We start from the raw sequence: 72,089 nt of genomic DNA, 5'->3' as shown, positions 1-72,089 counted from the left end.
TTCGTGTAACTCTCGATGACGCTCAATGAATTTATTACAAATGACTTCATTCAATATGACTTAACCAGGAAGATAAGATATGTCAGTTTCTCAACGATTTTTGATGCTATACCATTGCACAGTTAATTGTTCATTTTCAGTGAATCTGCTATACAGCTAAGCAATGACCTATCGGACACACTAAAGCACCGAGGAAGAAAATTACTTTGTTAAACTTATACGTTTCCTTAACTGAATAAGTGGACAGCCTCACATAAATATTAGTGTTAGTTAGGAAGGATTACAATTAACTGAAGCACAGTCACTGAAACAACTAATATTATGTAAAGAAATCACATTTGTTCAAATTGTTTAGGGAACTGGTTCTGAAATAGATCGAATTTTCCACACTCAGTAATCCATGTTTCTATAATAAGAGGAATCTCCTTATGAACTAAGGAGCCAAACAAGGTATGTTTATTTTCGCCAGTGCTGTGAGATGCAGTACATTATCACTAGGAATATTACAAGGAACATGTATTTGCACTATTCACCCACAGACTGCCTAGAAAATTCCCCAATGTTACCCCTTTACAACAAAGCCTCACCTGAGGCTGATTGAGAATCCCAATGATTTTCATGACTGATGTCATACAGATATATCCCACCCAGCATGAATTTTTAGTGTGTGGGCTCTCTCTTTCTTCGCAGCATAGAGGCTGTTGCAAAAGATGTGACTGCCATGCAGGACATAACCAATCCCAGAATAATGGACAGTGCATGCCTTTACTGGCCGTACCCCTAAGCCCCGCACATGTGGTAGCAACAAGAAAAATAAACTGCGACACAGCTCCTAATTCAACCTGTCATTCATTTCTTAATGCTATCCCACAACAGAAAAAGTATTATTTTTATCTCATTGTAGTTGCATTGGAGTGCCCTTCTTTGAAAATAATGAAAAACAAACAGTAAAATATGAAGCTGTATTGGTGAACTGACCACACATTTAGATTACTTGCCAACAGACAGGTATCAAATTGATACCTGTACCACTTCTGTATACTAAATAAATTAATTGTAGCTCATTTTCTCGAATGTTCAGTACTCTTCTGAGACTTTTTTGTAAATCCTTCTGTGTAATAATGCCCACTATGCATCGCTCTTTCGATTATAATATTGGTTTCCACAAGTAATTTGATTCTGACATTTAATCTGTAGGAACAAACTCTATGGTCAGTTTAGTTGTTGGCTGAACATAATTTTGTCTGCCCTGCTAAGACATATGATTGCCACCACACCAATTGGCTTGGCTACCAATCTACCATCATGGGGTAGGTGATTAATGGAGATCCATATATAAGCAAAGGGCCCTCCTACTGTGCGCATCTTCATGATTCGACCTCTATGAGGAAGATAAGCAACTATCTGAACCACACTAGAAACAGCTGACCCTTAACAGCATTTGAACTAAAATTATAATTGTATTAAAATCTCATTCAGACCACAGTCTAAGTAATACTTATAACTGCCTACTGTCCATAATTTTGCGATCAGATCAAGGTGGAATAGGTTTTTTATTTACTAGTCCCATACTAAAACTCTGAATTTCCAGAAGTAACTTTGGCTTTCAGCCCATGAGCCATTGATACTATCCGTCCTCAGTTATGAAATTACTAAATATTGATTGAATATGTTTCTACACTGGCATAAAAAGGAATTTCACATACATCTCATGTGTGTACCATGAACCAATATAGGTTTCAATGCCACATATTGAAATGGAGTGTTATCTCAACATATATGTACCCATGAATATTCTACATAACAGCCACTTGCAAAGCATCAGTGACACACAGCCACATGCTACTTTAGTGGATGTGTTATCTGACTCTGCTGAGGCTGCATATACCATGTGACAATAAATAGTGAACTGTGCCATTGGTCAGGTGCTGTAAAGCACTATAGTGACCAGTGAAATTCACTTTAAAAACTTTGTTAATATAAGCTTCTATACACAAACACAAGTGGTGCAGCATTCCTCCCCAACACTCTTGCTTCTATACATCCCAGAGCACCTACACCCAATTTACTATCAGAAAACATGACTGAAGAAGTTTGACAGGACCAACTTCACAGCTCATAGCGAGTCTGTCTTCAATGTGCAGAACCTATGCAGTCCCTGCTGGACAGATATGTTGGGTTTAATCAAACTTTTGAACAAAAGAACACTAGTACAACACACCAGAATAACATATTTGGGCATACCTCTAGAGATCAGGCGCTAGTACTAAAGCTGTTACAAATTTTTGATAATTAATACTGTACTCTGTCACGCTGGAGATAGTCTACATCTACATCTACATCTACATCTACAATCTGCAAACCACTGTGAGGTGCATGGCAGAGGATCTGTCCCATTGTGCCTGTCATTAGGGTTTCTTCCTGTTCCATTCACTCACAGAGTGTGGAAAGAATGATTGTTTGAATGCCTCTGTGTGTGCAGTAATTACTCTAATATTATCCTCACAGTCCCTATGTGAGTGGTCCTTAGGGGGCTGTAGTCTGTGCCTAGGATAATTATGAAGTCTTACTGATGAATTGACCACACATTTAGATACTTCATTAATAGACTTTCTCGGGATAGTTTACATCTGTCTTCAAGAATCTGCCAGTTCAGTTCCTTCAGTATCTCTGTGATACTCCCCCACAGATCAGACAAACCTGTGATCATTTGTGCTGCCTTTTTCTATATATGTTCAATATACCCTGTTAGTCCTATCTGATATGTGTCCCACACAATTGAGCAATATTTTAGAACAAGTTACATAAGTGATTTGTAAGCATTCTCTTTTGTAGACTGTTTGCACTTCCCCTGTATCCTACCAATAACAGAAGTCTACCACCACCTTTACCCATGACTGAACCTATGTGATCATTCCATTTCATATCCCTTCAAAGTGTTACAACCAGGTATTTGTATGAGTTGGCCAATTCCAACAGTAACTTACTGCTGTTATAGTCACAGGTTACTACATTTTTTGTTTTATGAAGTGCAAAATATTACATTTCTGAACATTTAGAACAAGATGATAACCTCTGCACCACATTAAAATCTTATCAAGATCTGACAGAATATTTATGGAGCTTCAATAAGATAGTACTTCATTATAAATAATGGCATCATCTGCAAAAAGCCTGGAATGAGATTTTCACTCTGCAGCAGAGTGTACACTGATATGAAACTTCCTGGCAGATTATTTACTTTTTCATTTTTCCTTTTCTGCTTTCCTCCTAGTTTTGAATTGCTCTTTTCATTTCACTTCTCATTTGTCTTCCTCTCTACTCATGCTTTCTTCTCGCTCTGTTCTTCTACTGTCTATGGGCAGAAGTTTGCACAATGCTTGCTAATGTACTACTATCGACTTCCTCCATTTTCTGACACCACCTCCTTCATTTTTGTCTCTCCTGTCCTCATTCACTACATGTGGGGTCCCTCTCAACCTGACTTGCACCCCCCCCCCCCCTCCTTTCAAGCCTTCTCCATCATTTCCTTTTTTCTCCCCTAGGGAGCAACAAATGGTTCCCAAAGCTAGGTGTGATGTGTTTTATGTTCTTGCATGTTAGACGGACAGTGGTGGAACGGAGGGGGGGGGGGGGGGGATTAGTGGAAAAGGAGAGAAGTAAAAAGACTGGGTGTGTTGGTAGAATAAATGGGTCTTTTGATAGTACTTGGAATTCCTCCACCTGATGAAAAGTACTGTCAAGCCATCCTGTCTCATTGTAATTTTACAACAATAGAACTATGATGTAGGGAACAGCATCATATGATTAATCTAGCTATCTTCTATACATATATAAAATGAAGTCCCTTGCTTGCTTCCCCATACCAGCCAAAAGCTCACTTTCTGACGATCTTTTTGTTGTGTCTATCTGCAACTTAGCATCTCCACTATATAGTGAGTAGCAACTATCCTTTTCATAATATTGTTACATTCCATCCTGTAGTTTCCACTGTTCAAATGCACGCTCCTGTGGTCATGGCTAGACGTGTTTCTATGCTCCATGTATCAGTCCACTATAGGTAAGTGGTTGCCTTTTCCTTATTCTATGTACCTCTAAAAATTATCTAGATTAAAAAATTGGAAATTTGTGTTAGCTGTATGGCAAGTAGCAATGTTCATTTTAAAACAATATGAGAAGTAGTAGTGTAATGTGAACAGGCCTCTATAGTTTCTAGCGTAGGTAACTACTTTCTTTGAAAAAATACCAACATAATTGTGTAAATACTAAGATACAAGTAGGGGGTAAACTTCAACTATTTAGCAGCAGCTTTTTAAGTGACAGCCTTCCTGCTGATTGATTCAGTTACATTTACAGGACACATACACGTATATTATTAAGCAGTGCAGTGATATTTTATTGAAAAAATAGTTTTCGGTTTACATTTATGGATATTGTCGTTCTGTTGTAACTTCTCATAGATCACTGAAGGTTTTCCTTCTTGAAGGGATCTAAAGAACACAATGAGTGAGTGAAATAGTGATACCTCATTTTCAGAGTATGAGTGATTCCAGAAACCATTTCACAATATGGATTCACCCATTATAAAGTTGCCAAATGCAACCATGAAGATGAAGCCTGAACGGAATGAAATGAATGCCATACGGCCAGCTGATGTATCCAGACAGACTGATACACGTAGGCTGGTCATGATGGCCCACAGAGAACTTAGAAGATTGCAAAGATATTGAAAAAGTTTTATATAAATTGTACAGGATGATCAAATTTTGTACACAGAACACATGGAATCTGTAAAGACAGAGGGGTGGGCAGTTAACACAGAGGTAGGAAATGACTGGCCAAAAAGTGTAGAAATTATAAATTAACTGATGCCTTCGATCTCACTTCACTAACTTATAACCAGAGTATCACCTTTGAACCTAACCTCACATAGCAGTAGTTTTATTTATGGACCACTATGTAGGGTTATGACTAAAGTTAGAGAATGATGTTAGGCAACTGAATAACATCACTTTCAAATAAATGAAATGATTGAAGCAGCATGTGCAGGGAAAGTTCTCAGGAGGTGCAGGTCTTGCACAGTGCTCATTATGGCAATGTTGGGAGCAGCAAGCTAGCATGTCTGATGGTCTGCCCTGAATCAGTGCATGTCTTGGTGAAAACCATACCAAAATCCCTACAGTGGTTCATGAGATTAGCTTCCACATACAGACAGAAAACCACGGCAGTGGAATTGATGTGTGAAGAAGAAAAAGAAGAAGAAGATATGTATAGATTTATAGATTAGGTAATAATGATCACGTATCTCTGTGGCCTAGTGCAAGTTTTTCAATTAGGCACCACTTAATGTGCAGACTGGACAGCATTGACTTGATCCATGATGATGTGCAGGCAGCAGAAAATGTACAAACTTCAGAATGGGAAACAGCAATCAATCACACAACTGTGACAATAGTGTCTCGGAGCAAGCAGGTAACCATTGTCACCGGAGGACTGCAAGATCCGCTGTTCACAGCTAGATGGCAATGGCATCATTTTCACTGTTAGTAAAAACTGCATCAAAATCCCTACATTAGTTGCTAAATATACATTCAGAAGCAAGCAGGGATCTTCATTTTATACGTGTATAGAAGATAGATAGATTAATGAAATGGTGCTGTTTCCTACATCATAGTACTACTGTTGTAAAACTACTAGGAGACAGTATGCAACAGTATTATGAGAAGGAAAGTTGCTACTCACCAAATAGCAGAGATGCTGAGTCGCAGATACGCACAACAAAAAGACTCTCACAATTATAGCTTACGGCTGTTAAGGCCTTCGTCAACAAAAGGCACACGCGTGCATTTCGACAGCTGCCACCCATTCCATACCAAGAAGTCCCTTCCATACAGCCTAGCCATCTGTGGTTGTCGCACCTGCAGTGACGAGCAGTCCCTCTTGAAATATACTGAGGGTCTCACTGAAGCCTTCACTGACTGTAATTATCCTCCCAACCTTGTACAAAAACAAACCTCCCATGCCTTATCTTTCCAGTCTCCCACCACCTCCCAAAGTCCCACTATCTGGCCATAGAGGAGCATTCCCCTCATAAATCAGTACCACCCAGGACTGGAGCAACTGAATTACATTCACTACCAGGGCTTTGATTACCTCTCATCGTGCCCTGAAATGAGGAACTGGCATCGTAAAACCTGGTGCGAGGACAGAAAATATTGTTGAAGACATCTCAGAACACAAGAATACAACAAGGGTCAGTGACATTGTTGTCTGTGTGACTGGTGCAAATGATGTAGCACATAATGAAGCCAAAAAGTGTATAACAGGTTTGAAAAATGTTTTAGATGCAAGAAAGATGGAAAACACTATTGTTGTGGCGATACCTCATAGACATGACTTGATCTATAATTCATGTGTTAACAAAGAGATTCATAAAATAAATATTAAAATCAAACAACTATGTTCCATTTATGCTAAATGCAATGCAATGTAGTGGATATTAGCAGACTTGAAAGAAATTTGCACACTGAACATGGTGAGCATCTAAATTACCATGGGAAAACATTTTTGTGTCAGGAGATAAACAAAGTTGTAAATGAAATACGAGCACGCAGCAGCCTTGTCTTAAAAGACAGTCCCACAGAGCATGACTGTACACCTCCTTAAACCACATTAAGTGGAAACTGCAGCAGTCTAATTCGTTCAGATAATTGTGCAACCCTAGATCATGTAGCGAAAATAAATGAATACAGAAGGTTCTGTGAAAGTAGAATACCAGAATACCATTAGGTAGCAGTGACAGTTTCCTCCTCCTTCATAGAAATGTACAATCTCTTAGGTGTAAAATCAATGAATTACAATTCTGGCTTGATAAAATCAACTGCAGTGTTCTATGCATCAATGAACACTGGATGAAAGACACTGAAATAGACTTGTGTGTTCCTCTTGGATATTTGTTAGTTACAAGCTACTGCAGAAAACGTATTACATATGGTGGGCTCTCAATATATGTCAAAAGTAACCTTGAATTGCTTTACTCGGTTATAGACCTTAGTAGAATATGCCTTGAAGCTACAATAGAAGTAGCTGGTGTGGTAATGCACGAACAGAAAACTGTAATTGTGTCAATCTATTGAATCCCAGGGTCTGATGAGATAGTATTTATAGAAAAAATTAATGCTTTAATATTGCTGTTGTCAAAATACAAACAGCATAAAATTGTAATTGTAGGTGATATTAACAGAGATATAAGGGCAAAGAGAAAAAATGTAATTCATATGATTAACACTCTGAAGTCATTAAACTATTATTGTCTCAATGAAAAACCCACTAGACTGAACACATGCCTTGATAACATAATTAGCAATGTACAAAGAGACTCCACACAATGTGATGTAATAAAATTAGGAATATCAGATCACGCAGGGCTATGGCTTCAAATAGAAAAGTCAGCCATCAGTTCTACAGAGAGAGAAGTGACATGTAGTATTCTAGGTGAATCCAATGTAAACAAAATGATAAACCAGTTAAAAGAAATGGATTGGACTCATGTAATGGATAACAAGAAAATGTTTAATAAATTTTTTCCATTTTCCTCACAGAGATCAAGCATATAGTAGAAATGACATGCCCGTTGGTAACCAAAAGGTACCAGAGTAATATTACTCATAAGCAACAAAGTACTAACAAGTGGTACACCCCACAACTTAACAAACACAGAATACTACTGATGATTGTTGTTGTTGTTGTTGTTGTCTTCAGTCCTGAGACTGGTTTGATGCAGCTCTCCATGCTACTCTACCCTGTGCAAGCTTCTTCATCTCCCAGTACTTACTGCAACCTACATCCTTCTGAATCTGCTTAATGTATTCATCTCTTGGTCTCCCTCTACGATTTTTACCCTCCACGCTGCCCTCCAATGCTAAATTTGTGATCCCTTGATGCCTCAGAACATGTCCTACCAACTGGTCCCTTCTTCTTGTCAAGTTGTGCCACAAACTCCTCTTCTCCCCAATTCTATTCAATACCTCCTCATTAGTTATGTGATCTACCCATCTAATTTTCAGCATTCTTCTGTAGCATCACATTTCAAAAGCTTCTATCCTCTTCTTGTCCAAACTATTTATTGTCCATGTTTCACTTCCATACATGGCTACACTCCATACAAATACTTTCAGAAACGACTTCCTGACACTTAAATCCATACCCAATGTTATCAAATTTCTCTTCTTCAGAAATGCTTTCCTTGCCATTGTCAGTCTACATTTTATATACTCTCTACTTCGACCATCATCAGTTATTTTGCTCCCCAAATAGCAAAACTCCTTTACTACTTTCAGTGTCTCGTTTCCTAATCTAATTCCCTCAGCATCACCCGACTTAATTCAACTACATTCCATTATCCTCGTTTTGCTTTTGTTGATGTTCATCTTATATCCTCCTTTCAAGACACTGTCCACTCCATTCAACAGCTCTTCCAAGTCCTTTGCTGTCTCTGACAGAATTACAATGTCATCGGCGAACCTCAACGTTTTTATTTCTTCTCCATGGACTTTAATACCTACTCCAAATTTTTCTTTTGTTTCCTTTACAGTTTGCTCAATATACAGATTGAATAACATCGGGGACAGGCTACAACCCTGTCTCACTCCCTTCCCAACCGCTGCATCACTTTCATGCCCCTCGACTGTTATAACTGCCATCTGGTTTCTGTACAAATTGTAAATAGCTTTTCGTTCCCTGTATTTTACCCCTGCCACCTTTAGAATTTGAAAGAGTTCCAGTCAACATTGTCAAAAGCTTTCCCTAAGTCTACAAATGCTAGAAACGTAGGTTTGCCTTTCCTTAATCTAGCTTCTAAGATAAGTCGTAGGGTTAGTATTGCCTCACGTGTTCCAACATTTCTGCGGAATCCAAACTGATCTTCCCCGAGGTCGGCTTCTACCAGTTTTTCCATTCATCTGTAAAGAATTCACATTAGTATTTTGCAGCTGTGACTTATTAAACTGATAGTTCGGTAATTTTCACATCTGTCAACACCTGCTTTCTTTGGGATTTGAATTATTATACTCTTCTTGAAGTCTGAGGGTATTTCACATGTCTCATACATCTTGCTCACCAGATGCTAGAGTTTTGTCTGGACTGGCTCTCCCAAGGACATCAGTAGTTCTAATGGAATGTTGTCTACTCCCGGGGCCTTGTTTCGACTAAGGTCTTTCAGTGCTCTGTCAAACTCTTCACGCAGTGTTGTATCTCCCATTTCATCTTTATCTACATCCTCTTCCATTTCCATAATATTGTCCTCACTTACATCGCCCTTGTATAGACCCTCTATATATTCCTTCCACCTTTCTGCTTTCCCTTCTTTGCTTAGAACTGAGTTTCCATCTCAGCTCTTGATATTCATACAAGTGGCTCTCTTTTCTCCAAAGGTCTCTTTAAATTTCCTGTAGGCAGTATCTATCTTACCCCTAGTGAGATAAGCCTCTACATCCTTACATTTGTCCTCTAGCCATCCCTGCTTAGCCATTTTACACTTCCTGTCGATCTCATTTTTGAGACGTTTGTATTCCTTTTTGCCTGCTTCATTTACTGTTTTTTTATACTTTCTCCTTTCATCAATTAAATTCTATATTTCTTCTGTTACCCAAGCAATTCTACTAGCCCTCATCTTTTTACCTACTTGATCCTCTGCTGCCTTCACTACTTCATCCCTCAGAGCTACCCATTCCTCTTCTACTGTATTTCTTTCCCCCATTCCTGTGAATTGTTCCCTTATGATCTCCCTGAAACTCTGTACAACCTCTGGTTTAGTCAGTTTATCCAGGTCCCATCTCCTTAAATTCCCACCTTTTTGCAGTTTCTTCAGTTTTAATCTACAGTTCATAACCAATAGACTGTGGTCAGAGTCCACATCTGCCTCAGGAAATGTCTTACAATTTAAAACTTGGTTCCTAAATCTCTGTCTTACCATTATATAATCTATCTGATACCTTCTAGTATCTCCAGGATTCTTCCATGTATACAACCTTCTTTTATGATTCTTGAATCAAGTGTTAGCTACGATTAAGTTATGCTCTGTGCAAAATTCTACCAGACGGCTTCCTCTTTCATTTCTTAGCCCCAATCCATATTCACCCACTATATTTCCTTCTCTCCCTTTTCCTACTCTCGAATTCCAGTCACCCATGACTATTAAATTTTCGTCTCCCTTCACTACCTGAATGATTACTACTGATGATTATGAAAGACAAATCTCATAACAGTGATAGGGACAAGGAAAATTACACTAAAATTAGAAACCTTTACAGATTAGAAATAAAAATGGTATGTGCTGTGCAAATGATGAATATATTTTAAATTCTAAAAATAAATGTAAAGCTGCCTGGTCTGTCATTAAAAGGGAAATTAATAATACCAATAAAGAAAGGAGTATCCCTATTGACTGCAGTATTCTCAATGAATATTTTGTAATGAGTGTCACCACTCTATCCACCAATTCTGCCTCTGATGCAGCAGCATTGCTCACTTATGCAAAACAGACAAGGAGTGAAAAGTTCACTTGGACCCAAATCACATTAAATGATATTCATAAGCCAATAAACAAATTAAGTAATTCAAAAACAGAAGACTATTATGGACTCAGTAATCTCATCATAAAATGTATATCAAAAGAAATTAAAATGCCACTTATCTCACTATCAAACAGAGTACTTGATGAAGGAATATTCCCCGACTGTCTTAAGCTCACAGTTACATTGCCAGTGTAGAAAAAAAGGTGAAAGAAATCTCCCAAATAACTACAGACCCATTTCAATAGTACCAATCATATCCAAGATAGTAGAAAATTGTGTGCATAAGCAGATATACAGGTATTTTGAAACCAACAAAATTTTAAATGAACAACAGTTTGGCTTCAGGTCACACCTATCAACTGTAAAAGCAGTAGAAGCTTTGGTGAGCAATGTTTATGAAGGGTATGAAAAAAGAGTATCAATGTCTGGAACACTAATTGACCTAAGTAAAGCATTTGACTCATTGTCACATGATATACTCATCAAAAAGTTAAAATACTATGGCATTGAACATGATACACTCCATCTATTCAAATCTTATCGAAGCAATAGGTTACAACTTGTATATGCAAATAAGCAGAGGTCAGAAATACTCCCTATAGAAAGAGGAATACCCCAAGGCTCTGTTCTTGGAGCTTTTCTGTTCATTGTCTATGTTAATGACTTCTCGAATTACATACCGTGTAAGAACATACTATATGCTGATGATATAACATTAATAGGCACGGGAGAGAACTTACAGAGTGTACTGGACAAAAACAGAGAAATGATGCAAATGGCTAAATACTGGTGTCAGGCTAACCAGCTGTGCATAAATCAAACAAAAACAGAAAAAATAATATTTAATCTCAAAGTAACTAAAAATGAAAACAAAACAGTGAAATTACTTGGACTAATCATAGACCAAAAGCTCTCATGGGAAGGACACACCAATTATCTATGTGGTAAACTAGCACGAGTACTTTTCTTATTGTATAAATTAAGAAACAGTGTGAGCAAGCAATTGCTACTCCACTCATGCTATGCTCTTTTTCATTCCCAACTGCAATATGGAATATTGCTTTGGGGTAATCCCCCAGGGGCTGAATGTATTTTCAGATGGCAGAAGAAAGCAATCAGGTGCATGCCTGTAATGTTTGTCGTATGTTTGAATATTTGCTAAATTACTTCAATATCTAGTCCTTAGGATTGCAATACAAACTGTATTTTACCTTGTAAATACCTAACCATGTCCAATATCCTTGTATATATTCTATACATGTAGGATTTGAAGGACTAAATAAATAAATAAATAAATAAATAATGGAAGGGTTAGCACCCAGAGAGTCCTGCAGAAATTATTTTAAATCTCTTGGCGTAATGACAGTGCCAAGCATGTACATATATAACTGCTTAATATATGCCAGAGAAAATCTGAAAAAATTGAACATGAGATGTGATGTGCATGCACACAGTACAAGAAACAGTCACCTGCTGGACTTGCCTTCTGCAAGACTTGCTGTAGTCCATAATAACTATAAGTACATAAGCATAAAATTTTTCAATAAGTTACCATGCTCAGCTCGTACAGTACCACTAAATAAATATAAGAATACATTGCAAACCTGGATAAAGAACAACGAATTCTATACAACTGAAGAATTCTTAGAAACTAATAATCAAAATATATGTTTTACCTAAGTTTTGAAGAAAATGTTTTGATATTATATAAGCTAGTTATTTACTGTGTTTCTTTTCTTATGTGTGTATTTAATTATTGTATAAAACATTGTTTTACATAATGCTGAATAAAAGGTCTTTAGTTACTTTTCTCCCCTTTCTGTAACTATTTGAATATCATACTGAAACTAAAACCCTCTGTAAACTTTGACAAAGCCAATTGTATGAAAAATACTGAAAGGCTAATAAAAATATTCTATTCTATTCTATTCTAGAAATGTCCTACCCACTATCCTCCCCACCCTGCCACAGTGGTATTTTGCCATCCACCAAACCTACACAATATGTTCGCCCATACTTACACAACCCCTGCTCCCAATCTCTTACCTCATGGCTCATACCCATGTAATAGACCTAGATACAAGACCTGTCCCATACCTCCTCCCACCACCACCTACCCCAATCCAGTCACTAACATCACCTATCCCATCAAAGGCAGTGCTACCTATGAAACCAGTCATGTGGTCTACAAGCTAAGATGCAACCAATGTGCTGCATTTGTAGGCATGTCCGCATGAATGGCCACTGACAAACTGTGGCCAAGAAACAAGTGGACCACCCTGTTGCTTAACACACTGCCAAACATGATATCCTTCATTTCAATGACTGCTTCCCAGCCTGTGCCATATGGATCCTTCCCAATAACACCAGCTTTTCTGAATTGCACAGGTGGGAACTTTCCCTGCAATACATCCTACTTTCCCATAACCCTCCTGGCCTCAACCTCCCTTAGTCACTGCCCTCACCCATCCAGCCTCTTCTCTGATCCCATTCCAGCACTACACAGCCATCATTCCACTACCACACGCAGTTTTTTTTATTTATCTCCTTTTCTGCTACTTCCCTCCCCCCCCCCCCCCCCCCACCTCTGCCCAGCCCTCAGTCTAACCTGCAGCACTTCACTGTCCACCACCCCCACCATACTATCCTTCCCCCTCCCTGCTCCAGCCTCCTCCTTACCCCCCCCCCCCTTCCCCGGGCACTGATGAGTGCGCAGTTGAGTGCCCCACAAATCAATCATCATCATCATCATCATCATCATCCTTACCCCCACCCAGTCACCACTCTCATCATGCACTGGTGCTGCTGCTCGCAGTGTGGTTTCAGTTCTCTGAGACTGCAGTCGTGTGTGTGTGTGTGTGTGTGTGTGTGTGTGTGTGTGTGTGTGTGTGTGTGTGTGTATTTTTTTGCTGATGAAGGCCTTAACGACCGAAAGTTACAATTGTGAGTCTTTTTGTTATGCCTATCTGTGACTCAGCATCTCTGCTATATGGTGAGTAGCAACTTTCCTTCTCATAATATTGTTACATTCCATCCTGGATTTTCCAAGAGACAGACTGGCTTGACAGTACTTCTTTCAGGTGGGGGAATTCCAAGTTCTGCCAAAAGTCCCATCTATTCCACCAAAGCACCCAGTCTTTCTACTTCTCTCCTTTTCCACTAACCCCCACCCTCTCCCCCACTGTCCATCTAACATCCCAGCTGCACCTAGCTGCCCTACCCTCTTTCCACCTCATCTCCGTTCGCTCCCACTAGCAGCACTTTACCACCCCAACCCCTATCCTGCTATCCCTCCCCCTCCCCACCTAAGCCTCCTACTTATCCATACCACCTGGTTGCCTCTTCCATCATGCACTGTTGCTTGCAGTCTAGCTTCAGCTGCCAGATATTATGGTCATGTGTGTGTGAGTTGGATTTGCATGAGTGTGTGTGTGTTTTTTGTCCATTTTTGGGTTGGGTTGTTGTTGGGGAGGAGACCAGACAGCGAGGTCATCGGTCTCATTGGATTAGGGAAGGATGGGGAAGGAAGTCAGCTGTGCCCTTTCAAAGGAACCACCCTGGCATTTGCCTGGAGCGATTTAGGCAAACCACGGAAAACCTAAATCAGGATGGCCAGACGCGGGATTGAATCATCGACCTCCCAAATGCAAGTCCAGTGTGCTAACCACTGCGCCACCCCACTCGGTGGTCCATTTTTGACAAAGGCTTTGTTGGCATGGGAACAGGGGAGGGCTAGATGGGTAGGACAATGACTAATGAAGGTTGGGGCCAGGCAGGTTATGGGAACGTAAGATGTACTGCAGGGAGAGCCCCCACTTGCGCAATCCAGAAAAGCTGGTATTTGTGGGAAGAATCCAGATGGTACAGGCTGTGAAGCAGTCACTGAAATGAAGAACGTCATGTTGGGCAGTGTGCTCCCCAACAGGGTGATCCACATTTTTCTTGGCCACAGTTTGTCGGTGGACATTCATGTGGACAGACAGCTTGTTGGTTGTCATGGCTATATACAATGCAGCACAGTGGTTGAAGCTTAACTTGTAGATCACAGGACTGGTTTCACAGGAAGCCCTGTCTTTGATGGTATAGGTGATGTTTGTGACCAGACTGGAGTAGGTGTTGGTGGGAGGATGTATGGGACAGGTCTTGCATCTAGGTCTATTACAAGGGTATGAGTCTTGAGGCAAGAGATTGGGAGCAGGCATTGTGTCAGAATCGACAACGATATTATGAATGTTCAGTTGGTGGCAGAATACCACTGCGGGAGGAGTGGGAAGGATGGTGGGCAGGACATTTCTGATTTCAGGGCATCACGAGAGGTAGTCAGAGCCAGTGCGGAGAATATAATTCAGTTGCTCCCACCCTGAGTGGTACTGAGTCACGAGGGGAATGCTCCTCTGTTGCCAGATGGTGGGTCTTAGGGAGGCGGTGGGTGGCTGGAAAGATAAGGTATCGGAATCTGTTTTTGTACAAGGTTGGGAAAGTAATTATGGTCTGTGAAGGCATCAGCTAGACCTTCGGTATATTTTGAGAGGGGCTGCTCATCACTACTGAAGCGATGGCCACAGATGGCTAGGCTGTATGGGAGGGACTTCTTGGTATGGAATGGGTGGCAGCTGTCAAAGTGGAGAAACTGCTGGTGGCTGGTAGATTTGAATTGGATGGAGGAACTGATCTTTGAGGTGGAGGTCAATGTCGAGGAAGGTGGCTGTCAGGTTGAGTAGGACAAGGTGAAGTGAATGGAGGAGAAGATGTTGAGATTCTGGAGGAATGTGGAAAGGGTGTCCTCAACTTTGACATGGATCACAAAGATTTCATCAATGAATCTGAACCAGGTGAGGGGTTTGGGATTCTGGTTGTTTAGGAAGGATTCCTCTACATGGCCATGAATAAGTTGGCATAGGATGGTGCCACGTGGGTGCCCGTAGATGTACCCCACATTTGTTTGTAGGAGAAGTAATTGTGGTTGAGGATATAGTTGGTCATAGAGACTACGAAGGAAGTTGTTGGCTTGGATCCCATCAGGCATGTGGAAAGGTTGTGTTCAATAGCAGTATGGCCATGAGCATTAGGGACACTAATGTAAATGGAGGTGGCATCAATAGTGATGAGCAGGACACCATGTGGTAAATGAACGCTAATAGTGGAGAGTCAGTGAAAGTAACTGGCCTCAATGGGGCATCCTGTGTGGTTGGGTTTAAGGATTTTAGGAAGCATGTAGAAGGTAGGAATGCGGGGAGTGGTAGGGGTGAGAAGAGAGATGGACTCCAGGGAGAGCTTCTGGGTTGAGCCTAAGGATTTGAGGAGAGACTGGTGATCCTGCTGGATGCCTGGAATGGGACTGCTGTGGCAGGGTTTGTAGGTGGATGAATCTGACAGCTGGCAGAGTCCTTGCAGTTCAAAACAACAGTGGTGGAGCCTTTGTCAGCAGGTTGGATTATAAAGTTGGGCTCACTTTCTAGGTGGTGGTTTGTGGTTCTTTCTGTAAATGTAAGGCTAGTTTGTGTGTTGGGTGATTTGGGGAATGATGGGGAGACAAGGTTGAAGGTTAAGAAATTCTGGATAGTTAATTGGGGGAAATTTGGGGGCAGTGAGTGTATATCACAGTTGGATGGAGGAGTGAACTGAGTCAGGCAGGGTTCAACATTGGTCTTCGGTTGAGTCTTATTGATAAGGTTGGTGGCAGAAAAGTGTTTCCACTGTAGGGACTAGGAGAAGGAGAGGAAGTCTTTAACAAGTCCTGCATGATTGAATTTTGGAGTGGGGAAAAAGGTGAGGCCTTTAAAAAGGACTGATACTTTGTGCATTTGGGTGTCTGTATAATTTCGTGTGTGAATGTATGTACTTTATTGGAAAAACAGCAAAAGCTCAAAAGGTAGTGTCATTAGTGTTTCCTTTCATATGCAAACACAAATAAAGCTATAGATCAGCTAAATGACTGGTTTGAAGGAAATAAGATAATAATAAATATAACCAAAACAACTTTTCTAAGCTTCTTTGTAAAAAGGGAAGCTTCCATTGTCTCTGTGACAATAAATTCCAGTGGAATTATATCCTCACTCAAAATAAAATGCTTAGCTGTGTGGCTTCAAGGTGATTTTAAATGGCAGACACACATACAAAAACAAATGTGACATTGAAGGAAGTATGCAGCAGCTCACATTTATTTGCACACAAAGGAAGCTTCCATTCTGTTTCAGTTGCATACTTCATCTATTTCCACAGCATTCTACAGTATAGGATTATATTCTGTGGTACACATCTGCCAGCTCAGTCATCTTCTTTACACAAAAGAGAGCTGTAGGAATAATGCAGCATGCCTGACAAATAGATTTGTGCAAGCCCCTCTTTCAAAAGTCTTTAATCCTCCTACTCCCCTGCATTTTTATTTTAGAAACATTTAAATATGTGAGAAAGAATTTAAAAGAGATAAAGAAACACTTTAATGTACATGAACATGGCAGCAGCAAAAAGATGACCTCCATGTCCAGTCAGTGAGGATATCAGCCTTTAAACCTCCCTAAAAATAGCACTATACAGTGTATAATAGGTGCCACATAAAATAAAAGTTATTTACTCATTGTTCACTCTCTTTATGTCTCCTTAAGTGGATTCTTACTAGATAACTGCATCTATACAGTAGCAGGATTTTTAGAGCACATGAAATACAACAAATTTGAAGCAAGAATATCCAAAAAGTGCTACTGCATCTAAAGCAAGATGTAATAAAATTAATTCATTGCACTTTTAAAATATATTTGGATGTTATAAGTAATGTGTGCAAATGGGGGAAGGGGGACAGCTGCACCTGTTAGTAGATGACATCCCACATGGATTTTTGCACACAGTGTTTCATTGACTCTATGACAATTAATTTCTATTATAAATAGGTCATTTTTGCTTATTTGAAACTGCATAATACAAATCTTTGTTAAAGTGTTTGGGAAGCTGTTCACTTTATCTCTAGCATGTATGTATATTAACGTCACAAAGTATTAGGAATATTTGTGGAAATTGACTAATAAGGGCTCGTTGTGTATGTAAGTACTGTGATGCCAGGTATAAAAGTACACTGTCATCTACAATAACTCTGAGACAAATGGATGTACAACAAGAGTGGTATGTCTTGTTGATAAACAAATATTTTATGATGACACTCTCATTGCCATTGGAGAAATTACAGCCTCTTATCACAACTATTTCAATACCTTTAATACACAGGATGAGACTGTCAGGACAGGTGGCCAAAACATATACCCAGCCTGAATAAATACATCGAGGTGTGGTTTTTGCTAAGTTATAGCAGACTATGTGCGAACTTCTTGATTTATACGTGCAATTTTTAATGACTATAGCTACCAATATTTTTATTTTATGGAACTGTCTATTTTTCTGTGGCATTGCAAGCAGGCTTTGAGGAAGACTTTAGTGGTGTAACATGTGTGGAATATGAGCAAATAGTAAAAATGTAACAGTACTGAAAACCACTGCCCCTCTATGAGGAGAAGATGTCCTACAAACATTTGCTCAGATGTATCCATTGTAAGCAAGCATGTGGCCCAGGTATGGTTCAAGTAATTTACCTGTGAGCCTGTGCTATGCTATTGCATTGATTAGAAAACTTGATTGTAATGATATACAGACTTTTACAATGTGTGTGATAGTAAAAAAAGTGAGTATGGTTTTAATTTATGGCAAAAATCAGTAAATCATTAGGACATCAGTAAAGTTGTATGCTGACTGGCATCCTGATCTTGCCAGGTCATCAAGCTCTGTCTTTGCAAACATTATAAAAAAAAGCAAGAAACTGGAATGGTCAAGAATAAAATATACCTTGAGAAAAGAACAGCAACTGACAAGAGAAATTCAGTCAACATTACAGCAGTGGTAACATATAATCCAAATGTCACTGTGAGGCTGCATGTCTCAGTGGGATCAGTCAAATGAGTGTTCTGCAGAAACTGCAACACATTTCATCTGTTTCATGTTTTGCTTCATGAGCAGCTTCATGGCAATAAGTTTCAAACTCAGAAACAGTTCTCTGAATGGTGTCTACAAAAACGCAAAGGGGTGCGGCATTTCTATGCAAGATTTTGTTTAGGGGTAAAGCATTGTTTACAAACCATTGGTAAATAAATCTTCAAAATATGGTCTACTTGTCAGTTGAAAATCCACACTGGCTGACAGAACTGGGTAAATAATGAATTTGACTGTCAATGTGTAGTGTGGGCTTGTCAAGAATCACATTATTGGTCCCGGATTTATTGATAGGACTTAAATAGTCACCTACAGTTCTAACACACAAGCTGCTGCAGTTATTTTAAGACATTCCAGTGTACATAAGGCAATCCACATGGTACTAACATGATGGATACCCCCACCCATTACATGCAGGTAATTACAGACATCCTTTGGAAATCATTTATTTGGTCATTTGATAGATGCCAACTGGCCTGTAAGCTCACCAGAATTAACACTTCTCAACCTCCACCTATGGGAAAAATTAAAATACTCAGGAACTATAGTTGTTTGGTTTTGTGACTAATGGACAATTTAATGTGTTAGTTTTGTCTTTAATAAATGTTTGTTGGCACAAAAGTGAGTGTCACAAGAATTATGACCAGCAATGAGCAAAGACAAGGCAACACAATCTTTGAGAATATTGCATGTTAGTAACTTTGGTAGAAGGCACTTCAAGATGGGCTGTTGGAGGATTTGGACACGTATGTATGTGTAACTGGTTGATTATGTATTATTGAGTATATATAGGCGGAATAAAATAGTATAGCAGATTACGGTAAAAAGGAGAAGGTGAATACAAAGTGAAACTACTGGCAAAAACAGAAAGAGGAAAATAAGATGACAGGAAAGATTTCGAAATGCAACAGTGACAATAACAAACGTAATTGTTGGATTCAAATTAATGATATCAATATAATAGAGGGAAACATTCCACATGGGAAAAATTATATTTAAAAACAAAGATGAGGTGACTTACCGAACGAAAGCGCTGGCAGGTCGATAGACACACAAACAAACACAAACATACACACAAAATTCAAGCTTTCGCAACAAACTGTTGCCTCATCAGGAAAGAGGGAAGGAAAGACGAAAGGAAGTGGGTTTTAAGGGAGAGGGTAAGGAGTCATTCCAATCCCGGGAGCGGAAAGACTTACCTTAGGGGGAAAAAAGGACAGGTATACACTCGCTTGAATTTTGTGTGTATGTTTGTGTTTGTTTGTGTGTCTATCGACCTGCCAGCGCTTTCGTTCGGTAAGTCACCTCATCTTTGTTTTTATATATAACTGGTTGATTATTGTGATGGATATGTGTGTGTGTGCGAGTGTATACCTGTCCTTTTTTCCCCCTAAGGTAAGTCTTTCCGCTCCCGGGATTGGAATGACTCCTTACCCTCTCCCTTAAAACCCAGTTCCTTTCGTCTTTCCCTCTCCTTCCCTCTTTCCTGATGAGGCAACAGTTTGTTGCGAAAGCTTGAATTTTGTGTGTATGTTTGTGTTTGTTTGTGTGTCTATCGACCTGCCAGCACTTTCGTTCGGTAAGTCACCTCATCTTTGTTTTTATATATAACTGGTTGATTATTGTGATAGAATGCTCCACCTGTATTAGAACTTTACAGAATGCAACTAGTTCACATTGTTGTATCATGTTATGAACATTTTCAGTTTTTTGTACTTTTTAGCTAACACAAACACGTAGCATACCAAAACACTGAATTTTCTTTGTAGCAGCACTTTATTTCATGCAGCACTCCAAGACTCAGTGGCCTGCACTCTCTCTCTAATGAGCTATGTGGTTACCTGTAGACAATACCACATTAGTGCTGACCCCCCAGCACCTGTTGAGAGCTGTTACTATGGCCATATGTGTGGTTGATATATAGCACCAAGTGAAACCCATTGCAGGGCACATCATAGTTACAACCTGAGTGTATCACTGCAGTTGCCTGTCGTAAGGTGGATGGATAGGACTCTTGCAAACAGGCAGTGTAGATGGAAAATTTCATTCTTTCTGAAAGATAGACCTACACCAATTTGAGTCTTGTTTTCCCCTCAAATCAGCGTGGGTAAAATTAAACAGAAGCAAAGATAAGGACTGGACAACTGGGATTAAAGTATCTTGTGCTGGGAAGAGAGAGCTCTACGTAATTCACAGAACAAGTAGTACTCAACATTTGGAACTCCATCACCACCAGTGTGCAAAATACTTCAGTCTCTTATTTTAAAAAAGGAACACATTATGTTCAATAACTAAAACCCCCAAAGAATAAGCAGAAACTATTCAGAACATTATTAAAAATGAGAAAAACAAACATAGTGACCCAAATGGAATTGAGCCACCTGAAAATAGCTATGGCAAAAATGGTGACACTTTCATATCATTAGCCACCAAACTCAATGATTACTTCCTTACAGTGCAGTAAACACTGCACTCAGTAATAAACAACCAAATGCAGTTCATTAGATTTATTTGAGTTGGCACTGCAGACATAACAAAAATACATTAGTTATAAAAATACAATGCTTAAGGAGATAAGCAACTCATTTTCTTGGGATTCATATCCAGGAAAATCTTAAATGGAACACTCATATCACAGCCCTAAAGTCAAAACTAGCAAAAATGAGCTATGTGGTAAGAATTCTCTGCAACAGTAGTAGTGCAGAAACAGTTAGGTCTGTATACTTTGCTTGTGTACATTCAATACTGAAGTACGGTATCATTTTCTGGGGAAATGTACATCAGGCCATAACAGTTTTCAGGAAACAAAAGGCAATTATAAGAATAATGAAACAAGTGAGCAGCAGAAAATCATACAAACCTTTCTTTAAAGATCTAAAGATCCTACCCCTTCCCTGCATTTATATACTGGAAGTAGTCACGCATGTCAAAAAAAGCATAATGAGAAAAGAAAACCTTTTCCCTCAAAACAAAAGTGTCCATTATTACAGTACCAGGTCAGACAGTGACATACGTGTTAATCATTGTAACACCACATTATGCCAGAAAGGTGTATATCATGCAGGAACAAAACTTTACAACAGATTACCAAGACAAATAAAATCTCTTACTGAACTACAAAGCTTTAAAAAGTCTGTGACATCCTACCTTCTGAAAAACTGCTACTATTCAATCTCCAGTATCTTATGCAAGAAAAAATGTAATTTGTATCTTTAATTGTAGAAATAAGTTATAAATATACAGTATTTCAAAAATTTGTAATTATTAACTGTATAGATCCAATTTGTCATAAAAATTTATAAAATGTATGTTTGACGTATGAAAATCAAATGGCTAAAAAGGTTTTCTGTCCAATATCCTGTGTACAACATATGTACTTAAAAAGCGATTTATATGGACAAATAAATAAATAAATACAACAAAACTTTAAGTACTCAGGTGTCAAGGTAGGAGAAAAGAGCCCCTAAAAGGTGAAATTGCGAATGTCTGAAGTCACTAGGAGAGCTGAAAGCAAGGAAAGATCAAGACACATGATGCCATAGCCATCCCCCACTGCTGCTGAACGCTCCAGAAGTACCAACATAAGCACCCTCCCCTTCTTAACAAATGTCTCATTCCTGATTGATGAGTGCCGATTGCTGACTGCCCATTGTGCAATCTGAACCCTTGTGTCCATTGCAGCTATCCAGTGAGAGGGGAGGCTATGGAGGTCGACCCTCGGCATGACTAGCTGTCTGCGATCATCTATGGAACCACGTCTGGCTGGAAGGATGTTGCTGCTGGTGCCAGCTGCACTGCCAACTTCAAAAGAAACACTGGTAAGGCACAGAGGATGCCATCACCCTGCAGGCCTGCTGGAGGCTTGACCTGCATGACCTGAATGCTCTCAATCATCCGCCTTCAAGAGGGGGGCACCATTGCTGCTCATCCCATTCCTGTGGCAGACATTGATGCTGCTGGCTTCTGTGTCTAGAACAGGGGGGTGAGAGTTGACCCCTGTGTGATCATGAGTACTTCGGGTGGATCTGAGGCAAAACTCCTGAGTACAAATCTTTGACGTTCGTGAGAGCACTTTGGAGATTGCTGCACAGAGCTGGAGGCCATTGGATTCTGTGATCAATGGTCATCTGTAATGAAACAGCTACCACCTGTAACTTTGCTGTACTGGCAAATTGAAAGACGAGTGCAAGCCGGCTTTCCATCACTGACAGGGCACTACTCTGCTGGCCCAGCCATGATGTGGTGCTTTGAAAGACAATCCTGTATTTCCGCCTAATAAATGTGTTATCGACAATGATATTTTCTTGACACTCTTGGGTGTAATAGGGGCCTCACCACCACCCTCTCCTGGTGACTGTAGGAATCTGGAACTGGACCCCTATAATGTTTTCAGCAGAATACTGTCTCTGTAGTCAGTCAGTGATCTGGGGTATATTTTCTGATGCACTTAAATATGCTGTAATGTCACCCATGTGTGAAACTGGAAATAATCAAACCACTTCTAATTACAGATTCTTTTCACTCCTTCCAATCGTTTCAACATTCCATGGATGGAGTCTTACCTTCACAACAAAAAGCAGAGAGTACAATTCACAGACTGAGTCACACACATGAAACTAACCTCAGAATGGGGGGAACATAACATGCCGATCCACAAGAACCAATACTGGGCCCCGTCTTGTTCTTAACCTACAGAAACGATATCCTAGTGATTTAAAAGTGTGGTTTAAAAAAAACTATAATGTTTACTAATAAAATGAGTGTACTAATCTAGGGTTCAAATAAATTCAAGCTTCCCATGCAGCTCAGGTGAAAACTGAAGAGGCCTACAACTAGTTCTTAGCAAACAGTTGTAAGAACATCAACAGCCAAGATCGCATAAATATTTTTTTAAATTTAAAACAGACAGTTTTGACAGATTTTGCCATCATCTTCAGTTCTTAAAAAATCTTTTTGTTATGAAATGTGTTCATTTTACATTGCATCTCACACCAAGTTCTCATGTGGATAAAAATCAGCACATTACAAAAGGTTCATCACAACTAAAATATTTAAAAACATGAAGCGCCTTGTGCAAATGGCCGTGTCCCTGTATACATCACCCACAGAGGCTTGTTTGTGATGTAACAAGCCACTGTGAGTAATGTATATAGGAACATGGCCATTTTTTGGAAACAGATGAAAATTGGATGGGGCCCAAGTCAGTACCGTATGCAGGATGATCAATGTCAGTGACCTAAGGCACTGGATTGTTGCATATGTCGCAGCACTCATATGTGGGTGGTACTGTCATGCTGAAGGAGAGGGTGTTCCATGTGTGTATGAACTCTTCAGATTCCATACTTGGTTACAGTTACTGTTTCTGACACGACAACATAGTTACATTATGCATCACCATGTTACACTCTACAACTCAGAGCCCTCTAGCAGCCAATGGTTGCAAATATGTATACACGAGGAGTAAAGATGTAGAATATTAATAAAATCTGTTTTATTTGGAAAGCTTAAGACTTTTCACATAAAAAATTCTGAGGCATTACTTTTCAGCATACCCTTGTACATTTATTTACTCTTGTAGGGAACAAAGATCAGTATCATCTGAGATAAAAATCAGTACTGAAATCTCCACATGCAGTGACTCCCCAGTTATTCTTAGTAATTCATTCTTGTACTTCCTCTCTGATAGACACAGTTTAAAATATTTCATACAGGTAGCCTGGACACTGTCAAAGCCAGTAGCTTGTACATTCACAAGTCTACTACTGAAATGGAGCACTCAAAATGATGTTTAGTGTAATAAGTACTTGTTCAGGTCTCACAAGGCAACCTTTCCAGCTGGCCGTCTTTGATTTTGTTCATACTCATACGATTTGGAGATCAGTGGCTGGATGTCAATTTCTTGAAGTAGTAAGATGCAATTCTCAAAGTTATTTGAAAAAATCACCTTTGGAGATTTCTGATACCGAAGTACAAAACATTACAGGCATTGCAACTAAATGGCTGATAGCTGAGTGGATAGTGCAAAATTTTAGAACAGGTTCAATTCACACTAATAGCACCTTTTTATTTAAATTCTTTGTTTATTTTCAAATGTAAATGTTAATCAATAAATTTTGATTCATAATCTTTAATAAAAATAACATTGTGTTTTAATTGAGACTTGCCAATTACATGAAAATAAATAATTTGATACAGGCGTATGAAATACCCTATTGTTAGATGAAAAAATTGTATACACCAGTAAGTGTTCAGTATCTACAGATAAAGTATTTTATTTTCCATTTGCTGTTTTGGAATTTTAGTATCAAATTTCAGTTTATTGTTGACACATTTTCATGCAACTAGCAATTACAGAAAGGAATCATTTTTGTTAAAAATTATGATCCAGATTTGTTAGTTAACATTGCCTTTGAATATAAAAAAGGGTTCCCATTAGTGACTTAATGATTACTAGGCTTTCACAATACCAATTCAGGTATCTTGTCACTTTTTTTAAATACATTTAATGTTTTGTACTTACCAGTTATTGGAAATCTCTCTCTCTCTCTCTCTCTCTCTCTCTCTTTCTTTCTTTCTTTCAATTGCAGCATACAGCTTAAGGAAACTAATATCAAGGCCATAAACTTCAAATCCTATAACCTAGTATGAAGAAAACGAAAGAGGGCCAGTCAATAAGGTCTTTCTGTCAAAGTTCATTCCCCTTTTTGTGTATAGCCAGTCCCCTTTCCTTATATTATGCCCGAAGCAATGAGTACTAACTTCTTACTCTCCAGATGCCACTTTGCTCATTGTAATAAATACATTCATTCTATGTTACAACAATAATAAATAAGACTGAGAGATAATTAAGTCTCATCCAAAATGCCCCAACAGTGGAGAGAAGAAATTGTATGCCCTGTATACAAGAAAGGAGATATGTTGGAGGGTGACAACTATTAAGGAATTACATCACTAAACTTGGAAAATCCAAGATGGGATGTAAAAATATTAGAGAAGGAAAGTTGCTACTCACCATATAGCGGATATGCTGAGTCGCAGATAGAGAATCTTTTTGTTGTGCCTATCTGCGACTTGTGCCCAGGAGATGACCTGGGGCAGTTGATGCTTCAAACTTGTGACTCTGGCTAGAAAATGGGGAGGGGGCCTGAGATGTGAATATAAGAACTCAACAAGAGAGTTCTCTTCGACTCTCTCACCTCAATTCTCCACAATCCTACCTACATGTGGTGCCCCTGTTAAGCTGAGCAACGCAGTGGGAGGTTGAGTAACCAACCACAGCAGCAAACTGGGTCAGCGAGCCAACAGGATGTGAAGGACAGTGGAAGACAATGGGGAACCACCACTGGAATTACTTCCCTAGACGTTCAGGGGATGTACCTCTTTGTAAAATATTACAGAGGTAAAGCTTCCCCTCGATCGGATCTTTGGAAGGGGAATACAACGAGGACTCCAGAGATTAGGGTAAATGGAAAGGAAGGAAGGCGGAGAAGAAGGAGGAAGACTTACTGAGGATTGGGACTCAAAATGTTTTAACCCTTCTCCAGGAAGGGAAATCGAAAACGCCAAACATGAAATGACAAGAAACAAATTGGATGTACTCTGAATGTGAGGTGAGATGGGGTGGTTGTGGAGAACTAGAAAGTGCTGACTTCTGATTGTACTATTCAGGTGAAGATAAAAATGGTATGTATGGGGTTGGAATTTTGATAGGTAAAAGACTGAAGGACAAGGTTATCAAGGTTGAATGTGTTAGTGGAAGATGAGACTGAAAGGGAAAAAGAAAGACTTACTTATCATCCAGGTATATATACCAACAAGTAATCATTCAGATGAAGAGGTAGAAGAATGTTATGAGAAGATAGAAAACTTAGCAGAGAGAGAGAAAAGAAATGCATGTATCGTTGTAATGGGTGGTTGGAATCTGGTAGTTGGTGAAGGACCAGAGGGAAAAGCTCTGGAAATATATGGACTGAGAGAAAGAAATGAGATTTAAATTGGAAATAACCTGGAAAGGACAGAAGAGAGAGCATATTAACTTTGAGAAACTGAAAGAAACAGGCAATTGTGAAAAATTAGAGAATGCATATTGTGAAATCATGATGCAACAACAGAAAACGGAACGCACAGAAGGAAGATGGGGTCGTTTTAAAAATGGGATCAAAAAGGCAGCTAAGGAAACACTTGGAATCAAGGAGAGGAAAAAAGTAAAGAAAGAATGGGTAACACCAGATATGATAATCAAGATGGATGGCCGCAGGAAATGGAAAACTATAAACACAGAAGAAGGGAAGTGCAACTACAGGAGGTTAAATAATGAATTAAGAAGGGCAACAGAAAAAGCAAAAGAGAAATGGCTGACAGAAAAGTGAGACAAGATAAAGAAGGAAAGAAAATATGATTTGATGTACAAAGAAGCAATGGATTTGACATTCAGGGAAAAGAAAAACAACAATGGACTAAAGGAAGTAGAGGCAGCAGACAGTAAAATGGTGAGAACCCCAAGAAATAATGAGATGGGGAGAATATATAGAATGGCTATACACTGCAGACAGACGACCAAGTGAAGAAGAGCTTGGGACAGAAGAAGAAGAAGAAGAAGAAGAAGAAGAAGAAGAAGATGATGATGATGATGATAAAGTTGCAGATGATGATGAAGGAAATACAATAACAACTAGTGAGATTGAAGCATCTATGAAGGAGGTGAAAAATGGAAAGGCAATGGGAATTGATGAAATTCCTGTGGAACTGTAAAATTCATTGGAGAAAGAAGGGAAAAAGGAAGTTGGTTCACTTGTGTAATCAAATATACATGACAGGAAAATGGCCAAAGGACTTTACAGAAAGTATTGTAATACCTTAAGAAAAGAAAAAGCACAGCAAAAAGTGTAAAGAACATAGAACAGTGAGCCTGATATCGCATGCAGCCAAAGTCTTGCTGAGGACACTCAACAGAAGGCTATATGGAAAGTTGAATTGTGTGATAGGAGATGAACAAGTTGGTTTCAGTCAAGGAGTGTGAACTAGAGATGCCATTCAGCATAGAGTGATAGGGGAGAGGTACATGGAGAAGAAAATGCAGGTGTACATTGTGTTCATTGATCTTGGGACAAACTGATGGAAATCCTAAGGAAACATGGAGTTGACTGGAAGGATAGACAGCTAATTAGAAATTTATATTTGAACCAGGGCGCTAAAGTAAGAATAGGAGGTGTGATGAGTGAAGAAATTGAACTGGGAAGAGGTGTAAGACAAGATGGTTGTTTATCACCAACACTGTTCAATATCTATCTGGAGGAAATTATTAATGAAAGTTTTGATGGAAGGAGAGGAGTTTGTATAGGAAGTCAGAGAGTGGAATGTATAAATTTGCATATGACAGGGTTGTGATGCCAGATAGTGCAAGAGAGATGGAACAAATGTTAGATGATCTAAACACAAAATTAGAAGGATATGGAATGAAGATTAAAAAGAAGAAAATGAAAAGCATGGTAATTGGAGGAAAGGGGAGAAAATGCTGTATGAAAATAGAGGGAGAGGAAATAGAGCAAGTGAATAATTTCACAGTTACTTTGGAAGTGTAATAATGGATGATATGTATTGCTCACGAACAGAATTGCAATGGCAAAAGAAGGATTCAAGAGGAAACAGTAATTACTTTGTGGATCACTAAATAAAGATCTGAGGAAAATACTTGCCAACTGTTACATCTGGAGCATTGCACTGTGTGGTGCGGAGACCTGGACATTGAGGAAGGAAGATAAAAGAAGATTGGAGGCACTAGGGATGTGGATATAGAGAAGAATGGAAAAAGTGAAATGGGAAGACCGAGTAAGAAATGAACAAGTATTTGCTGAAAGTCATTAGAAAGAGAAAACGGAACTGGATTGAACATGGTTTGAGGGGGGACTGTTTATCGAAGGAAAGAATAGAACGGAAGGTGGAGGAGAAAAAGGGGAAGAGGAAAAAGAAGATATCACATGCTGGACAATATCCAAGGAGACAAATATTCAGAAATGAAAAGACTGGCTATGGCCAGACGAAAGTGGAAGAGGCTTTACCTATGACAAGAACTGCTGTAAGGTAGAGTACCTACTACTAATACTACTACTACTACTACTACTACTACTATCTGCAACTCAGAATATCCGCTATGTGATGAGTAGGAACTTTCCTAATATTATCACTAAACTTGGGGTATATTCTCCAGCATACTGTTTGACCGTCTGTTCCGAGAGAGATTAGCTTGTACAAATGTAGATTACTCCCAGCAGCATCAACAGTAGATCAGATATTAACCCTAAGGCAAATTTTACAAAAGCCTTGCCATTGACTACGAAGCAGTATACGATAGCATAGACAGAGAAAATCTGCATTGTACCTTGGCTGAAGCAGGAACTTCTGGAGAATTCCTAAAATTAATCAGAATGAATCAGATATAGAGTAGTGTAAGAATGGGAGGACTGGTGTCTAATCCACTAGATATACAAGATAGTGCAAGGCAAGGAGATGCACTGGCTTGCTGCCTTTTTAATGTTGTCTCGAAGACGGTCAGAAGCTATGCAGACCTGTTAAGATAGGGAATGATCTTTTATAAATCAGAACTTATAATAGTTCATGTCACAATATTGTGAAAAGGGAAGTTGTTACTCACCATATAGCGGAGATGCTGAGTCGCAGATAGGCACAAATATAGCTTTCAGCCAGTAAGACATTAGTCAGCAAACACATGCATACACACTCACGCAGAAAACTCTCACATACAACAGTTGTGTGTGTATGTGTGTGCGTGTGTGTGTGTGTGTGTGTGTGTGTGTGTGTGATTCAGCATCTCCGCTGTATGGTGAGTAGCAACTTTCCTTTTCACAATGTTTTTATATTCCATCCTGGATTTTCCATTGTTTAATATCTCATGTCCATGACATAAGTGTAGTCACAAGAATTAGGAAGACAATGGAGGAGACATTCATCACACTTTAGCAGCTGATAGGTATATGGGACTGGATATAAAACAACAGAGTATAAATATATGGCTGTTGGAAGAGCATGTCATCCTCATGCTGAACATGTACTTTTGGAGAGGAAAGCAGTTTCAATATCTGGGATTGACATCCATCCACTAAAATGACACCAATTATGAAATGAAACAGATAATTAGGAGGCAACAAAGCCTATTAGAAAATACCACTATTTTTCTCACAAGGCTATTACCTCTTTTCACCAAATTAATGATTTATAAACACTTATAAGACCAGTGCGTACCTAAGCTTCAAAAAACTTCGCCATTAACATCAAAATATGTTGGAATGCTAGATGCCTTTGAGAGGAAGGTACTTTGAAAAATCATTGGCCCAAACTTTGAAAGAAGAAGATGGAGGAGGAGGAGGAGGAGGAGGAGGAGGAGGTGGTACAATCATGAGCTATACCGTATATAAAAATCCATCTGTTAGAAGAATAGTGAAATCAGCCACACTGGGATGGGGGTAGCATTTGGCATGGGTCTGATATAGAAGTGACCAAAAGGATATCCAAGGTGTCAGAGGATAGCGCCGTTTGAGAACCAGGTGGATAGATGGAGTCATGGAGGACCTACAGAAAATGGACTGTAGAGGATGGAAAGCTCAAGAGATGGATCGTGATAACTGGTGGGGAATTGTTGAATAGAGCAAGGTTCACAATGAACTATTGAGCCATAAAGTGGTGAGACATTTAAATGTAAAGTAATGAATTAAAGTATTATTAGTTTGGTTTCAACAATCTCAAATCTTTCCTATGAAGTATAACGGGAAATCCAGGAAGAAATAAGAACAATATTTTTTTTATATAAATGTGCCTGTCTGCTTCTCAACATTTCCTCCACTGTCAATGTAAAATATACAACGATTCAAAGAATCATTGTATATATTTTATATAAATAATTTTTATGGTAAAACGGCGACTGGAAAACTGGTATATAAAAAGTTGCAGACTGCTTTTTGAGGTGAAACACTGCTCTCAGTTAAATTTAAGTAGCTCAGTTAGGAGACATCAGCATCTGACTAATTTTCATACTTAATAACAAGATAAATCATTGTGTTACGCAACATAATTCTTCATTTTTTATTTCTCTTATCAAAATACAATCATACAAAATGTTGAACTATATTATACAAAAGTTTATTATCTTTGGTATTTAAGATTTAGCTGTCAAAGAATCAGGTAAATGTTCAATTATATAAACACCAGAAATTTGTACTCACTAAGCACAGTTTTTAAATGTAATTTCTCTTGACACACATGCACCATACTCTAATTACTCATCTGTTATGTCAGTGTCCTCTGATGGTTATACCTTTTGACACTCTAATGGTACAAAATAAAGTATTTATTCAGAATGAGCAGATCATAAGTTCATCCCCAACATCCAACATTAAAACTGTGCCACAGACAACGTAACATGTGCCGAGGGATTCAGTCTCTTCTTTCTGAGCATACCCAACACAGTGAATCACATTTCTGGTCCACACACAAAAATTATTAAAAAATATTTTAAGCTTATTGTGTTACAGATTACAAGATCAGAGACTGCTCTATAATATGAAATTCCACCTCTGAATCTCATGGCAGATTTCTAAAAATTACAGTTTCCATTATCTGTAACATTGTAATACATCATCAGAGACCGATACGGCGAAAAATACAATCAGGGTAATATGCAATATGAAATAAATCAAAGTGTTTAATGAAACACCTAAATACAAGACCAGCATGTAATAGTAAATAAGTAAAGATTCAGACTAGACAGGGCAAGAAATTTTCAAAATTCAAAGCAAAATACTGCACATACAATTATCATTAAGCATATTCCCTTTTAATCACATAGGCAAGAAGTAGTCTCACAACAGTGACAACAGAAATCCATACATGGTGGGTAATAAACAGTCCAGTCACATTAATATGACCAACACATATGTTCAATGTCAGCATGCAGTAACCATTTACAGACAGCAGGCGGCAGCATTACCATGGTAACTGGATTTTGAGCCATGGTAGAAGCGCTTCCGAAATGGCTAAGTTTGTAAACTGTCCGCATGCCACCATGGTTAAGTATACCATGTGTGGTAAAATGGTGCAATCCAAAATCAGTGCCGAAGCAGCTGTGGTACACCACTGACCACAGATGACAGCAGTGAATGACAGCTGCGAATATGCGTACGGGCAAACAGACTTGCAACTGTTGAGCACCTGAATGTCTAGATGAACCAATGACATTTCAGTGAACAGTGATGCAAATGGATCTCCACAGCACACTGCTGATTCATACACCCAAACTGATGTTCATCAGCGATGAAGGCTGGAATATGCACACCAGTACCACAACTGGACATCCACTGATTGGCGACAGGTGCCCTTTTAAGATGAATCACATTTTATGCATCATCGGACAGGTGGCTATTGGTGTGTGCAGTGTGAAACATCTTAAAGCAAACACCCTGCACATGATATTGTCTGAGGAACAATTGTGTGGCATTCCTGGGTCATCTTGTCATTCTGGTTGGCACAATGAACCAACACAAGTATGCATGTGTCCTTGGGAACCATTGCCCACTCCCTCATGCAGCTTGTTTTTCCTCAGCACAGTGGCATCTACCAGCAGGAAAGTGCAATGCATCACACAGCTTGCAGTGTATGTGCCTGGTTCAAAGAGAACCAGATGAGTTTACCATACCCCCCTGGCCACCAAACTCCCCAAGATTTAAACCCAGTTGAGAATGTGGGGTACCACTTCAATCAAGCTGTTCGCACTATGGATCCTCAGTCGCAAAACCTTGCGCAGCTGGCCACGGTACAGGGGAGGAGGTTGGGGGGGGGCAGGGGGGGGGGGAGGTCAGCACAGCTCTGTGTCCCTGTCAGTAACTTCCACATCACTGGCTTGATTCCTCCACATTTCACATTGGTTTACACTGTAAAAGGTGGCTATTCAGGCTTTTGACAGGTGGTCATGTTAGTGTGTCTGGACAGTGTACAGCAGGAAGTACAAAAAAAGTGAGCAGTTTCAAATTTAAATTCCAAGACTCATGAAAGCAAATGTTTTTACTCTGCTAGGAAAACAAGTGCCATGTATTAATAACTCAATCAGTTACAAAGACATATTTCCTGTTGGCCCCAATACTTTCCATGTACCACATGGAAGAAGCGAATTAACTTTCTCTACAACTAATTACTACAAAACAGGCAAGAAATATTTAATAGATGTTTAAATAAATTAGTGTTAGAAAAGTGCAGGAAATCATCACTTCAGATTTTTTTTCTCCGCATAACTACATACACCGTATGTAAGAAAATAGCAAACTTCTTGTAGCCAAAGTTTTATGGTGTTATTGCTTCAGAAAAAAAACTTCAATATAGTTTGAATTGATGCCAGTAGTTTAGCAACCAGCAGGAGGAATAAAAAGTTTCACAGTTAGCAACAGTCATTCATTTCAAGAGTCTCCATCCACTAATTTGTGTGTTGAAGAGGCCTGCCCCTTAATAAGCCAAATAAGTTCATATCAGGGGTTAGCAATGACTAGTGAAAATTGCCAAATATATTCAAGATTCTCACATGTGTGCTATCCTTATTTATTTATAGCCAGTGCAACATGAACAATGAAAAGCAGCACCAAAGAGATCAAAATTAATTGTAAACAGTTACAGTGTATTTGATTTGCTGCTGATATAATCATCTTAGCAAATTCTGGTAACAATAAGAACTTTACGCTAAAAGTTTGCCCGATGCCTTGGATACACATAAACTAGAGGCAAACAAGACTAAAATAAGGGTGCTAAATACATTGAAAAGACAAGTAAAGGCAAAAATTAAGGTATGGAGTAAAATGCTACCGCAAGTAAATCAATTTAGCTACTCAGGAAGTACAATAGCAGACAACACAAGTATAATGGATATTAAAAAAAAAGGACTGCAATGATTAAACAAGCATTCGGAAATAAGAATAACTTTTTGGACCATTTCAAGTTATGGCTGTGAAGGGTGGACTTGAGAAAAATGAGAAAAGAAAAAAAAATTAGTGCTGGGTATAGAGAAGAGCCACAAAAACACCCTGCGTTGAAAGGAAGTCTAATGAATAAATATTAAAAGAAACTGAAGAGAAAAGGACTCTGATTAACACGACAGAGAGAAGAAAAACTGAATTAAGTGAACACCTAATTTCACATAACAGCTTTATAGAACACATCTTGAAAGAAAAATACTGAGGAAAAAAATCAGTACACTGGCCCTGAACATCCATATTACAATGGAATGAACTGCAGTAACTGTGACCAAATGGTGAGGGACAGAGAAGGGTGGCAACCCAACAATAGGTTGCCTTTAGTGTCTGATGATGACACAGGTGCTAATGCATTACTTGGAGAGAAATGTTTTTCAGTATGCAACCTTATATCCACTCTTAGAATTGGTCTTGATAAGCACTTCTAGCAGCACGTAAAGAAATTACATCTATATAGCAGTCAATAATATAGATGGTAAAATGACAAAAATTAATGAAAAAATTATATTATTGCAGTTACTTTTGTTATTGTATCCTGTATAAATGACCTGATTTTGAAGTCCAATCTGAATGTAGTGTAGAACAAAACACATCCAGCTAGGCTCTTTTCACAGAATTTTTTTGTATTGTTACAGAATCTTTCAAAACAGATAAACCATATATTTCAATGGCAGAAGGTGTTAATTATAATGATGTTCCTGCTTTGATGCTTGGCACTCTTAACGGGGAGCAGCCCTATATAGATATTGCAGATACTTGTTTCATGAATTATCTCCTGTTTACAAGTTCACCTCCTCAACAGTCTTAAATTATAAGTATTTATAGACAAACAAAAGCTGTTTAAACTTAAACATCAACTGAACATTTAATTACTAGGGTAACACTGTGTATCCTACTCTGTATGGTACAAAGTTTAAGTAGTGATTAAATATTGCACTCAGTAAATATTTTTATGTACAAAAAACATTCACATACTACTAATATTTACAACATGGTGAGAAATTAAATTAAATTAAATAAAAAATAGTATATTGCTATAAACCTCTGCATGGGTACACATACAGATCATACTTTCTTTTTTTAAACTCTGGCAACTCTATGTGCCAATACTTTTGCTAAATAACTTAAATATATTAAGTTTCTTTTTAACAGAAATTGTATAATTTTACATTATAAATTCGTTGTTAGGGTTATTACCAAGAACTGTGGGACAATTTGTTCATCTGAGGGGGGAAAAGGTTGGAATATTAATTATAAGACAGTGGCACACCACAAACATACCAGTAACAGTAGAATGTTATTGTAGTTATTATACAATAACATAAAAATGTTAAAAAACTATGAATATTATTTGGTATACATCTAGCAATGGCATTAACTCATTTGATTTATATTTCATTCTTGTGATTTTTATAGTAGCAACGAATTGAAACATATGGGATTCCTAGTTCAAAGTCATCTCTAGGCCAGTACCGCAGCATAGGTGTCTGCTCTGGACGTTCCTCTTGGACAGCAAAGTATGCAAACAGCACACATGCAGTGTAGGATGCTATGAAGATCAGCACATGCCATAGAGCATGTAAGTATGGGAAGTTGAGGGACAGCCAAGTGTCACACAGAAGCCTGTCATTCAGCCAGCAGGTAACTGCTAGCAGCCACACAGCTGCACAGCGCACTCCCAGACGGTATACCCGCCAGCACGGACACCTAAATACATGAACAAACAACACTCAAATCCAAATGTAATTAACACAAAGGAAATACAAATTACCATCAGTTGTAAATAACATAATACAAATCCAATGTTGAACCCTGCCTGACTTAGATCACTCGTCCATCCAACTGACATCCAACCCCAATAACCCAAATCACCCTCTATTAACATTCAAGAATTTCTTAACCTCAAACCTTTCCTCACCATCATTCCCCAAATCCTTCAACATGAAACTAATCTTTCATCCACAGAAAGAATCACAATCCACCAACTAAAAACTGATCCCAACCTTGTAACCCTACCTGCTGACAAAGGCTCCACTACTGTGGTTTTGACTTGCAGGTATTACTTGGCAGAGGGACTCCGCCAGCTGTCAGATGCATCCACCTTGAAACCCCACCACAGGGGCCCCATTCCAGAAATACATCAGTATCTTCGGTCTTTCACCAAATCAATAGGCCCATCCCAGAATCTCTCCCCTAGTCTCTCTCTCTCTGTCTCTGTCTCTCCCCTACCACTCCCCCCACTCCTCCTCCTCTCCTACCTTCTACACACTTCCTACAGTCCACAGACTCATCCACGTAGGACACCCCACTGTGGCTGGTTACTGTGCCCTCCATTGAGAGAATCTCTATCCTCATGGGCCAACATCTTCAACCTGTTACCAATAACCTACCCTTCTATATAAAAGACACCAATCATTTCCTCCACTGACTCTGCACAGTTCTTGTTCCTTTACCAAACAGTGTCCTGCTCATCACTACTGCTGCTACTTCCCTCTACACTAACATCCCTATTGCACCTGGCCTTATTGCTATTGAACACTAACTTTCCCAATACCCCCCAACTGCCTCCAAACACACAACCTCTTCCATTGTCACCCTGACCAACAATATACTCACCTACAGTTGCTTCAGTTTTGAAGGCATCTCCTACAGTCAAATTGATGGTACAGCAATGGACCCCCACATGCCACCAATTTATGTCAACCTATTCACGATCCATCTAGAGGAATCTTTCCTAACTACCCAGAATCCCAAAACACTCACCTGGCTCAGATTCACTGATAACTTCTTTGTTATCTGGACTGAGGGTACAGACACACTATCCACATTCCTCCAGAACCTCAACACCTCACTTTACCTGGTCCTCCTAAATCCTCAATGTTGACCTCCACCTCAAAGATGGCTACATAAGTACCTCTGTCCATACCAAACTCACCAACCACCAGCAATACCTCCACTGACAATTGCCACCCATTCCACACCAAGAAGTGCATTCCACACAGCCTAACCATCCGTGGGTATCATACCTATAGTAATGAGCAGTCCCTTTCCAAATATACCACCTGTCTCACTGAGGCCTTCACAGACAAAGAGATTTGTTGTGCCTTATGTCTCCACTCACTTATCACCTCCAACATTCCCACAGTACCATCCAGGACTAGAGCAACTGAATCACATTCTCCACCAGAGATCTGACAACCTCTCGTCATGAACTAAAATGAGGATATCCTATCCACTACCTTTCCCAGCCCTCCCGCAGTGGTATTCTGCCACCAAACTTACGCAATATAACTGTCCATCACTAATTCATCCTTGCTCTCAACCCTTGCCTCACTGCTTAAATACCTGCAATAGACTTAGATGCACCACCACCACCTACTCCAGTCCAGTTACAGGCATCATCAGTCCCATCAAAGGTAGGAGTATCTCTGAAAGTAGTCACATGATCTACAAAACTAAGCTGCAACCACTGCTGCTTTCTACATGGTCATGACAGCAAACAAGCTGTCTGTCAACATGAATAGCCACTGAAAAACTGAGGCCAAGAGACAGCTGGACCACACAGTTCCTGAACATTCTGTCCAATGCAACATGCTTCACTTCAATGACTGTTTCACAGCCTGGGCCATCTGGATTCTTCCTATCAACACCAGCTTTCCTGAACTGCACAGGCACAAACTCTCCCTACAATATGAGGGCTGTTCAAATAGTAGGGTGACTTTTCAAATTGTGCGGGCAATGTATATTTGATTATCGATTATTTTTTATTATTTTTTTATTTTTTATTTTTTTTATTATTTATTTATTTATTTATTTATTTATTTATTTATTTTTTGTATGCTGGTACACATGTCCCGAATGCATGTTTATAGTTTCAAGTATACAGCACACTTCATTTGTATGTGACAGATAGAAAGGTTAGACTTTTTTAGTGTGCTCGGCAATTTTCGATTATTATAAAAAATGGAGCAAAGAATTATCATCAAATTTTGTGTGAAAAATGGAATCAAGTGCTCTAAAACATTCGAAATATTAACAATGGCATATGGTGAGTCTGCTCTAAGTAAAAAAAGTTTACAAGTGGCACAAGATCTTCCATGATGGCCGAGAAGACGCCAATGACAAACCTCACTCTGGATGTCCCAGCACAACAACAATAGATGACAACGTTGAAACTCTGAAGAAAATTGTTTTGGAAAATCGTCAAATTATCGAAGAGAAGTTGCTGAGGATGTTGGCATATCAGTCAGTTCATGTCATGCATTTTTTTGGATCTTTGGGGCATGAGACATATGTCAGTGAAGTTTACTCCAAAACTTCTCAATTTTGATCAGAAGAACTGTCACATGAGCATCACTTAGGAGCTCTTGAATGATGTCAATGATGATCGTGATCTGCTCAAGAGGGTCATAACTGGCGACAGAACATTATGACATTCAAACAAAAGCCCAATCATCCCAATGGAAGCATCCTGGAGAGCCAAGACAGAAGAAAGCATGCCAAGTTTGATCAAATGTCAAAGTATTGTTCACTGATTTTTTTCAATTACCATGGTGTAGTGCATCATGAAGTTTTGTCTCAAGGTTGTACGGTCAATAAGGAGTATTACCTTGATGTTATGTGCTGTTTGTGAGAAGCAATACACAAAAAAGTCCGGAATTGTGGAAAAACAATTCATGGCTTTTGCATCACGACAATACACCTGTTCATTCGTTATTGCTTGCGAGAGATTTATTGACCAAAAACAACATGACAATCATGCCTCAGCCACCACATTCACTGGATTTGGCCCACTGCGACTTTTCCTGTTCCCAAAACAGAAGAGACCTATGAAAGGATGAAGCTTTTCAACGATTGAGGAAATAAAAACTGCATCACTGGAAGTACTCAAGGCTGTACCAAAAAGTGCTTCGAGGATTGGAAGAAGCAGTGACACAAATGTATTGTACCTGAGGGGGATTACTCTGAAGGGGACAACATGAATACTGATGAATAAACAGAAATTTTTTCATAAGAATATAAAGTCACTTTACTTTTTGAACACACCTCGTATATCCTACATTCCTGTAACCCTGTGGCCTCAACCTTAGCTAGCCTCTGGCCTTCACTCACCTCTCCCCTTCCCTGCTCCCACACCAGCATTACATAATAGCCTTCTATTACTCCAGTGCACCTACTAACCTTTTTCCCCCTCCTCTACTTTTCCATTCTTCCTCCTCCCCCTCAAACCTCTCAACTGCCACTATAATTGAGTTGGTGTAATTTGATCCCTGACTGCTGCAGTGAGCTGGGCACAGCAGATTCACAGGCCTATCTCATCCTTTAATGTACTGTGATTTTGTAAACATCTCCATGGCAATGCCTCATTGTTATCACAGCTCTGTATTGGCTGTTATTAACACCTGCAGCCATTAGCACTTCGCAGTTGAAAGCTGGCAACAGAGCTACAAGCTGTCAGGGATCATCTTATGCTGCCTCAACTATAGCATCCCTACCCTGTCCCCACCACATCCCTGCCTGCACCCTCAAGCAGCATTACACCTTCCCTCAACCCCCACCCTGCTACTGCTCCCACTGCCTGACTCAGCCTCCTACTCATCCCAAAACACCCTCAGACTGCTTTTTCCATCAGCTGCTGCTACGGTACACTGCCCACCTTGGCAGCTGTGCTTGTGTGAATGTGTTTGGCCAAAACCACATATGTATAAACGTCTTTTTGTTATGCCTATCTGTGACTCAGTGTCTCCTCTTTATTGTGAATAGCAGTCTACGCTTTTTATTATACTGCCATAAAAACATATTTTAGAGGTAGAAGGAATGTTTATTTACCAATTTCCAAAACAAGAACAAGTTGAAAAAAACTGATAGGGAAAAACAAAATACTTATGTCTGGTTTTCATAGCTTTAAAAAATACATAAAAAGGATAAGAAAAAAATAGAAAATAGGAAAATAATTGTTGAGACATAGTTCTGTGAAAGGGCAAGAGAAGTTGCTCCAAATATTATATTCTGAAGGGTGTAAGGAACAGGGACCGAGTCAGAAGCAACAATTGAGAAACAGGTTATAAACAAACACCAAAGCACAAATAATGAGTTGTTGATAATGAAGAGGTCAGAACTGAAGTCAAAAGAAATTTCATCTAAACAATATAAATGAAATTTTAGACACAAAAAAAATGTGGCTACAAGGAACGAAACACAAAAAAAATAAATAAAAAGAAAGCAAGCATATCGGTACACAGATGATAGAGAAAATAATGCAGTAGGTAAATAGATAAGTGGAGGGATCAAACAATGGAAAACCCAGGATGGAATGTAACAATATTATGAAAAGGAAAGTTGCTACAGCTGCAGTCTCGGGCAACTGAGTTCACCAATTGTTTATTATAATTGTGAGATTCTTTTTGTTGTAACTACCTGCGACTCAACATCTCCACTATATGTAAGTGGAGAGAGAAAGTTAATGAAGAAAAATCCAGGAGCCAAGGCTTATGTGAACAGTGTAAATTTAAAGTGTGTGGATTTGCATTCCGTTTCATGCTCAGAATCTATCTACCATCTCCAGACGACTGAAGCATTTGTGTTGGATAGGTTCTCAGTACCAACAACAGAGATTAAAAACACTGCAGATGGAAGTTGCCTTTCCAATCTGTTATTGACTCTCGCCATCCAACCAGTCTAACTCTGTGATTGCCGTTTTCCCCCTTGTATTCTCCATTCACACCTCCCTTCCTCATTTTTTTAATTTCTGTTTTGTATTCTACTCCTTTGTCTCTAATCATTGTCACATTACAACTATTTATACTTTTTTCATGTGTCCCATATCTTATATTTTCCTCATTTGTTTCTGATTTTTACCATCTTCTGATTACTTTTACATTTAGTTTTATCTCTAGTGTTTGACTGATGACTTATAACCAACTTATTTTTAGTGCTGTGGAATCCGCACATTAGTTTCAACCCACTTTTCCCCTGCATGTTGATTGTCTTCAGATTCAGTTTTTGGGCAACTTATCCCATTCCTTCTATCTGGATTCAAACCTACATCCCTTCTTTAGCCTGGCTGAATTGGTCAAAAATGTTAGCCTCACCAACCACAGATCTCTGGCAGGAGACTTATCAGAGACTTCTATTCTGTAACAATGTCTGGTGCATATTTCTTAACTTGAGCTGTAAAGTGGAGAATTGTGCAGCCCTAATTAATAGACCAGCTATCCTTACCTATAGGAAGCAACTGTTCAGATAACAAAATACATGAGGATGCACAGTTTTGTTCATAAGAACAGAACTCCCCCCACACCACCACCATAACCCACTGACTCAATGAACATTAAAATGTAGTAAAAAATACACACACATTCAAAGGATTTTTCAACCTGTGAAAAGCAACTGACAATGTAGAGAAAAGTAGGAGTAAGCTAAAGGGAGAGACAGATAATATACAATATGTACAAGAACCAACAAGGAAAAATTAGAACAAAGGACCAAGAACCTCGGATTAAAAGAATGTTGTCTTTTGTCCCTACTGTCCAATCTCTATGACAGAAATTTAAGAAAGGTTTTTAAGACTGGGTTTAAGATGGTGAAAGCTATCAGTGATAAGTTATGCTGATAACATTGCTATCCTCAGTGAAAGTGAAGGAGAGCTACAATATGTATTGAATTAAATGAACAGGCTATTGAGTACAGAATATGTATTGAGAGTAACACGAAGAAAGACTCAAGAAATGAGATGTAGCAGAAATGAGATAAATGATACACTTATCAAAAATTGGGGACCACAAAGTAGATGAAATTACAGAATTCTATTACCTTAGAGTTATCTTGTTATCAGGAGTTACCTTTATCAGAAGAAAGAAAACTGGTATTCTATGGGTCGCAGCGTGGAATGTCAGATCCCTTAATCAGGCAGGTAGGTTAGAAAATTTAAAAAGGGAAATGGATAGGTTAAAGTTAGATATAGTGGGAATTAGTGAAGCTCGGTGGCAGGAGGAACAAGACTTCTGATCAGGTGAATACAGGGTTATAAATACAAAATCAAATAGGGATAATGCCAGGAGTAGGGGGGGAAAAAAAAGGAATGCGGGTAAGCTACTACAAACACCATTATTGTGGCCAAGATAGATACGAAGCCCACGCCTACCACAGTAGTACAAGTTCATATGCCGACTACCTCCGCAGATGACGAAGAGATTGATGAAATGTGTGATGAGATAAAAGAAATTATTCAGATAGTGAAGGAAGATGAAAATTTAATAGTCATGGGTTACTGGAATTCGATAGTAGGAAAAGGAAACGCAGTAGGTGAATATGGAATGGGGGTAAGGAAGGAAAGAGGAAGCCGCCTGGTACCAGTTTGCACAGAGCATAACTTAATCATAGCTAACACTTGGTTCAAAAATCATAAAAGGAGGTTGTATACATGGAAGAAGCCTGGAGATAATCAAAGGTTTCAGCTAGATTACATAATGGTAAGACAGAGATTTAGGAACCAGGTTTTAAATTGTAAGATATTTCCAGGGGCGGATGTGGACTCTTGACCACAATCTATTGGGTATGAACTGTAGATTAAAACTGAAGAAACTGCAAAAAGGTGGGAATTTAAGGAGATGGGACCTGGATAAACTGACAGTACCAGAGGTTGTGGAGTGTTTCAGGGAGAGCATTAGGGAACAATTGACTAGAATGGGGGAAAGAAATACAGTGGAAGAAGAATGGGTAGCTTTGAGATATGAAATAGTGAAGGCAGCAGTAGGTAAAAGTATAAGGGCTAATAGAAATCCTTGGGTAACAAAGAGATACTGAATTTAATTGATGAAAGGAGAAAATACAAAAATCCAGTAAATGAACCAGGCAAAAAGGAATACAAACATCTCAAAAATGAGATCGGCAGGAAGTGCAAAATGGCTAAGCAGGGATGGCTAGAGGACAAATGTAAGGATGTAGAGGCTTATCTCACTAGGGGTAAGATAGATACTGCCTACAGAAAAATTAAGGAGACCTTTCGAGAAAAGAGAACCACTTGTATGAATATCAAGAGCTCAAATGGAAACCCAGTTCTAAGCAAAGAAGGGAAAGCAGAAAAGTGGAAGGAGTTATAGAGGGTCTATACAAGGGCGATGTTCTTGAGGACAATATTATGGAAATGGAAAAGGATGTAGATGAAGATGAAATGGGAGATACGATACTGTGCGAAGAGTTTGACAGAGCACTGAAAGACCTAAGTCAAAACAAGGACCAGAGAGTAGACAACATTCCATTAGAACTACTGATAGCCTTGGGAGAGCCAGCGCTGACGAAACTCTACCATCTGGTGAGCAAGATGTAAGAGACAGGCGAAAATACCATCAGACTTCAACAAGAATATAATAATTCCAATCCCAAAGAAAGCACGTGTTGACAGATGTGAAAATTACCAAACTATCAGTTTAATAAGCCACAGCCGCAAAATACTAACACGAATTCTTTACAGGCGAATGGAAAAACTGGTAGAAGCCGACATTGGGGAAGTCAGTCTGTATTCCGAAGAAATGTTTGAACACGTGAGGCAATACTGACCCTACAACTTATCTTAGAAGAAAGATTAAGGAAAGGCAAACCTATGTTCCTATCATTTGTAGACTTAGATAAAGCTTTTGACAATGTTGACTGGAATACTCTCTTTCAAATTCTGAAGGTAGCAGGGGTAAAATACAGGGAGCGAAAGGCTATTTACAATTTGTACAGAAACAAGATGGCAGTTTGTAAGAGTCATGGGGCATGAAAGGGAAGCAGTGGTTGGGAAGGGAGTGAGACAGAATTGTAGCCTATGCCCGATGTTATTCAATCTGTATATTGAGCCAGCAATAAAGGAAACAAAAGAAAAATCTGGAGTAGGAATTAGAATCCATGGAGAAGAAATGAAAACTTTGAGGTTTGCCAATGACATTGTAATTCTGTCGGAGACAGCAAAGGACCTGGAAGAGCAGCTGAACGGAATGGACAGTGTCTTGAAAGGAGGATATAAGATGAACATCAACAAAAGCAAAACGAGGATAATGGAATGTAGTCAGATTAAATCATGTGATGCTGAGGGTATTAGATCAGGAAATTGGACACTTAAAGTAGTAAATGAGTTTTGCTATTTGGGAAGCAAAATAACTGATGATGGTGAAGTAGAGAGGGTATAAAATGTAGACTGGCAATGGCAAGGAAATTGTTTCTGAAGAAGAGAAATTTGTTAACATCGAGTATAGATTTAAGTGTCAGGAAGTCGTTTCTGAAAATATTTGTATGGAGTGCAGCCATGTATGGAAGTGAAACATGGTCAATAAATAGTTTAGACAAAAAGAGAATAGACGCTTTCGAAATGTGGTGCTAGAAGAATGCTGAAGATTAGATGGGTAGATCACATCAATAATGAGGAGGTATTGAATAGAATTGGAGAGAAGAGAAATTTGTGGCACAGCTTGACTAGAAAAAGAGATCGGTTGATAGGGCATATTCTGAGGCATCAAGGGATCACCAATTGAGTATTGGAGGGCAGCATGGAGCATAAAAATCGTAGAGGGAGACTAAGAGATGAATAAACTAAACAGATTCAGAAGGATGTAGGTTGCAGTAGGTACTGGGAGATGAAGCTTGCACAGGATAGAGTAGCATGGAGAGCTGCAGCAAACCAGTCTCTGGACTGAAGACCACCACAATAACAACAGATGCAAAATTACCCATTTTGAACAAAGCAAGGATGAAATAAAAAGCAGATCAGCACAGGCAAAGCTCCTTCTCTGGCCAAGATAAGTCCTCTAGTATCAAAAATTGGGATTAAAAGGTGAAAGAAATTGCTGGTAATGTGCAATTGGAGCACCATGATAGTGAATCATGGATTGTGAAAAAACCAACAGAGAAGAGAATCAAGGTATTTGGGATGTGTTGGTATAAAAGGATGTTGAAAATTAAGTGGACTGATAAAATAAAGAATGATGACATTCTGCACAGGATTGGTGAAGGAAGAAACATATCAAAAATTATGACAAGGAAAAGGGACAGAATGATAGGACTCGTTTTAAGACATCAAGGAATAATTCCATGTACTAGAGGGAGCTGTAGAGGGTAAAAACTGCAGGAGCAGAGAGAGAAAGGAATAAAGTGCTACTCTGAGGTTAAGAGGTTGACACATGAGAGGAATTCATGGTGGGTTACTTCAAACCAGTCATAAGACTGAGAACTCCAAACAAAAAAGGAAAAAGAAGTGTCTTGGAAGGCCTGACCACCGAGAGTGGTAGTTAACTGGACTAACACATAACAAGAAAGCCATGGCACATGGTGGGAAATATACTAACATGTGCAAATGATTCGCTCACTTCATCACACTTACAAGCGACAGTACCTCTCACCCAAAGACCTCATGATCAGTTTTGTTGCGATAACATTCTTCACATTCGTACTAGTGGGAGAGAGAAGAACATTTTAGGAGAGTGAGCTGTCCCAACTTAGGTGGCCTTGTGCAACATTGCTTGGTGTCCACTTTAACAAGTGAAGAGGCAATTTTTATGTGCAGATACACAGCATAACAGTGGATTTCTCTTTCACCATTAACAGTGGACGTCTTCATGGAAACATCTGAGGAATCTGTACTTCATTGCACACTACTGAAATCAAAATGCTTGCTTCAGTATGTTTTGAATACTTTTGTAATCTGCCTGCATGTGGAAAGAAAACTTTGTCAGTTCCACCAGTATCCCTATAAACAGCACCAAAACTTTCACTTTACAGTGGAAATAGAGAAGAAAGATGTGTTGCCATTTCTTGACACTGAAGTGGACAGCACTAGATGGTACACCTGGATACACAGTTCACAAGAAGCCCAATAGCATCAGTAGATATCTAAATGCTACATCCCACCACTACCTACAGCAGAATAATTCTGTACTGAGTTCAGAGGAGTCACTGAATGTGTGAAACGTAAAGTCTGAACTGCAGAAGCTGTGAACTACCTTCAGAGTGAATGGGTACAGCAATGTAAGCATAAACAAAATCATGACTTCAAAGAGCAATAGCAAAAGGCTAAAGCTTTATGAGAGGCCATTCACACCAACATCAAAGGGTACATTGGTAACGTGATTTGTGGATGATTACGGGAAGTTATAATGGTGGAACAGCTGATTTCCACTGATGAGGCAAAACATAATGACCACCTGATTAATAGCATGTTTGTGCAGCCTCAAAATGAAATACATCACTGATTCTGGGTATCAGGGAGCCAAGAGTTTGGTCGGTCGGTTTGTGGAGGTATGTGGCATTAGATGTCTATGCACAGTTCATGTAATTTGTGTAAATAATGGGCCACTGATTTTCATATGCGGTGATCGCAACCCATAGCAACAAAAATGAGTTCCGTAAGATTTACATTAGGCAAATTTGGTCACCAAGACATCAACCTAAGTTCACTATAATGCTCCTCAAACCACTGTAGTACAGTTCTGGCTCTGAGACATGGACAGTTATACTGCTGAAAGATGACGTCACCATTGGGGTAGATATCAAGTATCAAGGGATGCAGGTGGTTCGCAGCTGTCAGTGTGTGTCTGTGTACTATCACAGGTCTCTTGCAAGCACAGGACAATGTTTCCCATAACATAACAGCACTGCATGTTTCGAGCTGCCATTCGCCTCGGATGACTGTGTTTGTGGAGGTGACCAGCGACCTAACATAGCAAAAATGTGGTTTACCCGAAGAGCCGACACATTTCCATTGATCAACAGTCGAATCCCAATAGTCCTGTGCCAACTGCAATCTTAACTGACTATATCATTGGGTCAACATGTGAACACATAGGGGTGGTCTGCTGCTGAGCTCCATGTTCAGCAATGTACAATGATCGGTGTGCTCCAAAACACTTGTGCTTGCACCATAAACTGCACTCTTTTGCCAGCGATGCCACAGATCACCATCTATCCTACTTTACAGAGCAGACAAACCTCCGAACCCCGTATTTAGCACCTAGTGGTAGTTTCACTGTTCTTCTACCTCTTTCCGAAAATGCTCACAACAGTAGCATGTGAACATTTGACTAGCTTCACCGTTTTCTAGATACTCATTCACAGACTTTGCATAATAATAATCTGGCCTCTGTCAAAGTTGCATATCTCAATGGAATTCCCCATATGCAGTCCATATCTTCACTAGGTGATCCCTGTCCATGTCTGTTCTGCTTATATATTTATGTTACCACATCACATGCGCACAATGCCACCAGGCGGCATCCAGCATCACAGTAGGCAGTGGCCATAATGTTTTGTCTGATCAGTATATATAGCCAGTGATGTTTTCATTTTGATCACGTGAGGAATATTAAATATTTAATGTAACAACAACCTTAATATGCTATGTAATAGAGAGCTATCAAATTATTTTTTATTTTTTTTTTTTTTTTTGGAGAATCATCTGTGGGTGCAAAAACACACAAACACATAATTAATAATTTGCACCAAGTTTTCATTTTCTACTTTTGCCACACACTGGTGTTTCTGTCATTGATATGCATTGATCAACCAGAACATTATGACCACCTACCTAATAGCCAGTATGTCCACCTTTGGCAGACAACAGCAATGAGGCATCATGACATGAAAGCAATGAGGCCTTGGTAGGTCACTGGAAGGATTTGGCACCACATCTTCACATGCAAGTCACTTAATTCCCATAAATTCTGGAATTCTGGGGACGGAGGCGATCAGTTCTGACACCACATTCAATCACATCTGAGATGTGTTCGATCAAGCGCAAATCTGCTGAGTTGGGGAGCCAGCATATCAATTAGAATTCACTACCTTGAACCACTGTCACACTCCTGGCCTTGTGACTTGGTGCATTATCTTGTTGAAAAATACCACTGTCATCAGGAAACATGATCATCATGATGTGGTGTACGTGGTCTGCAACCAGTGTATGGTACTCACTGGCCACCAAAATGTCTTGCACGAGCTCCACAGCACCTGTGGATGCTCCCTGAATGTTCCCCAGAGCCTCCGTTAGCTTGTCTCCATTCTGTTGTACAGGTGCCAAGGAGCTGTTCCCTGCAAGATGACAGATTCGTGCCCTCCCATCGACATGATGAAGAAAGTATTGGGATTCATCAGACCGTGAAGTGCTTTGGCACTGCACCACCACCACCCAGCGCTGATGATCATGTGCTCATTTCACTCGTAGTTGCCGATGTTATGGTGTTAACATTGGCACATGCAAGAGTCATCAGCTGCGGAGGTCCATCGTTAGGAGTGTTTGATGCACTGTGTATTTAGACACGCTTGTACTCTGCCCAGTATTAAAGTCTGATGTTAGATTCACCATAGTTCGTTGCCTGTCCTGTTTTACCAGCCTGCCCAGCCTACAACGTCAGACATCTGCAATGATGGGTGGCCGCCAAACCCCACAATGTCTGGATGTGGTTTCATCTTGGTTTTGCCATCTGTTGAAGACACTCACCACAGCACAATCTGCCCACAGTCAAACTCAACAATCTGCCCTCAGCCAAACTCAAATTGATCATGCGCCTTCCCCATTCTACACATGGACAGGTGGCACTGCTATTGCCTGGACAGGTTTATATCAATAGTAGGTGGTGGTCATAATGTTCAGGATGATCAGTGTATATACTTGCAGGACACTGGATGCAAATAAACAAGTAATAATGGAAAATGAAAATGTCAGTTTCCATCCTAACCTACACTTCTGGCTATGCTACAGATCAATCTGTCATTTCAACTGAGATTTCACTTTCTAATTCACTGTCTTTGTTAACACTCAATGAAACTGTCACCTCCCAACCTAATTTAGACCTTGGGTAACATTACAAATCAGTCTCTCACCGTAACATAGATTCTGCCTCTGAGACGAAATCATTAATAATATTTCAACACAGACTTTGCAAAATTGCTGTGTTATCAATCAAAGAACTCTTACAAGCATCAAAGTCAGAAAATGAAGAAAGAGTGACATACAAAATATGATTAATCCTATGTTAGTGGCATGAAGATGGACCTAGTCAACAACTCTTCACTGGTGACCACATACTATCTCCTATTGACTGTCTGAAGCTTGATGTAGAGTTGCCTTTCTGTCTGCTCTGTGCCATGGACAAAGCAACCACTAAACTAGATACTTGCTTTGTACTACCAAAGCTGCCATTGATTCACTGCTCATGCCAGGAATTTATGAGATCTGCTGATAGAGTGCAGAGTAATTTACATGGGAGAGGTAGAAGCAGCATGACTAAAGGAGCATGAATGTCACATGCAGCATCATAAATCCACAATGGCAGAGCACCAAATGAATGTCGTGTACATACATAGTTCAAGGAAGCACACTTGCTAGCCAGGTATCCATTAGCTTCAAGAGAAAGTTATGAGAGGTCATCGCAACAGTCAAGAAGCCCACGAGTTTGAAACGTGTTGGTGGTGACAGGCCTCGATCATTGTGGCTGCTAGCAGTAACTGGTATATGAACAGTCGTGGGGCTGAAAGCACTTCTGTGGAAGGTATATAACATACTGACCCATACCAGTCACCACCTACAGAAACAGCATGATCTCACAACAAGCAGCTCCCTCATGATTCACTAATGTTGGACAGTAAATTTCATCATAAATTACATTCAACGAAGAGTGTCAGTTTCCTTTCTCTCCATTCCCACCATCCAGTCATAGGCCACATATTATTTTCACTTCTTTTAAGGAATCAAAGGAACAGGAGTGATTATCTCGAGCAACAAGTCAGGCAACAAACATTTAATTGTAAAATCTTAGATATTCCGCCAAATAAAGGACTGGTCTTTTTCATTCAGTGAATTTATTGGAAGGGTTATTTTGTCATAACACTGTTATATCACCAGTACTGATTGGAATTGGATAAAAGTGTAGGAGAATATTTCTGCACAGTAACTGTGACACGGAGCATCAATATTCTATTCTCTTAAGAAGTTAATGTGGAGAACCTATGCAACCAACTCACAGATATTATAGGTAATGCACTTAAGCGGTTCCAACAGTAGTACTATAGGCATTGTATGAAAGCAAAGAGTGTTTCACTACAGATTCATACCAAGCCAAAGTCTTCCTGTGAAAAGCAGAGTAAAGCCAAAACAAGAGTGATGACACCTATGTGTTGCAAGAGCTGAAAGCAAATCTAAATGTTTACATTAATGGTCATCTGCTTACCTCTTCAATTCATGGATGAGCAAGAAAAAGGCAGGAATTCCAAGTGTCATTAGTGCAAATGCATTTACAGCTGGGTGTAGAATTGCCAGGCCTGTGGCAAATATTGTCATAACTGTTGCTGCCAAGCTAAATAGCTTCCTGTAATTCAATCAAATCATCATGTTAGTTCACAGTTATTTATTTAACCTGTACAACTCTCTATGCATTTAAGACTATCATTCATCACATCTTAAGTGAGAAATGGAACTTGTTAAGCAGTGCAATACTATCATGGATAATTCCAGTTAAGGTACATGGTTTTTCATTCATTATAACAGGTGGTCCAAATTATGTATTTAAGCATAGTCACTTTTCAGTGGGAGGAATGAATAAATTAGGGAAAGAATTGGAGTGGCAGGGTATCTCAATGCAACTAAGAAAGATTTTTGACAATGAAAGGCTATCAAATGGAAGAGTGGTAGCTCAATATAGAACTAATTATATCTCAATGTTGACCTACACTTACATATTATTTTGGATGAGAGTGAGTAAAGAAAGGGTCAAATGTAACACAACTGGACTTTTTTGGCCAAGATTATTAAAGACTGCTTGCTGAGAGTAAATAACTTTAACATTCTTCCTTCCCAATTGCTAACAAGAGAGTAGTCAAACGAGACATGCTCTACAGTAATTGTTTAATAGGAATTGCTGAAACATGCAATCCTTTAATAAATTGATGGTAAAGTGTCAGATTGACACAACATTTGTCAGAAAAACACAAAATTACATAATATTTTCTTGCTTATCATTGGCAATCTCTGACCTCTTGATACATCTGATAACTGTTCAGTACATCTGCAAAGTGGAGTGCAGTGGTCATGAATGCAGAATGAAAGGAAGGAATGATTTTTTGGTCTATGATACTAAGCTATATTACAGAATTTACAGACATGGATTAAAATTCTCATTAAATTGTAACCCTTAGAATATGTCATGTCTTTGTAATACAGTATTCTTGTGTGACGAATACATCCCTTTAATAAAATTTTAACATCCAAAAGTCATCCTCCCAATTATTTTCAACCACAGATTTAATAAGGATCAATAGCCAGTATCACGAAACAGAAATACGTTATTTTTACCTGTCATTCTGAAAGAAATGTGGAAAGAACCTCCTTGGGAAGAACATGGCAAATGCTGCCATGAAGACCCACAAAATTGCGAGTTCATCCAGCAGCTGCCCAATGAGACTAAGTGTAGCATGAAAATACGCTGAACTAAATCCAACGACGATCAGTAATACCCAAATGACATTAATTCCTGGATTAACAAATCTTGCATACTCTCTGAATAAATGCATTAAAAGTGGCGGCAGGAGAAAGAACAGCACGTTACTGAACTGCAAAGAAAAATAAAATAATGTCAAAGTATCCAATATGCATAACAATAGCAAGAACAAAGCATCTGCCTGCATTTAAAATATAATCAAGGTTTTGGAAACACTATTGGTACTAACTGTATTAACGAATTCAGCGATGACAGGAGATATTAAGTAATTTCCTTCACACCAGTCAACAGGAGAACTACCAGGTTCCAGTGGCTGCCACATGATTTTGTTGACAAATATGTATTTTTCTGTAATTATAAATATCGTGTGAATTCACTGACACAGTAAAAGCAAGAGCATTTAAAAATGAAGTATCCGTACCTTCAGCCATATACTTACGCAACAACAAAAAAGTCTGCAGTTACCTCGGACCTGGTTAACCCCTGAACACGCTGCCAGGTAAAAAATCGCCTGGCTGTGTGTCGACGCTCTTCTGCACGCCTTGACGTTTTCCTTTGTGTCGAGCCTGGCATGTTATCGCAGCAACAGCTGACTGTAAACATTGCGATGTTGCCATTTTGCACAACAGCACATGGGCTACAGCTGTCAGTTTATGTTCAAGGTCGCACAACACCCGTATGGCGATCAGCGTAATATTTGTGTATTCATGCTTCAGAATATACTCATAGTCTTGTTGAAAGTATCATTAATATAGATTATTTCGTGAGTTCAGATCGTAGAAGATTTATAGCTCTGGATTATTAATCAAATGACGGGCCGTTAAATGACAATTTTTCTTTCTTCCTATGGAATGTTAATCAAAACCAGTATACTTTTCGTGAGCAATAAACAATCTTATCCATTTATCAAAACAGAACTGGTTAATGAAATTGCAATTTTAGACATGTTTTTCAATCTTTAGTCACGGAATACTGCTTCAAGGTTACCCACCCGGTAGTACTTAGAGACGCTAGTCGCAGCGATTTTTGTTTCCAATTGTTATCCATAAGCAACCAGCATCTCAGTTAAAAATAACTGAAATAAATTAACTGTTCAGCTAGATGCTGAAGTTAACAGGTGATTTTGTGCAACGTATTTTCATGGGTCTGAAACAACTTGAGGACAAACTGAACTGTAAAAAAAATCACCTAAGAGGCACACTTGCTATTTTGCCAGATGCTTTATTTGCCTGTGAGTATTTTTACATGCTATCCCTGTCATCAAACAAAATATTTAGAGACTGTCAATAAGAACAAGCAAAAGACACAAGGCAGATATACTGCATACCGTAATTAAGTAAATGGCAATAATAATAAATAATCACATAATAGATCAATTACAAGATAAATGCAGTACATAATAGGTCAATGAGAAGGGCAATAAATTAATTAAATGACAAAACAAGGTTATATAATACAGTCTACTACTTATTTGTAGTTCATTGGTATAAGAAATGCACAGTAGGTCATTTGTCACACACAGAAATGATGAGCAGAGAGAAAACCCTTACTTTTCTTCCTTTTTTTTTAAAAAAAAAAATGCTTATTTTAAATTTATTTATTGGCAGTTTCAGGTAATTTGTTGAATAGATAAGACCAAGAATTATGGGTCTGTGGGAAATACCTGTAACCACATAAAATGAGGTGCACATCATTTAAATGTACAGAATTGTCATTTTATTATTCATTGTCCGAGGTACACATTCTTGTTGATGACATTGGAGAAGAAGACACAAAGAGATAAAAGTTTGTACCAAAGATAACAAATACTACAGTCAGTTGATGGACTAATTATTCACACTTAGCCCCCACCCCACCTCCTATGCCATCAATGCAGATCGCCTGGAATGCCATGAGACAGAAAATTTATTTATCAGCCAGCTTCAGTTTAATGACCTCTTTGTACACTGGGCTTGAAAACTGTTGCTGTGGCTTCCTGACTTATCAAATGTTGTGTGTTGGCCACTGCATTACTCAAGTCAGCCTAAGTTGATCCCTGACAGTTGCAGTGGGCTGGGCGCAACAGCTTCGCTGACGCACCTCAACCAATCAAATTATGCGATTTTGTAATCGGCTGTATGGCAACACTTCAGCATTGTTACAGCTCTGTTGACAGCTACTGTTTTTGTCTGCAACTGTTGGTGGCTCACAGTTGAAAGCTGGCAAGAGCACTGTTAGATGTAAAGGGTCGTCTTACACTGTCTCAACTATAGTACTGCAGTGTCAAGGGCTATCATTGCAGAAGTGCATATGTGTCTGCTGCTAGTGCTTGCTCCTTCCTTAATTTGGTGCTTGGTCACTGTAGTTCAGGCCACTAGGTGCAAATGGTGAAGTTTCTTCTGCAACATCAATGTGTTTCGTGGGTGAAGTTTTTCTCTTTCCCCCTCGTTTTCATGACAAGACTAAATTTCAGCACAGCAATTATTCTTTAACCATGAAAAGTCTTCTAGATCACATTCCATATGTTTAGATTTCACCCTAAGCGTGTAGAGCTTCTGTATATTTGTAAGTAACATCTCGGACGACATGAAATGCTATCAATATTCATGCTCATAACTGTTGTTTACTGAGAATTGTCGTAGGCATTAGTTTTCCATGTTCTCTTTACCTTGCTGTAAGCTAAGCATCTCCATATACCAGTTACTAAGCTGCTGTCAGCTGTGTTCTGTAGTTGTATTTTCCTTAAATCTGCTGTTAATGTATAATGAGCAGCGAAATTCTTCCTCTACCTAGCTTTATAGCCCTTAATGGGCTTGGTCTGCTGTAGGATATTTGTCCCTGTTCGATGCAGTGTGTCTCCAACCTCTAACGCCAGTAATTTTTCAGTCTTCTTGTACATCAACCAAGTGTCAAAATCTTGGTTTTCTCCTGCTTCTTTGACCCACTGGTTTTTGTAGCAGTGCTATTTTTGTTAGGTTCTCATGTTCCATATGGAAAACATGGCCAATCTGTTTCAGGCAGTTTATTTTAATAAACTTTATGATTTCAAGTTCTTTATATAATCTGTAAAGCTCAAAATTATATCATCTATTATGTTCTCCATCTTTGGTACTAACCCAATAGATTTTGTGTAACACTTTTCATACAGAACATCCTATTAGCTCTTCACACTGTTGTCTGTGTCCAGGTTAACAATGGACATATTACAGTTATATACAGCTGACACTTAGTTCTTCTGGACAGACTTTTGAACTTAAATTGTGGGACCAGCCCATAATAGCATTTATTAGCTAGATGGATGTGCCACTTTATTTCCACACTAATATCATACAGTGATGTTATCAGAGTTCCCAGATAGACAAATCTGCTAACAGATTGTATGTATGGCTGGTTAGTTTCTAACATTATATTTAGTTTGGATTAGAACAGATTAGATTACATGTACTTTTCGTTCCAATTGATCCATAGTGAGGAGACTTTCTGGGATGTGGAACATGTCAAAGACAAGAACACACACTAAATATTTACGAAATAAGAACAGATATGCTAATGTATCTTCCACAGATCCCAAATGAAATTGGATGTGGATATGGATTTGGTCAAAAAAGACAAACTCTTAATCATATTTACATTTAAAAATATGAAATGTTCAGTATACTTAGGAGCATATGGTAGTTCTTAAGCAATTGTAGCTACTCATCGTTAAATAAAAAAATGAAATAAAAAACATTTTAGCGTACTTATCTATAATGATTGCATTACTGTACAAAACTTGTACAGAAGTCAGGTTGTACACAGTATTAACATTATGTGATATTATTAATAACATACAGTATCAATTGGTTCTGCTAAGAATTCTGGTCATATTATTTGAATGTTTTTGGTTTTAATGATGTTCACTTCCAGACCCACTTTTGCTGGTGCCACCAGCATCCTATGTTTCTTTAACAGCTAGATCTGTTCATGCAATAATATTAACATCATCTGCATAGACTAGAACCTGCACCATTGCACTGTACATTGTGCCTGTTATGTGCTAGGAAATTGGAACCTTATATAGGTTCATTGTTATAAGCAATTGTTAATGTCAATGTAATAGTTGTTTCTTCATTGTCAGGGTCATAAAGTAAGTGATGAAGACTTATAGGCCACATCAGACAAGGTACACAGCATTTAAATGTTCAAAACTATTTTTTTTATTATTCACTTCACAACATACACATTTTTTGACAAAAATAAAAGATAACTAGACACAAAGAAATAGAGATAAAAGCTTTACCGTAGGTAATGCACAGTGCAGTCAACTTTTGGATCAGTTAGCCCCACAGGTCTCTGTCAGCCTAGCATACAGAATGTTAAGTATGTTCCCACTTCTTGTGTTGTAATTGTGGATTGACCTCCTTACATCTTATTGCTTAGGTTTTCTTTAACAAAGTCAAGGCAGCTAGATACTGTCATGACCCTGTTTGTTTGTTTATTTATTCATTCGTTCATTCATGCAGTGATCATCTCACAATTATACAATATTTGTCATCATAATACAATGAAAATAAAAGGTTCATATACATGTAGAATATGTATGTATGTTTTTATATATAAAAATAAAGATGCTGTAACTTACCAAACGAAAGCGTTGGTATGTTGGTAGAGACAACATACCAACGCTTTCGTTTGGTAAGTTACAGCATCTTTGTTTTTAGATATATTTTTCCCACGTGGAATGTTTCCCTCCATTATATTCATATGTATGTTCTTTGGAGGATAGGGCAGGTGGATGTTCATTGTTTGAGGTAAGCTCTACACAATGTATCTCATAGCGTTCTTTTCTCATTTCAACACTAATTTTGAGCCTATAGAATTAGCTTGTCCAATAAGGCAATTCCCATGTCATTTATGAGACGTTATGATGAAATATATTTCATTTATATTTATAGTGCTGAAATGCCGTGTTTTCTTCCATACCAATTGTGGTAACCAGAATTGGACATGACCAGGAGGCACTGGCCAAGTGAGTGAGGGCATCGACTGTAATTTGCCGACAACCACAGAAAGACAACAGCAATGGACGGACAATGAAGACAACACGGCAGAATGACAAATCTGGAGACTAAACCAAATACAGAGTCTAAATATTAAACACATTAAAAACATAAACTTTAAGTACAGTGGCAAAGAATTGAAGCCGTTGAAGTCATATCATGTGTCACAAATCAAAATGGACATGAAATGTTGCATGTTTGTCTTACAGAGGAAACATTTATGAAGCTTGAAAATGGAACATTTCACAACTACATTGTGACATTTTATGAAGTAACATGAGAATAAATACTCTTCTTCTCTTTCTCCTTCTCCTTTGCCCTTTTCTGTTTCTGTATGTGATCAGCACTGTTATATGGGTTGAAGCAATGTTACTGATAGTTGGTGCACAGATGCACTTCCTGATGCCACCATTGCCTCCCATGATGGAATTTGTGTATCTCATCTGTTTGTAAGTAACATATTTCTCATTTTTGAGACTGAGAATATTTTCTAAATGTTTGCATAAGGGGTATCTGTGGTGGTACATGGCTAACAGCCCATTTTCATAGGTGGATATGGGAAACCATGTAAAACAACATCCAGGATGAGTGGCTCACCAGCCATTATAAGTGATCTGTGAGGTTGATTTGATCTGGGGTGTGCTTGACTCACTGAATTCCAGAAGCAGTGCGCTAATATGTTTTGCTATCTGGTTGGCTGTGAAGACAAATACTACCATAACTACATCTACATATATACTTACTGCACAAGCCCCCATATAGTGTGTGGCAGAGGGTACCTTGTATTACTACAAGTCATTTCCATTCCTGTTCCACTCACAAATGGAGTGAGGGAAAAACATCTGTCAATATGCCTTGAGAACATGAACTGTTTAGTTGTTCATGATCCTCCTGGCCTCAGTCTATGTTAGCCCCTGCATCACACCTACTTCCAATCCTGTCTCACGACCCTAACTTCTCTCATTGTGCACTACTCTCACTTCTCCATACTCTTCCTTTTGATTGAACTTTCCCAAGTTGAGAAATCAGAAGAAGCAATCTGTTTTACTTGGTAAAAACTTTCTAAAGCCAAGATCACATAAAATTTCTTTATTTACAGACAACCGGTTTTGACAGACATTGCTGTCATCTTCATGTCTTCAAAAATTTTTGTTATAAAATGTGTTCATTTTGAGTTGGACCTCACACAGAGTTATCACGTAGATAACATTTAGCGCACCATATAAGGATTTGTTGTAAATAAAACATTTAAAATCAAAAAGCACCTTGTGCATATTGCCATGTCCATGTATGGGTTGACAATTATTGGACTATATGAAAGAAATGTAAATTAGTTACAAATTATGGAATGCAGACACTTTATTCAACATGTAAACATCACTACAGATATTTGGATTTATGACATGTTTGATATGCTTGCCATCATGGGCAATGATGTGGCACAGACAAATAGTGAAATTCTACATGACCCACTGAAGCGTCAGAACATCAATGCTGTTGATGACATCCTGAATGGCTATTTTCAGCTCAGCAATTGTTTTGGGTTATTTCTGTATACATTGTCTATAATGTAGCCTCACAAAAAGGAGTCACATGTGTTCATATCTGGAGAATATGGTGGCCAGTCGAGGCCCATGCCAGTGGCCTCTGGGTACCCCAGAGTCAGAATGTGGTGCCCAAAGTGCTCCTCCAGGACATCAAACATTCTCCTGCTTTGATGTGGTTGAGCTCTGTCTTGCATGAACCAAATCTTATCAAACTCAGGGTCACTTTGGATAATGGGGATGAAACCATCTTCTGAAACCTTGAAGTACCATGCAGTAGTCGCTGTGTCATCAAGCAATATCACACCGGTTATTCAGTGACTGGACGCTACAGACCACACAGTCACCTGTTGAGGGAGAATAGACTTCTCGATTGCAAAATGCAGATTCTCAGTCCCCCAAATGGGCCAATTTTGCTTACAGGTGAACATATCCAAATGGAAGTGGGTTTCGTCTCTAACCCAAACCATACTACTTCCCATTATGCCCTACAGCCAACCGTGCAGTTTGAACATCCTAACACAAACTGTTCAGAAGTTATGATGATTTTATTTCATATAGTTCAATAATTGTGACCCACAGATCATTGTTATATCATAAAAAACACAGTACACAATAAAATACACGGTATTAGAGCAAGCAGATGGGCTGCTAAGTATTTTATTGTGTACTTTTTTTTTATGATGTAACAATCATCTGCTGAGTGCTACAAGTGTGGATATGGTCACATGCATAAAGTGCTTTCTGATTTTAAATGTTTTATTTGTGACAAATATTTATATAGTGTGCTACATTTTATCTACATGACAACTTGACATGGGGTCCAGCTCAAAATGAACACATTTTATAACAAAAAATTTTCGAGACCTGAAGATTACAGCAAAGTCTGTTGAAACCAGTTGTTTGTAAATAAAGAAATTTTATGTGCTCTTGGCATTAGAAAGTGTTTACCAGGTCTCCTTTTTCCTCTGTTCTATCTCTTCATTCTAACCCGCTGCTCCATGTTACAGTGCACTGCACACAGCCTTGACTGCCTATGAGTACATTGAGACCACCAGTACCACATACCTGTGCCCCCGCTGCCACTTCAACTCAGCCAAGAGCCACCCTTCCCAAACTGTCCGTGTCACTTCCCACCTACTTCATACCCTCACCCACTTCACTGTAGTTGAGTGAGTAGGTGTTGAGCAGTGGGCAGGCACATTTAAAACTATACTGTTGGATTTCCCATTGTTTAACACACTCAGTCTTGTTTATGTGCCTATTGTCAACTGAGCATATCTACTTTTCAGTAAGTTGTTACAAATTATTTATATTCCTTCAAGTACTTGTCATTACCATATAAACGCAGTTGAACACCTATTCTTTTATTCACAACTATGGTTATGTTCATCTTTGTCCATATTGTAGTACAGTAGAGTCTCGATAGTTCGAGTTTCCAATAATCTGAGCCTCTAAAAATAATAATAAATAAAAAAATGCAATGATCTACTTTCTTTTTTTACTGACATGATAAATGATGAAAACATCATTGCAAAAGATAGATAGGGAGAGTACAGCTCAGAGAAAAAGCAGACAACAATGCAATCAACACTGACGATTAGCTCCCTGCCCTGTTGCACGAACATCTGTTGTCAGCATGGCACAAAATATCTCGACTGCTGCCGGCTGCTACCAATCAAAACTGGGGAGTTCATATGCTGCTGTAGTTCCCAGTACCTGTACTGTACAGTGTTGTGTGTCATTTTGTTTGTTGACTGTGTGTTCCGTTGTACACCTTACAAAGATGAGTGCTGTAACAAAAAAGAGGAAATTTTTGCCTTTGCATCTAAAATTAGAAGCACTAAGATGACTTGACAAAGGAGAAACAATAAAAAAACTTGCTCTCGAATATGGTGTCGGTGAAGTTACTGTTGGTGACTGGCAAAGAAACCGACTTAAATTGGAACAGTTCTCTTCACAGAAATGCTCCCATGAATCTCTCAGTCGAAGAAGTATATAGAAGTCAGACTTCGAAAAAACAAGTGAGGCATTGTTCATGTGGTTTACCCAGCAGAGACAGAAGGGTGCTCCAATTTCTAGCCCAATCTTGCAAGAAAAAGCTTTGTTTTTCAGAAACCAGCTGCAAGAAGGAGATGACAATTTTGCCGCTAGTGTGGGCTGGCTCGACAAGTGGAAGAAGAGGTATGGAGTGCGTCAACTAGACGTATGTGGAGAAAAACGCTGGTGACACGCAGGCCATTTCAAAATTTATCGTTGAGTTTAAAAAAAATCATAACTGACGAAAATTTGTCTAATGAACAAATATATAACTGTGACGAAACTGGGCTAAATTTTAAAATGTTACCACTGAGAACACTTGCTTCTTGTGACGAAAGAAGTGCTTCTGGGCACCAAAAAAGCAAAGAGCGGCTCACAGTTATGGCAATTTCAAATGCAACTGGAAACCACAAACTAAAACTAGTTGTGATTGGGAAGTCTGCCAAGCCAAGAGCATTCAAGAATGTGTCCATCTCAGCTCTTCCGGTTGTCTGTACACATCAGAATAATGCCTGGATGAATCAGGAAATCTTCAAGAACTGGTTTTTTAACTCATTTGTACCTGACTGCAAGCATTTTTTTAAAGAAAGGGGACTGCCACGCAAAGCAATTTTGCTCATGGATAATGTGTCCTCACATCAAAGTGCAGGAGAACTGCAGTGCGACGGTATCCGTGCCTTGTGTTTCCCACCAAACGTTACCTGTCTCATTCAGCCCATGGATCAGGGCATTCTGGAATGTCTAAAAAAAAGTATCAGTGGTGATTGCTATAGTCAATCCTACATTCCGAAGACAACAAAAGCATTGTAGGAGATTTGAAGAAAGTGATTCTGAAGGACGTCATGTACTGGATTAGCAAATCTTGGAGCGAAATAAAGTCAGATACAATTTCTAAGTCATGGAGGAAAATTCTACAGGAAAGTATGCAAGACACAGAAACTGAAGATTTAGCAGTTGAGGACGATCAACCATTGTGTGATTTAATCAGAAGATTGCCTGGGTGTTATGAGGTAGAAGAGGTGGAAGTAGGCGAGTGACAGACTCTTCTATAATTGACATCGTTAACATTCCATCGCAGTGTGAGAGTGACGAGGATGACGAGGCAGAGGCTGCACCAATGATGAGTCACACCGATGGCTACGCTGCTCTCAAGGTCGCCATATGCTACATGGAACAGCAGCCTGAGGTGACACCAACTGACCTACTGCTCCTGAGACAGTGGCGTGACATTGCTGCAAAGAAACGTGCATTATAAACACAAGACAAACAAAAGACACTTCACTATTACTTGTCTAAATAAATAATTATTGTTATTCTGCCAATGCAAATATATGTGTAAATACTTTTATTTTAGTAAAGTTCCTATTTTGACCTGTATTACTTACAATATCATATTATTTCTTTTTCCCATTTAAATTCCGATAGTCCGAGTTTTTGATAGTTCGAAGTGGTCCACCTCGAGATTCTACTGTAGTACATTGTCCTGCTAGTATTACAACAGTCTGATGTACAGAACTTCCAAAAACATGTTTTGATCAAGCTTAAACTGGAAAGAACATGTAGCAAAACTCTCCCAAAAACTCACTTTGGCATGTTTCGCTCTGAGACTCATTTCAGAAGTATGCTCCTCAGGAGGTGTTACAATGGCTTACTTTTGTTACTTCCAGTCCATTGTAGCTTATGTTACAGATTTTTGGGCTAAAAGTAATTGGGTATTAAATGAAATTATTACATTACAGAAAACGACTTTTGGATTGTGTCACATAGCTCTACAAGGGCTCACTGCAAATGCCTTTTTAAAGTGTTGTGTATATTTCCTATACCCTCCCTATACTTATACAAATATGCGTTGATGATAAGAGCTGAACTTGGAGTCCTGCAAACCAATGACAGCTATTGTAGTTACAACACTCACAACTGTCAATTACTCAATAAAGAAAAAGTAAGAACAACAATAAAAGTGAACTTACAGTGTCAGTGCTTTTGCATTGCATGCTTCTTTGGTAACTGTGATGGGAATGATGAGAAATGAACATGAAGATGGCTAGACAAGATAACTGAACCAACAAGAAAATGGTTTTCTATAAACATTGTCATGATGTGATATGTATAAAATTGGTGTCATGATGGACTATATTGCGCAGAATGTTTTCATATAAAACAGAATATTCCATAAAATTTTAACTGTACTCTTAGGCCCTGCATAATCACACTGCTGGAAATCGGCACGTTTCAAAAATATCACACACAGTTTTGGAACACTAATTGGGCTACGCAAAGGCTCAGTCCATCACTACAACCAGGCTTTCTCCAGTCACATTAATTGGCTTTACCAACTTAAAACCAAACTGTAACATTTCAACCTAATCTATATCTCGAACTGCACTGTGGATCAATCACCCACCACAACCAGTTTTCTTACACTCACATTCATTGAATTTGCCTATTCACAATCAAAAATGTTGGAATATCAAACAATATCTCTAGAAATATTGTCATATTCTGAGAAACAACAATACAAAAAATATATATGAAAACCAGTAAGCAATTTACTTACTGGTAAACCAGATCAATAATCATCAATATCGAACTACCCATGTCAAATACAAAAGTAATCAATTTGTATCTTCAGTGATTCTCATTGGCTACTGCATACTATCACCCAATTGTCTATGACCAACAGAAATGAACTGCCAGTAACAGCATGGAGCAGAAGAACCTCCAACACCGTAAGTGCACTTTGACCAAGAAGAACTCATCCTCAAAGACTTGCGGGCCACTTTGGTGTCATTCTTTATAATGCACTGCCGACATATATAAAGAGGTTGGAGAAGGAAACAGTTTTTAGAGCAGAATTAAAAATAGTTTTTCCAGAGAACTGTACCTTCGGTGTAAGTGATGTGTTAGCTTACTTCAAAATACTAGGCCCTTGTTTACTGTTGAGTACTTTTTAATCTGTTAGTGGGTGTAGCATCATATGTCTTTGTACAAGAATGTTTCTGCTGTTGGTTACTTGTTTTCTTTGTTTCAAGTTTTTGCAATAGATCCCCTCAAAGTAGGGAATCAGTTGTAAGAAAAGTTATGATGGATACAGTGTTGGCAGGTGTTTGTGTGTTTATATTTTTTATAAGTGCAATATAATTTGTACATGTGTTTACATCTTACAGAACTGAATAACAAAGTTTTTTGTGTTCCAGCTGCATAACTGATTTTACCACTAGTACATGGTATAAGCTCCTTTTAGACTAGATACATGCGGTTTTCTTTCCAAATCGTATACTGAGTGATACAACTAAGACATTGTTAATGCAATGGACTTGAATTCTTGAAGAGCAGGCTTCATCCTGTGTCTGGCCGTCCTGACTTGGATTTTCCATGGTTTACCCAAGTTACTAAGGTAAATGGTGGAATGGTTCATTTGATAAGGCCGTGGCTGTCTTCCTGGCCCTACCCTCACTCAATCCTATCCCTTTGTTCAAGGGGCATTCAGTAAGTAATGTAACACTTTTTTTTCTTCTGCTGATTCAGTTGAAGAAATGTGGAATTTGTTGTGGGACACCACAGAGTTTCCGTGCTTCAGCCCCTAGTGTTTCATGAAATTCTGCAGGTGGCAATGCTGTATGTCACCTTTGTGGTGTTGATAGTTCCAATGCTACAGCATAGGTTGGCACTATGAGAGTGGAAGATCTTCGCCGATGACAGTGCCTTCTAGCCGACGCTGTGCAGCTCTATGAGCGCTGCTCCACTTTCGCCCAGTTCATCAAGAGCAGATGGCCGAGAACCGTCGCCTTAGCTTAACTTGCCATTGAGACTTTCTATTTGGACCACAGCTTCGCACCTACGTGCTCACCTGCACCAGGTTATGTATCCATGTGTATAATTTGGATAGGACTGTAGTAAAACCACTTTTACTTTACTTGCAATACTGAAAGTTTTACATCAGCTGCTCCTATTCGCTTCCTACATTTGGCCTATGTTTCAGATTTCAAGAGCAGACCCACGTGCCATCTTCTCAGTGGGATGTAAAATTACTAGTGATGAGAAACGGCAACGACAGGGGATAAACATTTTTTTTCTCTCCTCTTATCTGTTTTTTTGCTCGGCACTGCTTTAGCTTTCTCCATTTCCCTGTGTGAGCGTATGAGTGCTTCCACCCTTCACTGTAAGACTTTAAGTTTGTATCAACGATGGCTTCACCACAGGAACAGGCTTCACTGTCTGATCTTGTACAGTTTCAGGTTCAGCAAATGACACAGTTGCTTGCTGCTGTAAGTGGACTGGTCACACTACAAACTGCAGCTACTACGACACCTCTGCCTGTACCACCGCCAATGATGCCTCCAGTGCTGCCATTTCGTGCCTTCAATCCTGATGTTGAACGCTGGTCAGAATACATCACCCAGCTCAAGACACACTTCGGAGCATACAACATACCTGGTACAGAGAAGCTTGCCTTTTTCATTGCCAATGAGGGTGTTGTGTTATACTGTGTGCTCCTAAAACTGTTTCCCACCACCGGCCCAGAAACTAAAACTTACGATGAAGTGATTGATGCATTGAACTCCCACTTCTGTGACAGTGTAAATGTGGTAGCTGCACGCTGCAAATTCTTTCGTCTCCGGCGTGGTCCTACTCAGTCAAATAAATCAGGGACTAACATCTGATTGTGACTTTAATTGCTCATGTAGACGCTCATATGTGGATATCATGATTAGAGACGCTATTGCACAGAATGTGGGGGACCACCACATCTACGAGCAAATCTTACGATTTAAAAACCCACCTTTGCAGGAAGTAGTGGACTTGTTAGACAGACAAGATACATTAGCATGTTCGATGTGACCCCAGGTGTGTGTGTACTGTTAGCGAGGCATAATACGTGCCCTCCCGCCCTGCCCCGGCCCAGCTAGCAATGCCGCGCCATTCGTGTGCAAGTAAACAAGTCGTATCAGGTCGCACCCCTGACGAACATTTGCAGAATTTTGCATGCCTTATTTCCTGTACTTTTGCAGGCAGGACTCAAGTGTAACAGAGATAAGTGCAATTTTTTTCAAACTGAGATTCAGTATTTAGGACATATGATTAACGGACAGGGTATCCACCCCTCGCTGTCACATCTCAGTGCAATTAAAGACTTGCCAGCACCCAGGAACTTGAAAGAACTTCAGTCTGTGGTGGGCAAAATTACATATTATGTTCGGTTCATACCAAATGCAGCACAGATTGCAGTGCCTTTGCATCGCCTTGGGCATAAGAACATTCCTTTTGTTTGGTCTTCAGAATGTGACACTGCTTTCCACAAGCTCAAATCTGCTTTGTTGAGTGATTGCTGTTTGATTCCTTTCAATCCCTCCAAACCAGTTGTTTTGGCTGTCGAAGCATCTTCTCACAGCATCAAAGCAGTTCTCTCGCACCGCATTAATTCTGTCAATCGCCCGATCACTTTTGCATCTAAGTTGCTCAGTTCTGCCCAGCAAAACTATTCTCTCACTGGCGGCCAGCCAACAGCAGTATCTAAGTGTTCTCGGGCTCAATTTAATGCTCAGAAGTATGATCTGAAAACGTTCCCCTCTCTGGCCACGCCGTGGGAGGAGCGTAAGTCTCAGGATGGAGGTAACAGTTATTCGCCCCGATTCTTAGTTTGCACGAGAGCTGATGGGGAGTCTTTTCTATCCACAAAGCCTCAGTTCTTCGTCGAGCATTTAGAGGACAAGTTTGGGGAGTTGGAGGGCTTGCCCAAAATGCGCTCTGGGTCAGTACTGATACAAACGGCATCCTCCGCCCAGTCATGCAGGTTACTTGCTTGTGACAAGTTGGGGGATGTTAACGTTACCATTACACCACATAAGAGTTTAAATATGGTCCAGGGTGTTACTTTCCATAGGGACCTACTTTTGCAGTCTGATGACGAGCTGCGCGCCAACTTAGAGCGTATAGGTGTTCATTTCGTCCGGCGCGTTCATCGGGGTCCGAGGGACAATCAGGTTGCTACCGGTGCCTTCATCTTGGCCTTCGAGGGTGATACATTACCGGAGAAGGTCAAGGTGATGGTCTACCGTTGTGACGTCAAGCCCTATATCCCTCCCCCGATGCGGTGCTTTAAGTGCTGGAAGTTCGGCCATATGTCTTCCCACTGCACTTCCAGCCTCACATGTCGAGATTGCAGGCGCCCATCACATCCCAATACTCCATGTGCCCCGCCTCCCATCTGTGTCAACTGCAGAGAACATCATTTCTGTTTTCTTTTATTGTCTTATGTTGATTCTGGACTGCAAAGTCTTTCAGAAAGAGCGCAAAATCATGGAATATGATTCTGGCCTTTGACCTATGATTTTAAACTGAGTTTTTAATGTGTTCTTGGTGATTGGCTTTTCCTTTTTATCTCTATGGTCGGCCAACCACCATCACACTCTGTGTGGTTTTAATTTGTTTTGTCTGTTCTTTGAGTTTTTCTTGTCCTGTATCGTCTGTTGTCTCCATTATCCTTTTTTTTTTTACTCTGTGTTGGTGTTTTTAAGTTTTGGAACAAGGGACCGATGACCGTTGCTGTCTGGTCCCTTAAACCCACAACCCAATCCCCCCCAAAACTATTCTCAAATCAAGAAAGACGCTTTAGCTATTGTATATGTAATGACAAAGTTTCATGATTTTTTGTACGGTCGCAAGTTCTATTTTCCATAAACCTTTGACATCATTGTTTCACCCATCAAAGCCAGTTCCAGCCCATACTGCACAAAAGATGAAACGTCGGTCTTTGTTTCTGTCTAACTACAATTACAAAATTTTGTTTCGGCCTATGGCCCAGCATAGCAATGCCAATGCTTTCTCTCATCTAACTGTCAGTCATGACAAAGTGTTTGTTCATCCGAATTGTCTTGCATGTTCATTAATTTGCAAGATAAGAAATTAGCTGATGGTTTTCTGGTGGATTTTTGTCAAGTTGCTTCCACAACAGCCGCTGATGCTTCTTTGCAGATTCTTTTGCAGTATATTCATATTCAATGGCCTCCATCTGCTACACACATTCGTGATACCCTTGTTCGATGTTACTTCTCACAACGCCACAACTTTTCTGTACACCACAGTGTTATTTTGTTCTGAACTGACAATGATCAGACTTGTGTGGTTGTACCCCATTTGTTGCAGTCGGAAATCCTCCAATTACTGCACGCTAGTCATTGGGGCATAGTGCAGACAAATCAATTAGCGCATCGTCACTGCACTTGGGTCGGCATTGATAAACAAATTGAGAATTTGCTTGCTAATTGTCGCTCTTGCACAGAGCATCAATTTGCTCACACCACCTGCCGTTGGAAGCCCTACTCAATGACGGTGCGCCGTTTCAGGGGGGAGGGATGTGGTATCGATAGTTCCAATGCCACAGCATAGGTTGGCACTATGAGAGCAGAAGATCTTTGCTGACGACAGTGCCCTCTAGCCGACGCTGTGCAGCTCTACAAGCACCACTCCATTTTCGTCCAGTTCATCAAGAGCAGACAGCCAAGAACCATCACTTTAGCTTAACTTGCCATTGAGACTTTCTATCTGGACCACGGCTGCGCACCTACATGCTCACCTGTACCAAGTTATGTATCCAAGTGTATAATTTGGGTTGGACTATAGTAAAACCACTTTTACTTTACTTGCAGTACCGAAAGCTTCACCTCACTTGCTCCTACTCACTTCCTACATTCGGCTTACGTTACAGATTTCAGGAGCAGACCCACACGCTGCCTTCCAGGTGGGATACAAAAACATTCAAAATGGCATCTGTAATGGAGATGCATTCCAAGCAGAGAGCTGTCACTGAATTTCTTTTGGTGGGAAGCAGACCATCACAGATATTTATAGGCACTTTCAGAATTTCATGGAGACCAGGCAGTGAACAACAGCATTGTGAATCAGTGGGCAAGGCATGTGTCATCATCACAAAAAGGTCACATAAACCTGTCCGATATCCTGCATACAGGCCTGTCACAGACAACTGTGACTCCTGCAATGCTGGAAAGTCCAGATGCTATCTTTCATGGTGAGCAATGAATGAAAATGAGACACCTTGCTGCACGACTGGACATCTCTATCAGTGCTGACACTCTCATCCACCATTCAGGCTACTCAAAGGTGTGTGTCTGCTGGATTCCTCACTGCCTAACAGAAGGCCATAAAGAGCAAAGAAGTACCATTTGTAAGGAATTCCTTGCGTGTTATGAGGCTGATTGTGACAATTTTTTGATGAACATCATCACAGGTGATGAAACACGAGTTCATCATTTCGAACTGGAAACAAAATGACAGTCTGTGGAGTGGTGCCGCACCACCTCTTGTCCAAAGAAAAAGTTCAAAGACTCACCCTCAGCCAGGGAAGTCATGGCAATGTTCTTCTGGGACTCTGAAGGGGCTATTCTGTTTGATGTCCTCTCTCATGGTGCTGTGAACAACTCCGATGTGTATTGTGCTATTCTCAGGGAACCGAAGAAATGACTTCAGCTAGTTTGTTTCCATAAAAATGCAAATGAACTTCTGCTTCTCTGTGACAATGCAAGGCCTCACACAAGTCTGCACACCCGAGATGTAGTCACAAAACTTCATTGGACTGTTGTTTCTCATGCACCCTACAGCCTAGATCTTGCACCTCCTAACTTCCATCTGTTTGGCCCAATGAAGGATGCGCTCTGTAGGAAGCAGTATGTGGATGATGGGAAATTTATTGTCGCAGCAAGATGTTGGTTCTAATGCTGACCATTAGAGTGGTGCCATGTAGGCATCCAGGCACTCCCAGTAGGACAGTATAAGGCCATCACATTGAATGGAGATTATGGTGAAAAATAGGGCTTTGTAGCCAAAAGAGTGGGGACTAATATGGTGTACTGGAATTCTGAATAAAACTAACCTGCTTTCAGAAAAAAATGTGTTGCATTGCTTATTGAATGCCCCTCGTATATGTTTGTGTACACATATATTATTCCTGTAATGTATCTAGCATATCCCATAATGTTGTCTTAAATAGTTAAAGGATGAACAAATAAAAAATAAATAAATAAAGTAAAGTGAAAGACTTCTTGCAATAACCAAAGATACTCACACAGTTACATAATTTTAGTGCCATACTAACAATAGCATGTATTTTTCTTTCACTCATAATGTTTTTATGAAGTGCTACTCAAGTAATATAAAACATGCAAACATAGTCATACAATTTATTTAGAACTTTTATCTTCTGCTTTTATTTTATTAACTTATATGTTCTTTTGTTTTATGTTGTCACTTGTGCCTTGTCTTATTTTCTAACAACTCATTCCACTGTTCTCATTTTGTTTTAAGTGAGAAGTACCAGTGAATGACTGAGTAAACTGAGCCTACTGATACCAAATGATGGATTTGTCCTATAATGTAATGAAGATGTGACATACGATGTCATGCATAGGCAGACAGACAGAGAAAAGAGCACTGACAATTTTTCTTTTGCATCTACAGAGAGTGGACAAGGATAACAAAGCACCACAAACACAACACAGTGTAGGAAATATGCTGGGATTTAAAACAGCTTGCAGGCAGCTGGGTATTGATAAATACAGGTCCCTTGTGGTTTTAAAGGGAATCTTATACAATTCTTCCTGCAAAATAGTGGTAAGTTCAGCTAACAATGATGGAGGTGAACAGCAACCACACACCCTTCTCCCCAAAGTAGACCACAGAGGCTCAATGTTATTGAGATCTGATGACTGTGGTGGCCAGGGGAGATGTGACAATTCATCCTTGTGTTCACAAAACCAGATTTTGGTGATGCCTGTGTGAACAGGGCCCTGTTATCTTGGAACACAGCGTAACCATTGGGGAACAAACATTGTACCAGGGAATGGACCTGATCAGCCAAAAAGATGACATACTCCTTGGCAGTAATACAGCCTTGCAGAATAACCAAGGGATCTATGGAATACCATGATATGGCTGCCCAAATCATCACTGACCACCACCATGTTTCAGTCTTGGGAGGTAAACTTAGCCAGAAATTGGAAGTAGTGTAAAACAAAATCTTCCAACCAAATGACGTTTTTCTATTTCTCTATAGCCCAGGTTCAGTGGCTTTGGCACCACATTTTGCTGTTTTGGGCATTTGCAATACTAGTGGATGGTTTTGGAACTTGAGCTAACTCTGAAATTCCCCTGCTTCTGGACTCCCTTCATATTGCTTTGGTGCAGAGAGCATTCATTAGTGTGACAGCCATTTCTGCAGTGACTTTTTCAGCTGTTGTTTTCATCACAGTCTACTTCAGTGATCATTCATTATGATCACTCAACACACAATTTTGTCTGCACTGTGATTTAGCAGATGATGTTCTTCCAGTTTCCCTGCATGTGATATTAATCTTCAGTATGCTGCCTCTTTGAACACCAATCACTTTGGTTACCTTGGTTATGGAAGCACCCACCATATGAGCACCAATGATTTGCCCATATTCAGAGTCACTCAACTCTGACATAATCTACTTACAATTGTAGAGAACACTGTTCTGATCATGACAGATGCTTGCAATGTGTTAAGGACTTTGCACAAGTGCTGTTTATGGTAGAATACAACAGCACAACCTGCAGGCTTAGCTAGCATCTGCATTTATGTTCAACCATGCATTTGTCACATTTCCATATTTTTGTCCAACTCCTACATATTAGTTGTGGAATGTTGGTTAGGTAGGAATGTGTCAGCTTGTTTATGAGTTTGCCAAGTGACATCTGATGCTTCAGTTAATTTGGACAATTTCTTTTGATTACCTGCCATGAATCTGGACTTCATCATGGCAATGTAATACATATTTTCTGAACATGCATAACCATACTTATCAGTTAATGGAATTACATCAGTATATTGGCAGACTTTTTCCACTACAGTATAAAATTGCTTGAAATTATCCATCTCTGGTGGCAGTGGTGGTGGTAATGATAATGGCAATGATGATGATGAAGGCAACATTTACTGTAGGTCTTATGGCTGCTTTTCAAGAAGGCAAAATCACTGTCCTGCACATGAATTTGTGGTAATGTTTCTAATGGTTCTTCCTCTGTTTATACAGGTACTGTTGGGCCCACTATACTTGCCATTTCTGGTCTGCCATTTAATTTAGATGATGACAGAGCGGCTTTTATTCTTTTATGTTTCCATAGGTATTGTTGGGCCCTCTATACCTGCCATTGCTGTTGGGGGAATTGGGATGCCATTTACTTTAGATGATGATAGAACAACTTTTATTCTTTTGGCACATAGGCTTCTTTACCACTGTTATTACTGCGCAGACAATGTTTTGTAAGGTGCTCTCTTACAGAGTTGCAAATTAGTATGCATGTTGCGTTACAAAATGACTCACAGTTTTTTTAAAATCTCCTATTAGTGTTGGTGATTTCAATATTAACACAGGATTTTTCTATTACGTTATTTCTCCATGGAGTAGCCCCAGCAAAAAAAGTTAATATGGGGTTATTTCAAAGTTTATCTTTTAAAATGTTTGTTGCACATCTCATATCATTACAATAAATGTAATTTGCATCCTCTGTTACAACAGAGCAGTTTTCAGACTGTAAAGAGCTTTCACAGTTTTTTAGAACTTGAGATATAGTAGCTCTTAGCTTGGCAGTACTAGTTACATTGAATTTCTGTTGCAAAATTTTGGCAGTTACTCTTTCATGGATATCTGCAACAGTATTTTATGATTTATCATCCATACCTGTTGATATATACAATTTAATTTTTTTGGAGGTTTATCACTATCTTCCCAGTCACCAATTTTTCTTTTTGTTACTTTTCCTTCCCGATATAGATAATCAAATTTGTTCACTTTATGGAACACAAATTTCTCTATTTACTTTATTGTCTCTCATCACATGATACAAGATTTAATTTTTGATTTCCTTTTTAGAAATTATGCTCAACATTACCTGCATTTTTGAAAGTCAGCCCCACCATTTTTGAAACTTGTTGTAAAAAAGCATTTTGAATTAGTTGAGAGATCCTTGTTAAAGTATGAGGACAAAGTATCTCAGTACAGATAATTTGTTCTTCTATAAGGTAATGTTTTAGTTACCATTTGTTAATTAAAACTGCTGAAAATGCATTGATAACTTTCAAGATACTTTGTCTTCACCAAAAAGCTAATTCCAGACTCAAAATCTAATAACCAAATGCATTGATTTAATGTCAATATCAACTGCACTCATTTCAGTTTTTATTTTTGTAGTGATTTTCATTTTGATGGTTTTTAGCCCTTCTATCATTGTTCAATCAACAAATTATAAACACTATTTTCAAGTAAATGGAAATGACAACCTATGAAGGCACCAAATTCTATTCTGCTGCACTGAATCTGAAAGCACCAAATTCTGTTCTGATCCACTGAATCTGCTTGAAATTGACCTTCAGCATAATTCAAAACTGTATAAACGGTAATTTGATTCAAAAGAA

The 72,089-nt window shown here is 39.2% G+C and overlaps 1 protein-coding gene across 2 annotated transcripts; it reads right to left on the bottom strand.

Moving 5' to 3' along the window:
• Positions 1-30,656: 30,656 nt before the first annotated feature.
• Positions 30,657-51,645, bottom strand: LOC124797951 (alkaline ceramidase). Of its 2 annotated transcripts, none has more exons than XM_047261100.1 (5): positions 51,502-51,645; positions 51,266-51,384; positions 50,892-51,148; positions 49,771-49,908; positions 30,657-35,281 (listed from the first exon to the last, which is right to left on the bottom strand). In XM_047261100.1, exons 2-5 carry the CDS (start codon positions 51,356-51,358, stop codon positions 34,963-34,965), a joined length of 807 nt encoding a protein of 268 aa, XP_047117056.1. In that variant the 5' UTR covers positions 51,359-51,384; positions 51,502-51,645; the 3' UTR covers positions 30,657-34,962. The 2 variants fall into 2 exon arrangements, with proteins under 2 accessions (XP_047117056.1, XP_047117055.1); XM_047261099.1 differs by having other exon boundaries at positions 51,476-51,642.
• Between the last annotated feature and the right edge of the window lie 20,444 nt (positions 51,646-72,089).

The sequence above is a fragment of the Schistocerca piceifrons genome, chromosome 5 (assembly GCF_021461385.2).
Source record: "Schistocerca piceifrons isolate TAMUIC-IGC-003096 chromosome 5, iqSchPice1.1, whole genome shotgun sequence".
Lineage (NCBI taxonomy): Eukaryota > Metazoa > Arthropoda > Insecta > Orthoptera > Acrididae > Schistocerca > Schistocerca piceifrons.
This window is presented reverse-complemented; position numbering and strand designations above follow the sequence as displayed.

Excerpts from the sequence above, each read along its gene's own strand:
- LOC124797951 (XM_047261100.1), bottom strand. The coding sequence starts at position 51,358 with ATGTGGCAGCCACTGGAACCTGGTAGTTCTCCTGTTGACTGGTGTGAA. Across the intron at positions 51,149-51,265 it reads TCGCTGAATTCGTTAATACA|TTCAGTAACGTGCTGTTCTT; the intron begins GTTAGTACCAAT and ends TTTTCTTTGCAG. Across the intron at positions 35,282-49,770 it reads CTCATCCATGAATTGAAGAG|GTGTCCGTGCTGGCGGGTAT; the intron begins GTAAGCAGATGA and ends TCATGTATTTAG.